This window comes from Stomoxys calcitrans, chromosome 2 (assembly GCF_963082655.1).
Source record: "Stomoxys calcitrans chromosome 2, idStoCalc2.1, whole genome shotgun sequence".
Classification (NCBI taxonomy): Eukaryota; Metazoa; Arthropoda; class Insecta; order Diptera; family Muscidae; genus Stomoxys; species Stomoxys calcitrans.
The window spans coordinates 178518170-178590258 of record NC_081553.1 but is presented as its reverse complement, the minus strand read 5'-3'; the positions used below and the strand labels follow the sequence as shown (position 1 = coordinate 178590258).

Below are 72089 nucleotides of genomic sequence, written 5' to 3'. Positions count from 1 at the left end.
ATAAGCTGCCATATTTACCGATCTGGGATCTTGACTTCTTGTGCCTCCTGAGGTCGCAATTATTATCCGATTTGCCTAAAATTTTGTACGACGGATCCTCTTATGACCAATAACATACGTGTTTAATATGATCTAAATCGGTCTATAGCCTGATACAGCTCCCATATAAATCGATCTCTCTATTTTACTTCTTGAGCACCCAAAGGGAGCAATTCTTATTCGAATTGGCTGACATTTTACACAGATCTCCAACAGATAATTCAACTGTGGTCCGAACCGTTTCATATCTTGATATCGATCTAATAGCAGAGTAAATATTTTCTTTTAGCCTATTTTGCTTTAGAAGAGATGCCGGGAAAGGAACTCGACAATGCGATTCATGGTGGAGGGTATATAAGATTCGGCCCGGCCGAACTTAGCACACTTTTACTTGTTAAAACTGTCTTGATCTGTTTATTTTTGGAATCACAATGTTGTGCCTTACAATTTTATTACCTCTGACCTTTTCGATTCATACCAACCAACAACTATTGCACTTTGCATACGTACAGCTATTCACGTGCATATTTAGCAAGTAATCAGTGAAATATTCAAATAAATTCAAAATAAAAATTCCAGGAATATGGCTACCATAAACATGTTGTTGGCTTTTTAAATGAAAACTGTTCTCTACATTCTAGGAGTTTTGGTCTTTAAGTGTGGTTCCTTCTGTTGTTTTGCCTTTCAACTATTCATAGGTTCTTGTGAATACAAGCATTTTGTTGGAATTCCTTGTAAAAACATCAATTTCACAATAAATTACACAGTTTTATGACAAACTTTGATGATGATTTTCAACAAAACTTTGGATTCGTATGACCATGTGATGATGGGTGCAACAATGGCCAGCCAGCAACAAAATCAGCCTCGACAGCCACAACGGCAGCTAACAATGTTACAGGGCTTTGGCAAACACCTCATAATGTTCTATGCCACCAACATAACGAAATGTTGGTGGCTGATACTGGGCATCCATTGTGGGATTCTGACTTCATCGCTAACCTGAAACATTCACCTATAGGAAATGCCTTGGAAAATCATAAACACATTTACACTCCCTGTCGTAAATTTTCTTTACTGAAAAGCCGCGAAAATGACTTCAAGTTCGCTTAATACCTGGGCAACATTAAAATCACATAAAATTCGAGGATACAATGCAATTTATTGGACATCAATGTTGCTGCTGCTATTGAAGGTAGTGCTGAAACGTTCTTTATAGAGATTTGAAAAACAGTAGTGTGTAAAAAGGGAAGGGAAAACTTTCAAAAGGTAAAGTGGGGAAACGGAAGTTTTGAGTGAGATATTCAAAAACAAGTAAGGATGACCTAAAGTCGGGCGAAGCTGACCTTTTGATAACCTACGCCACATTGGGTAGGCAGATTAAGTCATCGAAATTTGAAATGTAGAAGGGCGAATGGCTCTGGTCGATATATATGGGAGCTATATCTGTATCTAAACTGATTTCCATCAAATTCACCAGCAATGTGGAGACTTATGAGAGACTCCCTTGTGCCAAATTATGATTTGAGATGCAAACAAAAAATTTTATTTTTTCGATATTTTTTAACGATTAATCGTGATTTTCTCGCGAGCGTCACGTGAGTCATGAGTATCTCGTAAGTCGTGAGTGTCTCCCGTGTCGTGATTAGCAATGTGAACAGGATTTTACTCGCACAAAGAATTTTATTTCAATCACGGTCATGCGCGATCAGGTGATTAGATTTAGATCTCACTCACGAATCATGTGACTCACATGCACAGCTCTACTCCAACGTCTCATCATCTTCCCCACATGCTCTAAAAATGCCATCACTTGCCGCACCTATTTTGCATAAGTGAGCTCTTAATCCTATGTGTCCAGTAATGATACCCAAATCAATACTGACCTCCTTCTTACTTTCTTTCAGTAATAGCCTTGTCTTCTAACAATCCGAATCTCCCCATAGAATTTTCGCCGTCTTACCGACTGTTTCGCTGTTCTACAGTGTTTGTCGACCACGCCCTTAACTCGAACTGCGTCGATCCGAAAGGCTTTGGGTTAACCAAGTTTATTGACGGCAGTCCTCCGGCCTTCACTGCCCAATCGTCTGTTCTTTCATTCTTCTTACTCCGCTGTGGCCCTACAAGCAAATGATGCGCATCGAGCCATCCTCAGGGAAGGTGTTAATCTCCTTCCTACACTGCAAGACTGTTCGTGACCTTACCGTCCCGGTTGATATTGCCCTTATGGCAGTTGATTTATGAAAATTTATATCAGATTCGTGTTCTACTCTAAAATACTTCTTGTTACAGCCCCATATTGGAATGGTTACCAAATTCGTCCTCTATGGATGGTGTTATGGGGGTGGAGTGGCCCCATATACGCTTTTTCCCGAATATTGATATCAGATTCGTATTTTACTCCCAAAAACCTTTCATTTGAGCCCCATATTGCTATTGTAGTAAATTTGTCCTCTTTGGGGTTTTTTGGAGGGGGCGGTCCTATCAGATTCGAATTCTACACTCAAATACCTTTAATTTGAGCCCCATATTGTCATGATCAGTAAATAAGTCCTGATTGGGGGGTGTTTTGCGGAAGGGGTGCACCCCCAGAAACTTGGTCCCACATTTGGATACCAAATTCGTATTCTACTCGTAAATACCTCTCATTTGAGTCCCATATTGCCATGGTCGGTAAATATGTCCAATTTAGGGGTGTTTTGGGGGTTTGGGTGGTCGCCCAAACACTTGGTCCGACAATTCGATATCAGATACGTATTCTTATCCCAAATACCTATCATTTGAGTCCCATGTTGTCGTGACTGGTCTAAATATATGTTTGGTAGGTTTTAGGGTGGGGCGGTCCCCCTAGGTACCCCATCCAAAATTTGGATACCAAATTTTTATTTTTAGGTTACTTTAAGAGAGCAAATTTTGCTTAAATCGCATCACCAATCACCAAGATCTGGCGTTTCTGAAAATTAGGGTAAGGGGGAGGGCCCCCTCCCCTCTTCAGATATCAAAAAATATAGTACCCTATTTTCACCACGGGATCAAGTGTCCCAAAATACTTGGTGTCGCATTTAACAGCTCTTACACATTCTCCCCACACACACATTATAAACAAGGTCCTCAAGTCACTTGCTGGCAGCACTTGGGGTGCAGACAAAGAAACCTTGTTGACTACGTACCAAGCAATTGGCCGGTCTGTGGTAAGTTATGCAGCGCCAGTGTGGTCTCATCAACTTTGTGATACGCAGTGGAATAATATTCAGATCTGTCACAATGCCGCCCACCGAACTGCAACGGGCTGTCTCCTCAATTCTCATGTGGACCACCTCCATCAGGAGACAAAGATGCTACCAGTGCGAAGACATAACTACATGCTGTCTAAGCAATACCTTTTGGGCTGTTATTGCAGAGACCATCCAAATCATCATCTTGTGGATAGATGTCCACCGCCCAGAAGCCTTAAGTTAGATCTACATGATCTAAGGCATGAAGTTCATCGCTACAAGAGAGAAGCTCTAGATCAATAGGCAAGCAAGTCTAAATAACATTCATGCAGACACGGTAGCAGATGCGGTAAATAGTTACCGGGTGAATGTAGTCCTTGGAGAACGACCGCCTCCCATTGCACCTGAAGAAATTGACCTCCCCCGGCAAACCAGAGTAGTTCTGGCTCCATAACATTCCGGCAGATGCAGCCGCCTCAACTCCTACAGAGCAAGGATTGATGCAGAGCAAGGATATGTCCCGATTGTAACCAGGGACCGCACGATACACGTCACCTGTTTAACTGCCCAGCCAGACCCACTAGACTCAGACCCAGATCCCTGTGGACGCACCCCATCTTAGTCGCATAGTTCCTGGGTCTTGACACTAAACGGAATCAAGCAGACGAAAGATAGAACACTATAAACTGCGTGGAGGGACGTGTTGGCGATGTCCTCAAATAATTTGGCATGGCTGACATGGTGTCGAATGCTTTCGATAAGTCCAGTGCCACGAGGACCGTCCTATCACATGGCCTGGGCTGATTAAAGCCATGGCAAATGTGTGCGGTGATGGCATGCAAAGCTGTTGTTGTGCTGTGCAGGTTTCGAAATCCATGTTGATGCTCGGCGAATGGAAATTCTCCTACGAGGCTCGGGAGGAGTAATGCCTCAAACGTCTTTACCACTGGTGGCAGAAGGGAGATCGATCTGTACGACTCCCCCAAATACGGGTCTTTTCCAGGCTTCAGTAGCGGGATCACTCTGCCCATTTTCCAGACATCGGGAACTTTAAGAGTGTTCCAAGACAGGTTGAGGACAGTGGTAAGGTACTCAACTTCAGGTGAATCCAGATTCGTCAACATCAATGCAGGATTCCGTGGGGGCCCAACGCCTTACATGATTTGCCGCAACTGATGACATTCGTAACTTCGCCCACGGTAAATTGTGATGGCTGTTCATCGGTTCGGAGTCCACGAATAGGGCGAATGGCTCTCCTCCTTGCCCTGTCTCTCTCTCGGGATGCACAATAAATTGACGGTGGAACAACCTGGCGCATCTCTTCGGATCCGTCACGGTTATTTCGCCAAAAGTGACTGAGGTCCTGTCATCCCGTCTACCGGGGTTCGAGAGTGGCTTAACAGTAGACCACAGTTTGCCTACACCTGTGCCTAAGTTAAGTTGCTCCAAGTGTTTCAGCCACAGATTCCTCTTATGTTCGTTGACTACCCTGTTTATTTCCAGATTCAGCTCGCTGATTCTGTGTTAGCGGGGTCCCATCACGCTCGTCCGTGAGTACCATTGCTTGCGCCGGGAAATTGGCGACCGGCTGGCATAAAGCGAGCGGCTGCTGCGTTAATGATGTCTCGAAATTTCCCCTCGGCCACTAGCACATCAGAGGGGGGTGACAGTTCACTGAAGTGGCGATTGGCATACTCTCTGAAGCCAGCCCAATCCGCCTTCTTGTGATTGATAAACGTCCGGCGCTCAGAGGTTATGAAGTCGGTTGGTCGGTCGATTGTGAGAATCATGAGGAGGGGGTCTGACCCCAAAGAGATGACGGCTTGCCAGGATACATCACCCAGGAGATCAGGGGATGCAATAGAGATGTCTCGCAAGCTGCTGCACCTCCTCGTAATCCTAGTGGGCGCATCCTCATTCACAGTGTAAAACGTGGAGCTTTCAATCTGCTCTGCCAAAACTATGCCACGCGGGTTGTTACCTAGGGGTGAATTCCATGACGTGTGATGCGCATTAAAGTCCCCTAGAACCAGACGATTATGGCCAGATGGCAACCCACTTATTTCGGGGTTATAAGCCTGGCCATTAATCGGAACACAGCTGTCCGGCGGTACCGGATCTGACTGCTATCCCCATGCATTCCATGTAGGGGTCACTAGCGCCATGCGCAGGCGAGATAGGTCTATATTGCACTAAATGGTGTATTACGAAGGCCAATCGCCCACCTCCATTCCTCGAGCGATCCTTAGCACATTGTAACCGTGACAACTGTGCAAGCTGCAGGTGTTGGTCAGCTTTTTCTCCTCGATCGCTGCGACCAATATGCTCTTCCGACTCATAAAGTCCACAATCTCATCGATCTTGCCACGAAGTCCGTTGCAGTTTAATGCAAAAACGATACACTTCCCGGCACTGGCCTGGCAGCCAGCATAACTATACTCCCGTAGCCAAGTGAGGCCAGAGCAAGATTGGAAATGTACCCACTCCATGCAACGGTTACACCTCACCGACACCGACCGATGATGAAGGCGGTTCTGGCAAACCAAATAGAACCAGGGACGGGGGTTCTTTTCAATCTCGACACGGACCAGAAGCGTGCGGAGAAGGCACCCCGGGATGTGCCTCTCCCATGACGAAACAGGTAAAAAGGCTTTAAGTTCGGTCGGGCCGAACTTTGGATACCAACCACCTCGGACATATATGTAAACCACCTTTCGTCAAAATCCCGTGAAAATGGACACCTTATGCCCCATAGCAGCTATATCGAAATATGTTCCGATTTGGACTAAATACTAAGAGGTACAAGTCGTTGTTCCATTGTGCATAACAAAGTATTGGTATTTAGAAGCTATATCTAATAACAAAGTTGTCGAAGAGCCTAACACAACTCACTGTCCCAAATTTCGGCGACATCGGACAATAAATGCGCTTTTTTGGGCCCAAAACCTTAAGTTGAGATATCGACCTATATGGCAGCTATATCCAAATCTGGACCGATCTGAACCATATTGCAGAAATATATCGAGGGGTTTAACTTAACTTACTGTTCCAAATTTCGGTGACATCGGACAATAAATGCGCCTTTTATGGGCCCATAACTATATCCAAATCTGGGCCAATCAGGGCCAAATTGAAGAAGGGTGTCGGAGGGCCTAACACAACTCACTGTCCCAAATTTCATCAAAATCCGATAATAAATGTGCCTTTTATGGGCCTACGACCCTAAATCAGAGGATCGGTCTATATGGCAGCTATATCCAAATATTGACCGATCTAAGCCAAATTGAAGAAGGATGCCGAAGGGCCTAACATAAGTCACTTTCCCAAATTTCGGCAAAATCGGATAATAAATGTGGCTTTTATGGCCCTAAGACCCTAAATCAGAGGATCGGTCTATAAGGCAGCTATATCCAAATCTGGACCAAGGATGCCGAAAGGCTTATCACAACTCACTGTCCCAAATTTCAGCAAAATCGGATCATAAATTTGGCTTTTATGGGCCTAAGCCACTAAATCGGAGGATCGGTCTATATGGCAGCTATAACCAAATCTGGACCGATCTGGGCCAAATTGATGAAGGATATCGAAGGATATCCCAAATTTCAGCAAAATCGGACAATAAATGTGGCCTTTATGGGCCTAAGATCCTATATCGAAGGATCGGTCTATATGGCAGCTATATCCAAATCTTGACCGATCTAAGTCAAATTGAAGAAAAATGTCGAAGGACCCAACTCAACTCACTGTCCCAAATTTCAGCAAAATCGGATAATAAATGTGGCTTTTATGGGCCTAAGACCCTAAAGCGGCGGATCGGTCTATATAGAGGCTATATGAAGATATAGTCCGATATAACCCATTTTCGAACTTAACCTGCTTATGGACAAAAAAAGAATCTGTGTAAAGTTTCAGCTCAAAATCTCTAGTTTTGAAGACTGTAACGTGATTTCAACAGACAGACGGACAGACGGACGGACATGTCTAGATCGTCTTAGATTTTTACGCTGGATGTGGATATTTTGATGTGTTGCAAACGGAATGACAAAATGAATATACCCCCATCCTTCGGTGGTGGGTATAAAAGACGAACACGTACACTGAGGCGGCAGCCCTTGCCGATGAGGATTCCATTGGGTCAATCCGGTGCGTACAACCGGCTGCCATGGGATTGTTCTTTGTAGGCTCTTCACAAGTTGGACCAATCTTGTAGGGCTCTTAAACCCCCTTGCCCTTAATATAATGCATCTGCTAACGGCCCTTGCATATTTTCTATCAGAAATTCATAAACAAGGCACAGAAAATCAGCTATAGTCACAGAACCCCCGAAATGTAAGCAGTGGGTAAATTCCTTTAATAGCCCAAGTATCAATAAGAACAATGGATTTTTTTTAATTCATTTCATAAAAATTCTTTTTTTTATTTTATTTATATACGTTTTTTTTTCTATATTTCATGTCAGTTTTTTCTTGATTTTTTGTTTTAAAATTATTAATAGTAAATTTCATAGACTAAAAAAATATTTTTTTATATATATATATTATGTATTTTTTAAGTACAACAACTAGTTTAAATATATATATAAATTTATATTATGTATAGATTTATATAAAAACTACAGAAGATACATACATATACAATTAAAATTTTTTATGTATAATATTGAGATTTATTATTTTACAAGTTATATATAGGCATATACATATTTATATATATTTTTTTTTTGTTTTAAATTTTTTACGATTTTTATATGGTATTTTCTTGTTTTTCCATCTTTCTTGTTTTTTTGTTTTTATTTTTTGCTTGTATATGAGACGACTATTTTGTGTGGTTGAGAGAGAAATAAAAATTCATTTAAAAATTATACATATAAAAGAAAAGAAAAAGAGTTGTAAAAAAAATTTGTTAACTAATTAAAAGTTGAAATAAAAAATATAAGTTGTTTATAAAAAAAAATATATTAAAAATATATACAGATTACAAAATTATTAAAAAAAAATGACGAATAGTTTTAAGATGCACAGGGACCGATATAAATAGGAAAAAATGTAATGTCCAGTTGTAACACAATTTTTCAAGACATAACCTTGGTGCTAGGAAATTTTTTTTCAATTGCCAATTTAATTTTTTTTACTTTTTATTTTCTAAAATTTAATTTGATCGTTGGTTTTTGTTTGATAAATATGGATATGTGGTTTCCTTATGCCGTGCTGGCTGCTGTAATTCTGTGGGGGCTATCAGTGTACATAAACATTTTTTTGCATACATGAAAGAGTGCTTATTTACAAAATACATCATATCGCTTGCACACATGATTGTGCAGTCATTCACTTAAAAGAGTAGGAAAAGAGTGAAATATTTCAGCTTGAAGATAATGACAATCAATTCGTTTGGTTTTTAGGTAACACATAATAAATTTCAATATTTTTATCCTTATCATCTGCTTTAGAATATTATTTTGGGTGCAAACGAATTGATCTAAGGATAGTTTTTGCTGTAGCCTATTGCTGATAAGCCATTCTAGTAAATTCAATCTACTCTTGTCATGTGTGCAAATGATTTGTATGAATTTTAACTGGGGCATAAAAGTTATTTTTTTACGTCATTATTGTATTTTTAGTTTTTATTTTTTTCGTTTTTATTTTTTTATTGTTTTTTAAACTAATGAGGAACATTTTTATGCTTAAACAAATTTATTTCTTATATTAGGTTTTTTTTCTTTTTTTTTACATACATATATACTGTTTGTTTATGTCTTTATAATATGTTTCCACGCTTTTCGTTTTCTTTTAACTTGAGATCATCTAAATAATGTAAATGATAAAATGAGAACATAAAAAAGCTTGATAGGGCCAAAAATTGTAATAAAAGGAAAATGATAACAAAGTTTTTAAAAATAAAAAAAAAATATTTTAGTAAAAATTTTCTTAATATTTTTCAGTCAAGGTAAATTTGTATCTTAGTTTAAAAAAAAGAAAAATTAATACCTGTAGGAAAGTTATAACCAAGACTTGACTTAAAGCTGAAAACCTTTGCTGTGGTATACAAGGGCACAATTTTCTGAATGTTATGACAGAGTTGGTGGCTTAGAAGTTTATAGATGTTTTAAGCATAGTTTAAGAAAAATTCCCATATCTACTTGAGAGAATTTGGTTTAATTTTTACTGGCAACTCTGCTAAGGGAAGAGAGATATGTATTTATATAACATATTATAACGAAAGATAAAGTTATAAAGCTTTATTATAACGAAAGATTAAGCTATAACACATTCATATAGTGACTAAATGAATAGTGGAAATTTTAGTTTGTCCAAATTTTTAGCATTTTTCATTACCAATTGCAATTTTGTTGATATTTTTTACTTTAATTTGCACACATGGTAATGTTTAATACAAACTGAAAGCAAACAATATAAGCTTCTAATCAGTGTTGGTACTTTTTCAATATCAATTCGTTGGCTTGTTTGTTTTTCAAAGTTTTCAAAAATTTCTAAGTTAAAAATTTTTTTTTAAATTTTTTTAATAAAATTTTTGTACACATAATAAAATTAAATATTATTGGAAATTTCACAACCTAAGCTAATGAAGTGTGCTTGGGGATTCTCCATATCAATTCGTTTATATGCATGGGACAAAGATGAAGTCAGTAGTTATGTGTAAACTGTTGTTAAAACACACTGCTATGTGTTCTCCACACATGGGGAGGCGCCCCCTTGGTGGGCAGGGACGGTTTGAAAGCGTGGGAATGAAGGAAAAAAAGACAGCTAACAAAAATTTGTTTTCAATTTTCAGTGGGCTCAAAATTGGATTTTGATGCTTTTGAGAACATTTTTAACAACAATTCAAAAAGTAAAAATTTATTTTTTTAATAAAATTTTTGCACACATAATAAAATTAAATATTATTGGAAGTTTCACAATGTAAGCTAATGAAGTTTGCTTGGGGATTTTCCATATCAATTCGTTTATATGCATGGGGCAAAGATAAATTCAATAGTTATGTGTAAACTGTTAATAAAATCAGTCATACCAACTATGATAATTGCAAAAGAATTGGCAATCCCATTACAAGTCCGTACCGGATTGACATGATGAAGTCAGTCGTTGGCAAGGGCTGCCGCCTCAGTGTTAAATACACTGCTACGCTTTCTCCACGCATGGGGAGGCGCCCCCTCGGTAGCCGGGCGGGTTGAGAGGCGTGGGAACGAACGAACAAAAAAAAAGACAAAGCAAATAAAAATTTTTTTCAATTTTCAGTGGGCTCAAAATGTAATTTTGATGCTTTTAAGAAGTTTTTAACAATAATTCTAAAAGATTTTTTTTTTAATTTTTTTAAAAAAATTTTTTTCCACACATAATAAAATTAAATATTATTGGAAATTTCACAATGTAAGCTAATAAAGTGTGCTTGGGGATTCTTCATATCAATTCGTTTATATGCATGGAACAAAGATTTTAATTTTTTAATAAAAATTTTTGCACACATAATAAAATTAAATATTATTGGAAATTTCATAATGTAAGCTAATAAAGTGTGCTTGGGGATTCTTCATATCAATTCGTTTTAATGCACAGGACAGAGATAAATTCAGTAGTTATTTGTGAACAATTGTTAAAATCCGTCATATCAACTATGACAATTACAAAACTACAAAGCGGCAAGGGTTGCCGCTTCAGTGTATAAGACACTGCTACAGCAACAAGAACAAAAGACATTGGGAATCAAAATTTGATGCTTTTGAGAACTTGTTTTAAGCTTTTTGTGTGTCTATGATCCAGGTTTAGAGAGTAGATTTAATTTCAATTAAAAAGTCTAGAGCTTACACAATACTTTACATCATTATACATGTCAAAAATGTTTGTGATTTATTTTAAGTTTAATAAGTTAAGCTGTAGGATATGTTAAACTGTATGAAATTCAAGTATGTACCTACATTTCAGCCTATGCTTATGGATAGAAGGTATTAACTCCATGGAATGTGTTTAGAAAAGCTTCCATAGTTGGGGAGAAATGTCAATTGTGTAGTCGATAGCATGCAAGAATGTAAATAGCATAGGCATCGGCATGAATGACATAACTTTTCTGTTATTTGATTAGAATTAGGGTTTCAATTCTTCAAAGCTTTAAATTGAATTTAAAAAGCTCTCTCATAAAGAATGATTTATAGTTTAAAAGCTCCGAAAGTCAAGCTGGCTATTTTAGAGATGTTTGCCTACCGTTTCTTAATGCAAATTTAAATTTTCTAACTATTGTTCATATTGTCAAGGAAGTTTATGGGGTTTAAAGCTCAACGTTAGATCAGCATATTAAAATAAGAGCTTCGCTCAGCTTAGCAAAACAAATGTTGGAAGGCTTTTTAATCTGGACATGTGTCGTTTTTGATCAGGTAAGATATATTTGAGTTTCAGAGTTTCAGCTTTAAAGCTGACATATGTCTCGAATTCAATTCTTCAAGTCTTCAAAGCTTTAAATTTAATTAAAAGCTCTTTTGAAAGCTTTCCAAACTCTCTGGACCAGACTTTTTTCTTTGTCAATAAATCTTTAGCTTTGAATTGAAATCAAGTTCAAAGAAATCACAAAGAGCTTTTTAAGACCCTGTGGACCAGAAGACTGTTCTATGTCAAAAAACAAGGGCTAAAAAGCTTGGTTTGTTATGCAGCAAATAGTTTCTATGCCATATAATTTGTTTTTCGAATATGTCAAGCTCAACAAAGAACAAGAAAGTTTAATAGCTTTGTGAGTGGAAGCTGAGAAAAATTTCGGAACAAAAACTTCCCATCCTGCAGGCATAAGAATTTATTTTCTTTTTCACATTGGTCATGCAGCACAACGGAGGATCAAAAATCTTAGCTGGAAGAGGTTAAAAAGCTTTAGACCTGAATTAGTGAAAGCTGTCCCAAAAATTTTCTGAACAGCATAAAAGTTTCTCTACAAACTTTGGGTAAACCAAGTGTTTTCCTACTGAAAAAAATGTGGACAAGTGCAAAACTCATCAGAGGACCAAAAAGTTTGGCAGCTTCCCATGGCAGCCGGTTGTTCGTACCAGATTGACCCCATGGGGTTCTTCATAGGCGAGGGCTGACGCCTCTGCGTACATAGCTTAACTAGGAGTAGAAAATGTTTGGAACAAAACTTTCCTGACATGTATAGACAATTTTTCAACATACTTTCTGGTAACCAAATGTCTTGCCTTAAAAAAATTAGCCAAGTATGAAGCTAAAAAGGGGACTAAAAAGCTTAACTGGGAGTAGAAAACTTTTGGAACAAAACTTTCCCGACATGTGTAGACAATTTTTCAACATACTATCTGCTAACCAAATGTCTTGCCTTACAAAAATTAGCCAAGTATAAAGCTCAAAAGAGGACTAAAATGTTTCGTCATCTAATGAATAGAAGCTTTGCAAATTCTTAGAAAAAATTTCCTTCATAAAAAGCTTTTGGCAACAAAAAGCTGTTTAAAATTTTCCAAATTCGTAGAAAAAGATTTCCTTCCTAAAAAGCTTTTGGCATCAAAAAGCTGTTTTAAATATAAGTGTAAAGCTCATCAAAACCCTTAGGTAGTAGAGGATAAAAATACCCGAGTGTTTAAAAGCTTTCTAAACAAAACATTCGAGCCCTGTGGCATGATTTTATTGTAAGCCCTTAATAAAAAGATTTTGGCATCGAAAAGCTGTTTAAAATTTTCCAAATTCGTAGAAAAAGATTTCCTTCCTAAAAAGCTTTTGGCATCAAAAAGCTGTTTTAAATATAAGTGTAAAGCTCATCAAAACCCTTAGGTAGTAGAGGTTAAAACTTTAAAACCTGAGTGTTTTAAAGCTTTTTAAACAAAACATTCGAGCCCTGTGGCATGATTTTATTGTAAGCCCTTAATAAAAAGCTTTAAGCATCAAAAAGCTATTTAAAATTTTCCAAACTGATAGAAAAAAATTTCCTTTCTAAAAAACTTTTGGCATAAAAAAGCTGTTTTAAATATAAGTGTAAAGCTCACCGAAACCCTTAGTAGAGGATAAAGCCTTACAACCCGAGTGTTTAAAAGCTTTCTAAAAAAAGCTTTCAAGCCCTGTGGCATGATTTTATTGTAAGCCCTTAATAGTTGTGTTTGAAAACACACAAAAAGCTTTAAGCCTACAGGAAACAAGAATAGTTTTTCTTTGGAAAAATTTTCAAGTATCTAAAGCTTAATGAGTCCAGACCACAAAGCTTAGTTCCGACCAAAAGCTTACAAGAGATTAAATGAATTGTCTGCAAACCTTCAGAACAAAACTTTTCTAATTTGTCAACACCTATGTTGAAGGTCATGGGAGAAGCCCCCTAGAGGCGCAAGAAGTCAAGACCCCAGATCGGTTTATATGACAGCTATATCAGATTATGGACCGATTTGAACCATACTTTACACAGTTGTTGGAAGTGAAACCAAACCACCGTGTGCAGAATTTCAGTCAAATCGGACGATAATTGCACCCTCTAGAGGCTCAAGAAGTCAAGACAGTAACAAAATTTCAACGTTGGTTATTCCCTCCTAATGCTGGCAACATTTGTGAAACTTCTCCGCAAAGAGGTGACGCACCGCGGCCCCCTGTTGGGACTCTCCTTTAAAAAGGAGGCCTTCTTTGAGGCTTTTGCAGTAAAAAAAGGAGCGCAGAGTTTAGCATGTTCTCCTATGTCGCTGAACGCCTGGGTTCAAATTCCAGGCGAGAACATCAGAAACAAAATTTCAGCGGTGGTTACCCCTCCTAATGCTGGTGGCGACATTTGTGAAACTTCTCCGCAAAGAGGTGGCGCACTGCAACCCCCGGTTGGGACTCGCCTTTAAAAAGGAGGCCTTCTTTGAGGCTTTTGCAGTAAAAAAAAGTAGCGCAGAGTTAACCATATTCGCATATGACCCTGAACGCCTGGGTTCAAATTCCGGGCGATAACATCAGAAACAAAATTTCAGCGGTGATTACCCCTCCTAATGCTGGCGACATTTGTGAAACTTCTCTGCAAAGAGGTGACGCACTGCAACCCTGGTTGGGACTCGCCTTTAAAAAGGAGGCCCTTTATGAAGTTTTTGCCGCAAAAAAAAGTAGCGAGAGTATAGGTGACGCACTGCAACCCCCGGTTGGGACTCGCCTTAAAAAACGAGGCCCTCTTTGAGGCTTTTGCAGATAGAAAAAAGTACCACAGAGTTTAACATGTTCGCCTATGACCCTGAACGCCTGGGTTCAACTTCCGGGCAAGAACATCAGAAACAAAATTTCAACGTTGGTTATTCCCTCCTAATGCTGGCAACATTTGTGAAACTTCTCCGCAAAGAGGTGACGCACCGCGGCCCCCTGTTGGGACTCGCCTTAAAAAACGAGGCCCTCTTTGAGGCTTTTGCAGATAGAAAAAAGTACCACAGAGTTTAACATGTTCGCCTATGACCCTGAACGCCTGGGTTCAACTTCCGGGCAAGAACATCAGAAACAAAATTTCAACGGTGGTTATTCCCTCCTAATGCTGGCGACATTTGTAAAACTTCTCCGCAAAGAGGTGACGCACTGCAACCCACGGTTGGGACTCGCTTTTAAAAAGGAGGCCCTCTTTGAGGCTTTTGCAATAAAAAAAAGTAGCACAGAGTTTAGCATGTTTGCCTATGACACTGAACGGCTGGGTTCAAATCCTGGCGAGAACATCAGAAAAAAAATTCAGCGGTGGTTATTCTCTCCTAATGCTGGCGACATCTATGAAACTTCTCCGCAAAGAGGTGACGCACTGCAACCCCCGGTTAGGACTTGCCTTTAAGAAGTAGGCCCTTTATCATCGAGCCTAACACTTGAATCGGACAGCACTCAGTGATGGAGAGAGAGAGAAGTTTGCCCCAGTTCCTTTAAGGAATTTGCAAAAGTTCAACAAAGGACCCAAAAGCTCAGCTAAGAGCTTGAAAGCTTTCAACAACTCTCTAGAGCTTAAAGCTTAAAAAAGATCAAAATACTGAGAAGCTAACAAAAGCTCAAAAATTTACATTAAAATTTCCACATTTTTAATGAAAAAAAAAAAAAAATTATTTATGCCCCCTTCTCTTCCCTTGCAAAAATCACACCCCCTAACCACCAACAATCCAGGTTTTAGCAGCTTTGTCATTTACTTTTCGTTCCTTAATGGATCTTGCCAAAGGACCCAAAAGCTCAGCTAGGAGCTTGAAAGCTTTCAACAACTCTCTAGAGCTTAAAGCTTAAAAAATATCAAAAAACATGGCTAGAAGCTAATAAAAGCTCAAAAATTTCCATAAAAATTACCCCCTTCTCTTCCCTTGCAAAAATTACACCCCCTAACCACCAACAATCAAGGTTTTTGCAGCTTTGTCATTTACTTTTCGTTCCTTAATGGAATTTGCAAAATGACCCAAAAGCTCAGCTAGGAGCTTGAAAGCTTTCAACAACTTTCTAGAGCTTAAAGCTTAAAAAATACCAAAAAACCTAACAAGAAGCTAATAAAAGCTCAAAAATTTATATAAAAATTTACAAATTTTGTATGAAAAAAAAAAATTTATCCTCCTTCTCTTCCCTTGCAAGGTTTTTCAGCTTTGTCATTAACTTTTCTTTATGCTTCATTTTGTGTTTATAAATAAAAAGAATTGTGTGTTTGTTTACAAATTTTTTCAATGTAAAATTTATTATTTTTTCGCATAGAAATTTCAAACAAAAATAGTAAAAAAAAATAATAAAAAATATGAAATTGATCACTATTTTTTTGTTTTTGTTATAGAATATGAGGGGTAGAAATGAAAAATTTAGTAGGTAGGTTTGTTTTTTTTTCAAAATGTCTTCTTCGTTTTGTGTTTTGCGGTTTGTCTTTTGTTTTGTTTTGTTTTTTATATAAAGTTAGGGTTTGTTGTTTTTAAATTAAACTATAAAAAGAAATATCATATAAAAATTAACATAAAAACTAAAAAAAAAAAATCTTGTATACAAATAGAGTTTTTTTTTTCTTGTTTAAGTCAAATAGTTGTTTTTGTGTTTTTTTCCAATTCGTTTGTTGTTCTGTTTTTTTGTTTGTTTTCTTTATATTATTTATTTTTATATATATGTATAGATAAACTTAAAAATATTTAAGGTAAAACTAGTATATACATTAAAAGCTCTTTGCATAAAAAAGAGCTTAAACTTAAAAGAAAAAAATCTAGAGCAGGATTTAAGGATTGGCAAAGGGGTGGGTAGGGGAAAACAAAACTTAATATATTTTAATAAAAAATATATTAGATTTAAATAAATTTAAAAAAACATAATAAGGCTTTTTTTTTGAAGGGTTATGGGGTATGAGGGGAGGGGAATAGAGAAAAAATATTCAAACTTTAAATATTCATATATATACAAAAAAAGTTTAAGTTTTCTTTTTTAAATAAATTTTGAACATGCGTCAAGTATTTTTGTTTTTGTTTTAAGGAAAGGAGTTGGACAGGATTTGGTTAGGACATCTAGAATTAGGGAAAGATTAAAAGCTTTGTCTTTTTGTTTTTGGTATTTCAAAGAGTCAATATAAATTTACATAAAAAATCAGCTTTAAATCTTTTGGGGAAAAAAATTTCCATAGAAAAAATTATTGTTGGCTGAATGACCATAGAAATAATAAAGAGTTGAAAAAGCATTATGGAAAGAATGCCATGATAGTAAAACCTAAAGAGAGGAATGTGTACAGTAAGCAGTTTTCGTTTTTGTTTTTTCATTCATTAGAGTTAAGGAAATTCTTGTGAGTAAACTTCTACTGTTCTTTTTTTTTCACTTAATAAACATTTCATTTAAGTATTTTTTTGTTTTGTTAAATAATTCCTTTGTTTAATTTTAAATATACACAATTTTTTGTTTTATTTTAAAGTAAAACTTTTTAGTTAATTTTTCATATAAATCAGTCCTTGTTTTCTTTAAACTTATTTATAGAGGGGGCTAGAGAGAGAGAGGGATAGGCATAGTATGACAGAGAGGGATAGGCATAGTATGACTCTCTGAAAGTTCTAAGAGCACAACTCAAAAAGAGAGCAATGGAACAAGTCATTCATATAGCAGTTAAAGAGAGCGAGAGAGAGAGAGCGGTAGTTATTGAAAAAGAGAGATGTATAGTTTAAAGAGTAGCTAGCGATAGTTAGGTGAGCGTAGTTCTTGAGATATTGGGGGGAGTGGGGGGCTAGTGGAGATGTCGTCGTTTGATCGTTCGTCTTGTAAAAAACACATACATATATTTATAAAAATATTCAACAGCGCTTGGTTTCCTTAAATCTTCATTTTTGTTTTTGTTTTTCTCTTGTTTTTTTTTTCTTGTTTAAACTTTACACCTAAAATTTGTTGTTTTGCCTACTTGTCCTATGAGTGTGTCTTATATATGAGGAGTACCACATACTATAGATCTTTGGCCTGACGTCGCTACGCTGGCTGAGCTGGAGGCAGCCCCACAGCCGCCGGCCACACCCTGGGCCGCCAGCGAGGGCCATCTCTGGGAGCAGTATGCACTCTCTCCCAGCACGGAGATGCGTTTGCCCTCCGCCGCATTCGAGGAGCTGGCTCCATACTCTTTGGTTGTGGCATGTGTGCTGTTGCTGTTGTGCGATACACCGCCGCCGGAGCCTCCGTTAGCGCCGCCCACAGCCCCCAATAGCTGGGAGGCCCTATGCATTAGGGAGGGATCTGTGTTCAATTGCTTCTGGGACTTGGCCCTTTGCAGGGGCTGGATTTGGCCCACACCACAAAACTCCGAGTTGGCATTGTTATCGGCAGCATAGTTGGCCAAGGCGCCGCCATACAAAGAGGTATTCATCAGGCACTCATCGGTTGTGGCCGAGCTGGCAATGTTGTTCACCGACTTGTCCCAGGTATTTTTGATGATATTCGGATTGGAGTTGTCAAAGGTCAGGCCGGAACTGGAGCCGCGTTTCACCCCCAAGGCAGCCACCGCCACACTCGAGAGACCACCCGCATTGTGATGTAGCGTGGCCACAGCATTCTGTTCGTTCTGTTTGCGCGCCTCGGCATCATCCTTTTCCTGGGCACGCTTGCGTTTACGTTTCATGCAAAATACCACACAAGCTGCTATCACAGCCACCAAGGGCATGGCCACCGACAATATGGCAATCAGTATGACTTGACCACTGGTCAGTCCATCACTGCGAGTGCTGGCCGCCTCATATTGGCGGGCATCAAAAGTCGCCGAAGCATAGGATTCCTCATCGCACTGCTGACCGCGAAAGCCCTGGGCACACACACAATGAAAGCTATTGACACGATTCACACAGGTGCCGCCATTGTGGCAGGGCGCCGAGCTGCACTCATCAATGTCCACCGAACAGTCTTTGCCCGTGAAGCCCGGACGACAGGTACACTGGTAGTCATTGCTGAGATTTTTGCAGGTTCCCCCATTCGCACAGGGTTTGGTTAGACACAAATCCACTTTGTCCGAGCATAGGGAGCCCAAGAAGCCGGGCACGCATTGGCAGCGAAACTGATTGATCATGTCTATGCAGGTGCCACCATTGTGGCAGGGATTGCCTTGACAATCATCGATGTTCTCCTCGCACAAGGCACCGGTAAAGCCGCTGGGACATTGACATTTATGCGAACCATTCGTAGTCACCGAACAGGTGCCACCATTGTGGCAAGGATTTGGGGCGCAGGTGTCAACATGGATCTCACACATAGCACCACTGTAGCCGGTGGGACAATCACACTGAAACCCCTTGGAGGTGTCGCGACAGGAGCCATGAATGCAGGGCTTGTCGGCACAGGTGACATCCTTGTCCTCGCACAGACGACCGGACCAGCCCTTCTTGCACTCACATCGGTAGCCACTTTTGGTGCCAACTTCAATGCAGGTACCAGAATTCTGACAGGGATTCTCGTCGGCACAAGAGTTAATTTCAAATTGACAATCGGGACCATTGAAACCGGGACGACATATGCAAGTGTACAAACCTTGGCCGGTGTTGTGGCAGGTGCCATCATTCTGGCAGGGATGATGATTGGTGCAGTAGTTGAGATCTTGATTGCAGAATAGGCCACCCCAGCCTTCGTTGCAGATGCATTGCCAGGGTTTGGTGCATGTGCCATGAACGCAGCCGGGATAGGCTTCGCATTCGTTGCAGAGAGGTCCTTTCCAGCCAGTTTGGCAGCTAAAATGAGAAATAAAAAAAACCGGGGGAAATTAGTTAACAAAAACTTGCAAATAGAAGAGGAGAGGAGAGGAAAAATGGAAACTAAAAGGATTTTCTTATATCAAAAAAGGAGTCGGAAAACGAAACTCAGAAGCCAAATCGGGAGATCGGTTTATATTATCGGAAATTATACCAAAACACCACTTGCAAAATTACAGCCAAATCGGATAAGAATTGCGCCCTCTTGCGGCTCAAGAGGTCAAGACCCCAGATCGGTTTATATGACAGCTATATCAGGTAATTAACCGATTTGAACCATACTTAGCACAGTTTTTGGAAGTCACATCAAAACACCTCATAAAAAATTTCAGTCAAATCGGATGAGAATTGCGCCCTCTAGAGGCTCAAGAAGTCAAGACCCAATATCGGTTTATATGGCACCTATACCAGGTTATGGACCGATTTGAACCATACTTAGCACAGTTGTTGGATGTGATATCAAAACATTACGTGCAAAATTTCAGTCTAATCGGATAAGAATTGCGCCCTCTAGAGGCTCAAAAACTCAAGACCCAAGATCGGTTTAAATGACAGCTATATCAAAACATGGACCGATTTGGCCCATTTACAATCCCAACAGACCTACACTAATAAGAAGTATTTGTGTAAAATTTCAAGCGGCTAGTTTTACTCCTTCAAAAGTTAGCGTGCTTTTGACAGACAGACGGACGGACATGGCTAGTTCGTTGTCTTAAAATGTTGTCTTTATGGAGTCTTAGATGCATATTTCGAGCATGACGAAGTTAGTATACCCTCATCTTATGGTGGAGAGTATAAAAAGGAGTCAAGAGAAATTTTCATTAAATTTTTGAAGAAAATTCAGTTTAAAATGAATGAGAGGAGGCAATAAGGAGTAAAGAAGTACCGTTTGAATTCTCAATTGGCAAAGGAGAGAGTGTGAAAGAGAGAGAAACAAATAAAGTTTGAATTCTCAATTGGCAATGGAGAGAGTGCGTGAGGGAGAGAGTGTGTGTGAGAGAGAGAGACAATCTTTAAGTTTATTGCTACCAAAACAGCCTAGTGTTAATCGGGACTAACATGTTTTTTATACTCCTCTTTCCACCCACCCCCCCCTAAACAACACCCACACTGCTATTCTCTCAGGCCTTTATAGGTCTTGGGCTCATAATTTTTAATTAAGACGTGAATTTGCAAGTTTTTTTTTTTTTTTTGTGTTAAAGAACATTTATCACAACCTCTACTATATGCAGCTTGCCCCCCACCCCTCATGCTTCTCAAGCAGCGCCCAATAATCCACTGAAAACTGCAATGACGAGTGACTACTTTTTGCAAATGCCTTGCACTGTCCCATAAATAATGAATGAATGAATGCTTGTATGACACACAAACCGCGCAAGTTTGTTGGATGGATTGAATTGTCGGACGGACGGACAAAGTCAAACGCTGCTGCTTGCTGACTGGTTTCTGCTTAAACCATCCCATATAAGAGTCGTTAAATTAATCGTGAGAAATTATTTGCAAAAATGGTCACATATTAAGCAAAAACAAAAACAAAAATGAAAAGAAAAACAAATGACGGCACTCCGCACTCTCCTACGTAATGTGTGACAGACAGACGGACAACCTTAAACCATAAAAAAAGCTGAAGGAAATGCAAAACTATCATTAAAGGCAAGGCCTCAAATGCATGCATATGGGGAAATAGGTTTGAGTTTTTGTTGTTGTTTCGTTGAAAGAACCAAATTTCGCGCTATTTTAAAACGGAGTTTTGCATTTCTTTCAAGTTTAGTTTTTTTTTTTTCATTCATTCATTCAAAGGAATGGGGTCAGGATGTTTCAGTTTTTTTCTTTTGGCTGAACAGGTGATTGCCTTTTGTTGAAAAGAAAAATCACCAAAAACTCCATAAAACCCCTAAAGGGCCTTTGCCTTGGCCACCTTGAGTTTACACTCTTTTTTTTTGTTTGGTGGTGGACAAGAAACCACCAATGATTTATTTGCATTTCTTAGCCATTGATTACGTTTCAGTTATGACCAAAAATTTCATCTTCATGGGTTTCATCAAGCCATAGCTAATGGAGAGCAATGTTCACTACTGGCCTCAACAACAACAACAACAGCAACATTCACCCTGTTAGCCAGCCAGTCGACCAGCTATTGAGTGGATTGCGCAGCCGCAGCTTTTTGCTTCGTTTACTTATTTCACACATGGCTTTGATTCAAAAAAAAAAAAAAAAAAAAAACAAAACCCCCAGGCAGCGGGCGGGTGTTGTTGGTTTTGATTTTCATATATGCTGGAGTTTTTTTTCATTCAACATCATCATCTCTGTTATAGCTCTTGAATTCATTCGTTTTCGAGTGCGTTGTATTGTCTTTGGTATTTTGATTTGATTTAATGAAGCATTATAAATTTTTGTTAAAAGAAAAGTAAAGTAGACACCTTAGCGTTCATACATACATTTAATGAAGTGATCTTGTTAAATTTTTTTTTCTCATTGTTTAAGGAGAGCCAACAATTTGCAATACTTTCAAAATGTGTCAAATGTATCAAATTTATCATTATCTTCATTTGTTGTTGCTTAATAAAATTTTGGAAGACAAAAAGAGGGCGAATTGCTTGCTAAAGACAAGACATTGATGCGTTGAAATTTTGAATACATTTGAAATCAATAAAGAAATTCACACTTAAATGATGAAAATAATTGAAGTTGAAGCGAATATTTAAATATTTTAAGGTCACATATAGAGATGAGATACTTAAGCAACAGGGGGCGGCTAGCTATGCTTTGATCATGCAAAGCGTGAAGATTTCTACTTTCTCAAGAGAGAAAAAAAAGATACCAACAAAAGAAAAAGGTTGACAGATATAGTTATGCATGGTTGACATATATTAATATTTCAAAAAAAAAAAATAGTTTTTGGATTCGTTTCAAGATAAGGCAAATCTAAAGGCTTATAAAAATGAGTTTAAAATTGTAAGCAAAAATGAAATTCGGAAAAATCTAAATTTCCAAAATCTGAAAAAGTCTAGCAGGATCGATTTTGAAAGAATTAAGCTCTTTAGGAGCAAAATAACCAAAAAATACGACCATAAAAGCGCATATTTTTATCAGATTTCCAAGAAATTTTGTATAAGATATATTTTCTTCAATTTTTTTAAATTTTTTTTATTAATTTAAATAATTTTTTTTAATAAAAAAAATTAATAAAGAACTTTTAAATTCTTTTTTGCTATACTATTCTTTGAATAGAAAGCATTAAACAATGGCCTAAAGCCGGACAATATCCTGCAATGGAATCTCTCAATAAATAAAAAAAAATATAAATATAATATTTTTTTCTAAATAAAAAAATTTTCTTTTATAAAAAAATATTCTTTTTTTTCTATTTTAAAAAATGTAATTCCTCTAGTAAGATATAAATCCAAATTTTTTTTGTTTTTTATTTCATAAGTTTTTTTTATATATTTAAAAATAATTAATTTCAAATTTTTAGTTTATTTAAAAGTTTTAATTTATTTCTTATTTTTAATTTTTTGTAATGTTTTTATTTATACGTTTATTTTTTTAATTTTTCATATATTTGTTTTATTTATTAAAATTTTGTTTAAATAATTGTTTTAATTTTTAACGTATTAATTTTTTTTAGTTATTATTTATTTAAATAAATTAATTTCAAAATTTTAATTTATTTCTTATTTCTTATTTTGTTTTCATTTTTATTTTTTTATTTATTTTTATTTTTTTTTTAATTTTTTTAATTTTTTTTTAGTTTTTTTAAATTTTTTTTTGCTTAATTTTTTAAATTTTTGTTATTTTTATTTTGTTAAACAATTTTATAGTTATTTTTTTTTAATTTTTTTTTTGTTTAAATCTTCAAATTAATTTTTTTGCATAATTTTTTTTTTATTTAAAAATAATTTTTAAATTATTTAAATTTATTTTTAAAGTTTCAAGTTCCTTAAATATTTATAGATTTTTATAAATATTTTTTTTTGGGAATATAAAAATTTTTTTATATCTTTTTTTTGTTTTAATTAAAAAAAATAAGAAATTTTGTTTGTTTGTTCCTGAAATAAAAATAATTTTTGAAATGATTTTAAACAAATTTTTAGTTAATTTTTTTTTAATTTTTGTTTTAATTTTTTTTTTAATTTTTGTTTTAATTTTGTTAATTTTTTTTTGCTTAATTTTTAAAATTATTTTATTTAAATTTTGTTACACAATTTTCTAATTATTTTTTTTTTTGTATAAATCTTTAAATTTAAATTATTTTTAAATTATTTAAATTTATTTTTAAATTTTTTAATTCGTTAAATATTTGAAGATTTTTATTATTTTTTTATTTTTTTTATTTTTTTTATTTTTTTTTTATTTTTTTTTATTTCTTTTTTATTTATTTTTTTTTATTTTATTTTTTTTATTTTTTTTTTATTTTTTTTATTTCTTTTTTATTTATTTTTTTTTTTTATTTTATTTTTTTTTTTTATTTTTTCTTTTATTTTATTTTTTCTTTTATTTTATTTTTTCTTTTATTTTATTTTTTCTTTTATTTTATTTTTTCTTTTATTTTCTTTTTTTTTATTTTTTTATTTGAGTGTTTTATTTTTTTTTTATTTTTTTATTTTATTTTTATTATTTTATTTTTTTTATTTGAGTGTTTTATTCTTTTTTTCTTTTTTTTATTTTATTTGTTATTTTTGTTTATTTTATTTGTTATTTTTTATTTTATTTGTTATTTATTTTATTTTATTTTTTTTTTTTGTTTTAAATTATAAAAAAAAAAAATTTTTTTTGAAAAATTTTTTCCTAAACTTCTCTATGCCAATCAGTAGCTGTTACTAACCAACAAAACAAATCGACTTATCTACAGCAAATAAGACCTCCAAAGTAAATGTTGTTGATTTTAAATGAATTATGCACGATTTTCAAAAAAAAAACAATCCATTAGGAGTTACTCATACACCATTCAATACCAGAGACTAAAGCAACGTCTTTGTTCTGGCAGCGATGAGTGTGAGGCATTTTAATGCTAAAAGCTAATGGCGTTGGTGATGGTGGTGTCGACTCCAGTTTCACTGCCATTTCTAGTGGCAAGTATGAACTTTATAGAGGATTTGTTTCAAGTTGTTGTTGTTGCAATTTGTGTTTTTTTTTTATAAATTTCTAGATAGATAGCCAAGTTTTGCATATTATAATGCATCTAAGTTACCAGCAAACAAAACACTCCTCACTAAAGCAAAAACAAAAGATGGCAAAAAAAAAAGAAACTATTGAAAATATGACACACCTTATGCAGTATTTAGTTTTCTGTATTTTTGTTGTTTTTAATTTTCAATTTGTTTTGTTTTTGATTATGCGGCAAGAGCAAGGGGTTGGTTGGCAGTTTGCTGGATATTTATTTTGAACTAAAAGGGCATGAACATTAAAATAAAGACCAGTGGCTCATGAGTTCTAAAGTCAGTCTAATACTACCGCAAAAACATTTTTTTATACATTTGAACGCAAAACCTTTGGAATGCATAGAACTCCAATGTGCTGGTATAGCTGAAGTTTACTATTACAATCTTTGATGGTGTTGACAAAAATTTCCCACCATATTTTTGCCATTAAATCATCACAACTCAAAATTCATATCTCAAAGTTCTTGCTGGCTGTCTTACTCCAGGTGTAAAACAAAACCTTTTGCTGATCTATGGCAAATATTTGGTGTTATTTTCGTTTTGTCATAAAACTCAGCTGATTTTCACAAAGTTTGAAAACTGAGCAGGAAGCCGCAGCAGAAACTTGGAGCGTATAGGAGAATTTGCCCCTCAGACAAGCCAGGTTGACTGGCTGGCTGGCTGGCTCATCTTTTAGTATGTCTTTTCTTTTTTTTTGCAAAAATGGGGCTCAGGGAAGTTTCTGATTATTATTATTTTGCTTTTTGCGTTGTTTTTTTTTTTTGTGCAGCCTTAGTCTGAGCTGTTCGTAGTTTGTGTTTGGTTTTGCTTGTATTATGCTGAAATCAGCAATTTTGTGGTTTTTTTGGTTTGGCCAAGGGAGATGATGGTCTGATTGTAGTCCGTCCATCTTTCATCTACTCAAACTTCAAACATTGAAATTTTCAAACGGAAATCACACATTAAAAAGCTTCAAGCAATTTAAGTAATTTTGGAAAATTACAATTCGAAAACAAAGAAAAACACAAACAAAAACAAAAAGGCCCAGCAAAAATCATAGCAGGTGCTGGCTCAGTAATAAAGATTTCAAAGTGATCGATATATTCTGAATTTTTGGCCTAGCTTCGTTAGGCTCATAGCAACCATGAACCCAACCTCTTTTGTTTATTTCATTACAAATGTGGTCTATTTGTGTGTGATTTTTTTTTTTCCAAAAACGTTTAAGAATCCGCTTCTTTTTTTTTAGTCTTCTGCTTTGTCTTGTTGCCTGGCCATTATAGGCCACCGATGACTTCGCTGAACAGACAGACGGACAGACAGAGAGTTATACAAAAGTATAGCCACCAATAAATGCTTTTAGCCAAAGTGTGGGAATGTTTTAATAATTCTACACACATAACATGTCATAAAATCAAACAACTTCACTTACATACGCTAGCACAAGCGCGGCCAGTAGGAGCAGCAGACCCACAAAACGATCTGATGTCACTTGGTGGCCAATGCATACAAAGAGAAACAACGGCAGCAGCAGCAGCAGCAAGAAAGCAAAAGCTGACTCTACCCTGCCACGACAAGAGGCTATCACCAATGGCACTCGTACTCGTATGTAAAATAAGTACTACTTTGGCTGGTAATCTTTGAAGTTTATGATATTTAGTTTTTAAATCAACAACACTCGATAAGTACAGTGGTGGACAAAATTCAAGCATAAAAGGTAAAATTTTTGAAAATTAAAAAAAAAAAAATTTTGGTAAAAGGGTAGTTTTTGAAAGATATAGGCATTCAGACATCAAAAAATGGTGGGACCCTTCCACATAAACCTATCCACTGATTTCGCTTCTTGACTCCATGCAAGGAGCCTTCATACCTAATGGTTTATCGGCTCCCTGATGTTAAATATACACAAGTTTGGCCATACTAATGTCGAGCCTTAATTTTCCTCACTAAAATATTTGCTTTTGACTGTTCCCACGAACAACGCCTCTTTAATGTGAAAAATAGCCAGGCCAGATACCCATGAAAAAGGCAAAAAAATAAAAAATAAAAAAACTAGAGAAATGCAAGTACTAAAAATGTCTAAGTGTAAGCAGCAGTTTTTGTTTACATGGAAAATGCCTTCATTATGGATTTTGCATACGAAATTTTTCTTCGCTTTTTTTCGCTTTTTAAATAATAGGTGAAGGCTGCCAAGAGGCCAAGAATATAACTTTTTTTTCGAAAGAAACTCGAAAATGGTTGACAATTCGAAGAAATGGGACATGATATGATTTTGCAAAAGAAGTTTGAGTGGCCACAAGGGAGACAGACAGATCAAATGAGCACAAAAGATCGAGATGGGAAAGGGATTGTTGAAAGGCATAGTTAGTAGTAAATGGGGAAAATACTTACATGCATTGATTTGGCTTATCACAATGACCATGTTCACAACCTTTGGCACATTTGGCTAAAATTAAAGAAAAGAAAAGAAAAGAAAAAACTGTTAAAAATTGTTGAAAATACAAATGTTAAGACAATAGAAAAAGAAAGGAAATTTAAAAATAAAAATTAATAAAAAAAAAGTTGAAAAAAATATATAAAAAATATGTAAAGAAAATATATTGAAATATAATAAAATATTAAAAACATTCTGATATCTCCGGCTGCTGACCGTAGGGTTCTCTGTTTTCATTACAAATTGAAAAACAGAAAAAAATTATTTTTAAAGGTAGGTAGAAATTGTGTTGCTACAATAGCATTGTCTGGTTTCGTTGGTCTAGAGGTGGTAAAATATCGATGGCACTATCGATACAATCGATATTTTATTTTTTGTCTGAATATCGATTGCAATTTCTCTTAAAGTGGTAAAATTAAATTTTTGACAAAATTTACCAAAAAAACAGCGATCCGACACTGAATGTATTGTACGCTTATAGGGGGCATTGCGCCTACAGAGGGCATTGCGCCTATAGAGGGCATTGCGCTTATAGAGGGTATTGCGCCTATAGAGGGCATTGCGCCTATAGACGGCATTGCGCTTATAGAGGGCATTGCGCCTATAGAGGGCATTGCGCTTATAGAGGGCATTACGCCTATAGAGAGTATTGCGCCTATAAAGGGTATTGCGCTTATAGAGGGAATTGCGCTTATAGAGGGAATTGCGCCTATAGAGGGCATTGCGCCTATAGAGGGCATTGCGCTTATAGAGGGCATTGCGCCTATAGAGGGCATTGCGCTTATAGAGGGCATTGCGCCTATAGAGAGTATTGCGCCTAGAGGGTATTGCGCTTATAGAGGGAATTGCGCCTATAGAGGGCATTGCGCTTATAGAGCTTTGCGCTTATATAGGGGATTGCGCTTATAGAGGGCATTGCGCCTATAGAGGGCATTGCGCCTATAGAGGGCATTGCGCCTATAGAGGGCATTGCGCCTATAGGCTAGATACATTGCGCCTATAGGCTAGAATTCGTACAATTATTTCTCTCATGACTTCCAACTGTCACTTCTCATGTTCGTTGGAAATATAGGTGACGGGAAAATAACGATAGTATCGATACTCTTGATATTTATTATTGGAAATATCGAAAATATTGAATGTTGCGGCCATCGATAGTTTTCCAGCCTTCATCGCGATTTTGTGTGGCACCACACCAAACCCAACGGTAGGAGTTGCCAAACTGGATACATGTCTCTCTCATTTGCGTATGAAATAATTTTTTTTCTTAATATTGTTTTCCTTTTTTATTTTACTCATTTATTTTTTTCTTATTTTCTATTTATTGGGTTACCCAAAAAGTAATTTTTTAAAAGAATGAACTTTAATCAAATATATTTTTTTTTTAACTTTTTTTCTAAAGTAAGCTAAAAGTAACAGCTGATAACGGACAGAAGAAAGAATGCAATTACAGAGTCACAAGCTGTGAAAAAATTTGTCAACGCCGACTAAATGAAAAATCCGCAATTACTTTTTGGGCAACCCAACTATTCTAGATATCCGACCCATTGACATACAGATTAAATGTAAGGCAGCCACTGCGGCTATGAGACTTAAGGCGATGGGAAAATGGATTGAGGATGGGAGCAGCTCACACCATCGCGGTATAATCGAGGCGACGATAGGAAACCTGGAAGGAAGTGGAGAGGTTTCCGATCGGATACCTGAGATGAACCTTGAAGTCGAGTGCGAGATACTGCTGCCATCGGTACAGTCTTGGATTGACGGAACCCTAGTATTGCCATCTGGAAGATCATGTTACACGGATGGATCAAAGCTAGAGGACAGAGTGGGCCTGGGGGTTTACATTGAGAACCCAGGGACTGAGATCTCTTTTAGAGTGCCTGACCATAATACGATCCTGCAGGCGAAGATCCGGGCTATCACGGATCTTTTTTTATTTAAAGATGCTGTTTTACTTCAAAAATATTTTTTTATTTATTATTGGTATTATTTTTTTTTTATCTTATTTTTCACTATTTATTTTAGCTGATTTACAAATAAAATGCACTCAAAAATAATATTGCCCTTTTTATTACAGCTGCTGCGCGCAGCGCATAGAATATACAACAAAAGCTCTGCAATTTCAAAGTAATTTTTAAAGAATTTTTCCAATCAAACTGCAAACACATTTTTCCCCCCCCCCAACTAAGCCTAAGAGAGCAGACTTTGGCAGGCATTCAATCAAGAGGAGGCTGGGGGGGAGGGAAGTGGGTTTAAAAAAAATCTCATGGTCAAAATATTCTCAGCCTCTGAACAAAAAACAGATCCCATGATCTTCTTTTGGCCGATGATCAGCAACAGCAGCAAAACAGCAACAGCCACAATGCAATGGCAATGATGGCCGTCGACCATGCGCAAAACATGTTTTAAAATAACAAAAAAAAAATGAAACAGCTAAAGAACTTTAAGCGAGCCAGCCAGCAAGCAAAAAAAAGCATCTGTTTAAAAAGGGCTTTTTAAAGTTGGCCATAAACAGAAAACGTGCCAAACATTATTCCTCTTGGCCCACCATCATCATCATCGTCATCATGGAATACCTATGGTTGTCTATATACCAAAAGGACTGGTTGTCTTCAAACCAAATGCTATAGATTTTCATTCAATAACTTTTTAACTAGCCAGTGAAGTTACAAACAGAGGGCGCTGGCGGTGATGATGATGATTATGGTGGTGTTGGTGGTGGTTTAGAGTCTTATAAAACCCGGCTAAGACCAGACTAGCCAAACCTGGAGCATAAGGAGTTGGGAAAAAATCTCTGTTGGTTGTTTTTTTTTCTTCACCACACATTTTCAAAACGTGCTGGTTACACAGGCAGGCAAAAGAGCAAAGATTCTTAGGAAAATTTCAGGTTTTTCCTTGGCTATAATTTTTACTATGCGCTGCCCATGTATGGGTGAACCACTATGAGTGACTATGAACTTTGTAATGCCAATAATGGTAAAATGCTTTTAATTTTCTAGTTATTGCATTATAGAAAGTGAATACAACTAGACTGGTTGGGTGGGTTTTTGCTGGCCTTATGTTAAAAGTGTTTGGTCTGGGCTGGCTCTATCCGCTGAGACACATGTGGGGTATGGGGAAAAAAGATTCACACGCCCTCAAGGATAATGATAAACGTGGAGTGCATGTTGTTACCAATGCCGCTGCTGCCGAAGATGATAAGTTAAGCAATCTAGTAGAGGAGGAAAATGATTTTCCAGGAATTTTTCTATAGAGAAGCTACACAACAACACTTTCACTGGCTAGGATAATTTTCTCAAAAAAAAAGACTTTCTCACAAAAGTGAAAAATTCCTATATTGCCTTAACCAATTACTTTGAAAGGAAGCTGAGGGTTTTTTTTTAATCTATGCTTAAACGGCTATTAGGGGGTGGGGGGTTTACTTTAAGGTTAACACTTGAAAACGTCATTGTTTTGGCTTTCATTTCAAGCACCTCAACCACTACCACCACCTTACCGAAAATCAATTGAAAATCAAATCAAATTAAATGATTCGACAGAAAATTCTCAATGGTCCCAAAATGAAAACAAAAACAACAACCCCACCAAAAACCCAACTCAAGCTAACCAAAAAAAAATCAATGAATTTCCTATAAACAAATTAAATTGTAATTATTGAAAAAAAAATTTTAAATAAATATTGAAATGAGAGGTAAATGTGATCAATGAATTTGAATAGTCAGCCTATGGAAAAAATCCAAAAAAAAAAATCCATTTGTCATCAAGACGGCAGACTGATAGACAGTCATCAGAGGAGTTTTTCTTTGAAGACATTAAAAAAGACCCTGATTTTTTTTTTAGAGGGGGAAAACTGGTTTGACCCTTAGCCATAGCACCAACAACAAATAAATCAATAGATATTTCTCTTGTTGGTGGGCATACTCCAACTCCGAAGAAGAAAAAAAAAGTGTTATCATAAATTAAACAAAATAGAGGGAAACGTCTTAGCTCCACAAACGCCAGTTAAGGTAAAAAAAAAACACACCACACCACACTGCCATTGATAACCACGATTTATGGTGTGTGAGAAAATTTTGTTGAATTGTAAAGTTTGTTGATGAAACAAAACAAGAATGAGCAACCCAGAAAACAAAAACCTTTAAATTAGAAATTTGAAAAATCATACATACACTGAGCAGACACAATCGACAACAGCAGCCAGCAATACAGAGGCCTTAGAGGGCAAGCAAATAAACCTTTAGCAAACCGACAGCATCCGTTCAAGAAATGGTTTGACTGATCCCCCTCCAAAAAAAAAAATCCCAAAAAAAAGAAAAGAAAACCAAAAGTAAAAGAACAAAGACCCGCGCTGCTTTGCTACCATTCAAGATTTGTTAAATGATGTTTAAGAAGTGGCATAAGAACCCAACCAAACCAGTAACTACTAAAGTATAAGAAATGCATCTGAAGGAACCTTTTTCCTCTCTCTCTCTCTCCTGTCTGTTCTGCTTTCGTTTCAGGAGGAGAGCACAGCTTAGCACACTCAACAGAAAAAGATACTTTTGCTGTATGATGGCTCTGGTTTGGTTTGCCTTGGCTGCTGCTGCTGCTGCTGTTGCTTCACAGAACAAAATGAAATGATGTTGGAGTTTAGTAAAAATCTTCCCACGCCCGTATTAGGGCATTTAAGGGTATGCGGAGAGGGTTTTGTTTTTTCGTAAAACAGGCAGGTAAAATGTACCATCTTAGGCACAACACACACACACACCGAAAACCCATACACTTGCATCAAGACTTTACAGTAGTTTCCTGGCTGGCCACTACTGCAGCAGCACATTGTTAGTGTAATGAATTCACGGTGTGTGCTCCAACAGCCCAAGCAAGGACAGACGACAGGAGCGCATAGAAAGACAAACAGACAGACAGACAGTTGGATGGATGGATGGATGGTTAAATGCGAGGGATTCCTGTCGTCTTACCAAAGAGTATGCGTTTTTATTTGGAGATTCTTGGTGAGAGTGTGTCTGTATATTCAAAACTTTGAACAAAAAAAATCTACCAAATATCCGTAGCAGATCTTTAAAAGAAAAAAACATTTTTTTCGGGCATAAACATGGAACAAAATACCTGTTTATGAAAAGGAAGTGTATGTTTATCTTTAAACAACACACAAACACTAGCACCAACAAAAAAACGCAGATCCCTTTTCTTCTTCCATGTGATGCCAACATTAATATTAAGCGAAAGAGTATTGGGCTCTTCTCTTTCGGGTTATCTGTGGAGCGGTGAAAAAAAAAACCTTTTGGCGAATGAAAAAATCAAGCAACGTAATTCATATGACGGATGTTGATTATACACCTCTACTTAGATAGCGAGTAATGAGATATAAGCAGGATTCCAAAAAGTTATAAAAAAAAATTGAAAAACACAGCTGGCTTGCGTTTTTATTTTTTAAGGAAAGGGGAAATTAACCAAGAAAAAAGGAATATTAAGCGAATTAAATCGCAGACTGTTTTTTTTTTTGGGGTGTTCTATAATTTACAAAAATCTTTGAAAGGAGTTTTGGGAACACCAAATATGTATCGGACATGTAGGAAGGGAATTTCGATGTGAATTACTTAGAGGAAATTTAAATATTGGTTCTTTTCCAGGCCAGCGTGAAGCAGAGGTTAGCATGTCCGCCTATGAAGCTAAATGCCTGGGTTCGAATCCTGGCGAGACCATCAGAAAAAATTTTCAGCGGTGGTTTTCCTTTCCTAATGTGAGGTACAATGCCATGTAAAACTTCTCTCCAAAGATGTGTCGCACTGCGGCACGCCGTTCGGACTCGGCTATAAAAAGGAGGCCCCTCATTATTGAGTTTAAACTTGAATTGGACTGCACTCATTGACATATGAGAATTTTGTCCTTGTTTCTTAGTGGAATGTTCATGGGCAAAGTTTGCAATTTGCAATTTGGTTCGATTCTAGTTGGGATTTCCCTTAGAAAAAAAGGTAGGAATTATTTTCCAAAAACTTCCCTTGAAGAAAATTCTTTTAAAAGTTCCCTCAGGCGAAATTTTGAATTTTTCTACCATCACTACCAAACTTTGCATGAAACGTCTTAAGCATAAAAGTAAAATGAAAAAAAATTTAGATTTGAATAATTTTCCATTCGCGATTTTTTTTATTTTATAGCTCAATTTATTGAAATATATTTCCTTCTTCCTGTTCTCATACTTACGTTTATCACAATAATCTCCTCTCCAGCCCGATAAACAAATAATTTCACCACTATCCGAGCAAGTGTAATGACCAAAGGGATCATCACGTGGACGACACAAATTGGCACAGCCCGAACCATAGTAATGAGGATCACAGGTAACACGAAAATCATATTCCAACCAGGTATACTGAGATTCTGATTTGTTGGTTTTCCATTCGGGCGAAACCTCCAAGACTTGTTGCACCGACAAACGTTGTATCAGTAAACCTAGAAAGAAAGGAAGAAAAAAAAATTAACATCAGTATGGGTTGTGGGTAATACTACATATATAGTTTAAATAATTCCCATGATATGCTGCCAAAGGTAACAAACTCATGAAATTATTAAATGAAGATTAATTATAAAACATTAGTAACCATATGAGGGTTAACATAAGACAACAACAGCAAAACAACAACAGTGCCGCAACTACAACTTGGAGTCTACATTTGAAAAAAGGAGGCTGGTCTTTACTTTGATTTAACCAAAAACTGAAGTGCAAGCAAAATGCATGGGATTCCTAAAAGCCCCTGCAACAACAAGACAATACAAAAGGTGGTACCACATAAAGAAGATGATGTGATCTCCCGGAAAGAGAAAAAAAAACCCAAAACACCAAAAGGAATGTTTTCGAAAATGATAAGAGATCTTAATGTTTCAACTCTCTAGACTTGCCCAAGAAAATTATCCCAAAGAAATTTGTTAAAAATTATATTAATTTTTGTTTTTTTTTTTTTTGGTTTTCATTGAAGGGCTTTTACCTTCCAATTGTTAGTACATCCCATATTTGTTATTGTTGTATTTTCATTTTGCTCTTTTTTTGTATTGTAAATACATTTCCACGAACGTACTTTAAACACACTCTGAGCACACGTACAAACAAATGAACGTTAAGGTACAATGATGGTGGTAAGTAGAAAAAAAACTATGGAAAACGTTTGTATGGCTTACAATTTGCAACAACAATAAAAACAAAACAAAAATTAAATAACAACAAAAAAAAATAGACAACATATTTTTTTTGCAAACAAACTATCGCCAACAATAGCAACAACAATAATTTCAAAATGATCATTGCATTGCTTGTATAACATTCAATATTCCGTACTCAGGTGTTGTTTATATGTAGGTACGATATATTTGCAAAGAGTTTGTTACTCATTGAATGGGGGGGGGGGGGGGGGGGAGAAAAACAACAACATCTCAACTCAACTCTCCGCAAACTACCACAACCAGCAGCAGCAGCAGCGACAACAACAACCATAACCGTGATGCCCATATACCTTGCCATGGTCTATAAAGTAAATTGCAGGTGCATGACTGCTTGAATGCTTGCATGTGGTGTAGTAAAACAAACCAACACTAACAACAACAACAACAAAAGAACAGCATAAATCTCCCGCAATGTTTAAAACACACTCTCGCATACTTATGACCAGCAAACGAACTAAGCAAAAACAAAAAACCAAACAATATTGATAATGTTGCATATGCCTTTTGCCGTTTTTTTGTTTTTACAGAGATGATGGTCGAACAAGAAAAAGAAGAAGGGAATTAAAAAAGAGCAAATGCAAAAGAAAAACAAACTATACAGACAGCCAAAAATAAAAAAAACTTAAAGAACAACAACAACAAAAAAACTATTAAAGCCAATGGTATAACTAACACATGCTGCAAATTATGCTGGTTGGTGTTAAAAACAACAACAACAACAGAAACAAATTGAAAGACATAGGCGTTAAAGACGGTTGTATTAGGAAGTTGAGGGAACACAAGTCTATAGAAGGGAATTTCAAGCATTCAAAATATGAGAAAAGAAGAATATCTTGGACCAAAACAGGGGAAAAAAGTAAAAAAAATAGAAAAAAAAAACAAAAATAATTTAAAACATATAAAATAATAAAATATATAGAAAAAAAATAAAAACAAAAAAAATTTCATTAAAAAAACAAAAAATAGAAAAAAAAAACATAAAAAAATAAAAAAATGGAAAATGGAAAATAGAAAATAGAAAAAACAGACAAAAAAACAATAGAAAAAAACAAACAAAAAAAATAGAAAAAACAAAAAAAAATTTTCAAAAAAAAATAGACAAAAAATAGAAAAAAAAACAAACAAAAAAATAGAAAAAAAAAGGAAAAAACAAAAATATAAAGAAAAAAACAGAATTATTGCATTATAACTGCAAATCGGACGAACATATATATGGAAGCTATATCCAAATCTGAACCGATTTTTTCCAATTTCAATAGGCTTCGTCTCTAGGCCGAAAAACATGCCCATACCAAATTTAAAGACGATCGGATGAAAATTACGACCTGTAGTTTGTACACAAATTAATATGGACAGACAGACGGACATAGCTAAATCGAATCGAATCAGAAAGTGATTCTGAGTCGGTATACTTATCAGTGGTCTATCTCTCTTTCCTTTTGCACTGAGTTATAATACCCTGTACCACCTACCTAGTTAAATCGAAATATGGTTAAATTTCTTAAAAACTCAAATATTTTCGTTTTTGCTTTTCTTGTTTTGCCTGTTATGCAGAAACATTTATGCCTTTGTTTTAATATTTTTTCAATATAAAAATTATTTTCATTTAACTACACTAATAATCATTTCCTTAGAACAATAATTGTGGTTTGACCACCACCACAAAACTCGAAAGGAATTTCAACAATTTGTGCTTGGAAATCATATAAAAATTTCTATTTGCCTGCCACAAAAAACCGGTTTTTTTTAATGCTGGAGGTTTTTGGTGTGTGGTGTGCCTGTCTGCCTTTTTTTGTGTTTTTTTTTCTAAATGTCCAACTTAAAGATTAACTAATGGCTTAAATTCTATAAACCACCTGTTGAAGCTGGCAACCCAAAAGCCCCAAGAGCCATGCCACAACCGACACACACACACATACAGAGCATAGTGACAATTTTTGAAAACTGCATAAACCTTGTTGGGGCCTAGACGATGACCACAAGGCATGACGATGACAACTGCGACAACGACGATGGTGGTGGTTGGTGGCGGCCACCATTAACATTTATGCGTTTTAGTGGAAAATCAACAATTTTGCGTGGCATTTTTCTGCATTTTCGTGGTGGTAAGAAGTTAAATTGGGTGCTGGGTGCCGGGCGCTGTTTGCCATCGTCGCATATTGGTCTGTGCCCAATTCAATTGAATTGGCGTTTGGGGTTTTTCGTGAGCTAGCCTGACGGCCTAGCTGCCCGGCCGTTTGGTTTGTGGTATGACAGGTTATTAGAAAACTTACAATCTATCTTGGTTGGTCGTTATGCCTTGAGATAGATATACGGTATATATAGTAAATATGTTTGTTATCTGCTTTTTTTTTTGGGGGGGTGGGGGGAAAGGGGTTTTAAGCATTTGATAGGTTGTGTAGTGCAAAAATTAACACAAACGCATTTACAAGCTGAGGTTTAGCCTCTATGGCGGTTTGTTGTTCTTGTTTGCCATTAAACGCACTTTTCCATTTGATAGTCATGCAACAAGGAAAAGCGTTAGAAAACTAATTATAAAAAGTTGTTTAAAGTGACAAGTTGGACATTAAGATAAACTAGACAAGACTTGAAAATATTTGGAAAATCTAAAAAAAAATCTTGAAACTAATAATTAGAGTATTTTTTCAGATTATCTCTCTCTCTCTCTCTCACTGTGACTTTAGACGCCATCTTCGGTGTTTAAAGCCAGAATTCCTTGAATACCCTTATAAAAGTTTAAGAACTTGAAGAGTTAACAAAATTAAAAAAAGAAGAGATAAGCCTTTAACACGACCAACTTAAACGCAGCCAGCACCAGCACCATCACCATGCATGCAGCAAAGAATGGCCTCCTCCTCTTTTTTTATTAAACAGCGCGATGTTGCATTTAAACATCATTGGCATTGGCAAAGATTAATTGTTATAATGGTTATAAATAAGCAACAGCAGCCACAAAAAGGTACAAAGCTACAACAACAACACAACTACAACTACAACTCTTAGAGGATGTTCGTGGCAAGGCTTCATGGCAGCAAATACCATCACCAGATTTCATGCCAAAAACCCGAAAAAAAAGACCATCAAAATCTGTGCGGAAAAAACTTGTTGCAGACAAACTGAGTTCGACAGGCGTAAACTTGCAAGGCAGCTTTACAAATAAACCGCATACAACACAACTGATTTGTGCTGCAACAGCCGCAGCCGCAGCAGCCAAAGTCTGCAACATATCAGCAACAAAACGAAAGACTTAAGCAACAAACCTGTATGCTAAGCACTGGCTATGACTGGCTCTTAGCATGTACGACTGTGTCTGTTTGTTATAGGCAATGGTGATGGAGATGGTGGCGGTGTTAAACAGCCTATTGCTGTTGTTGTAGTCGTTGCCACGATCATCTCAAATGTATGCGGGAGATCTACTACAACACGAAAAACGTTTAAAATAAATGAAATTAATCCTTGACAACATGTAGAACAAAGAACATGGCAACAAGAGCGAGCAGCAGAGGAAAAGGCAGGAAAACAACAACAACAACAACTCAACTGCAAAGGAATGCACCACTATTTGCCAGAGCGAGAGAGGAAGGGATTTGAAAAATCTTTAGTTTTTTCGTTCAAGGTATTACATCAACTGCCAAGATAAGCATCTTGAAGAAACGCAAAATGTAAAGGATGTAAAGGCAGACTAAGGCCGTGGAACGGCAGCAGGCAAGAAAATAATATGAAAATAACAGCAGGATGTCTAGTAAAGGCCCAAGAGGGGAAATAGAGAATAAAAATATTAACAAAAAAAAAATATTTAAAAAAATATATAGAAGGAAATAAATATAAAAAAATATACTAAAAAAAGTTTAAAAAAATATATAAAAAAGAAAGGCTCAAATTAAAAAAATCTTGAAAACTTGTTTTATACAAAAAAGAGTAAAAAAACAACAAACAAAAAAAAAAACGAAAAAAAAAAATAAAAACAAACTAGACATATATAAATACATAAAAAAGCACAAAAAATAAAAATAAATAAAAAATCAAAAAAAAAAAAAAATAAAAAAATCAAAAAAAAAAATAAAAAATAAAAAAATCAAAAAAAAAATAAAAAAATCAAAAAAAAAATAAAAAAATCAAAAAAAAAAAAATTAAAATAAATAAAAAAGAAAAAAAAATAAATAAAAAAGAAAAAAAAAATAAAAATAAATAAAAAAGAAAAAAAAAAATAAAAATAAATAAAAAAGAAAAATATATAAATAAAAAATTTAAAAGAAAAATAAATAAATAAAAAAATTTAAAAGAAAAAATAATTAATTAAAAAAGTAATTATAATAGAATTATAACAAAAAAAAAAAAAGTTTAAGTAGAATTATAACAAAAATTTAAAAAAAATCACAATTAAAAATATTAAAAAAAAAAACAAACTATATAAAAAAATAAAAATATGGAATTATAACAAAAAATAAAAAATAACAAAAATATTCTAAGAATTATAACAAAAATTAAAATAAAATAAATAAAAGAATTGAACTTAAAGAAATTTATTAAACAAAAAAAATTAATAAAATGTATAAAAAAATTAAAGAAAAACTAACAAAAAAAATTAATAAAAACAATTAAAGAAAAATTTTAATAAAAACCAAATATAAAACAAATTCAAGACATTAAAGAAATTTTTAATAAATAAAAAAAAATTAACAAAAAAAAAAAACAAAATACAAAAAGATCAAAAAATAATTAAAAAAAGCCTAAAAAATTTAAAAAAAAAATAAAACAAATTAAAAAAAAAAAATAAAACAAATTAAAAAAAAATCACATATTCAAATTTTTTTTTTAATAATTTTTTTTAAATAAATTTTTTTTTTTAAATAATTTTTTTAAATAAATTAAAAAGGAAAAATAAAAAAAAATTAAAAAAAAAATATTATAATAGAATTATAACAAAAATTAAAAAAAAAATATTCTTAAAAGAATTATACCAAAAATTGAAAAAAAAAATAAAAAATATTCTAAATAGATTAAAAAAAAAATAATCTAAATAGATAAAAAAACAAAAAATAATATAATAGATTTAAAAAAAAATTAAAAATTTTATATAAAAAATTAAATAAAAAACATAAAAAATTAAAAAGGAAAAAAGGAAAAATAAAAAAAAAATTAAAAATATTTTAAAAGGAATTATTATAAAAATTAAAAGAAAATTATTATAATAGAATTATAACAAAAATAAAAAAAAATATTCTTAATAGAATTATACCAAAAATTAAAACAAAAATAAAAAAATATTCTAATTAGATTTAAAAAAAAAATAAAAAATAATCTAAATAGATTTAAAAAAAAAATAATAATAAAAACGAAGTAAAAACTTAAAAAAATTTAGAAAAAAAATTAAAGAAAATTTTTAACAAAAAAAAAAAGAAAATTAAAGAAATTTTTAACAAAAAAATTAAAAAAAAAAATTAATAAAAAAAATATATTTAAAAAATTAAAGAAATTTTTAATAAATAAAAAAAATTAAGGAAATTTTTAATAAATAAAAAATATTAAAAAAAAAATCATTACAAAAAAATCTAAAAAATTTAAAAAAAAAATCTAAAAAATATGTAAAAAAAATCTGAAAAATTAAAACAAATTTAAAAAAATCAAAATATATAATTTTTTTTTTAAATATTAAAAAAACTAAAAAAATTATTTTTTAGATATTCTGTAAACCACGCTGAATGGCTTAACCAAGCCCCTTATTTTGTTGTTCTTCTTCTTTTCTTCCAGTTTCATTGAAATATGTAAGTGCAAAACTGAAACAAGATATTTCAAACCCAGCAGCCTTATACACACAACAATAGGTGAACTAAACCAAACACAGGCCGGAAATTTAAAACAAAGGCCAGTGCATAAAACCAAACAAAACAAAATAAGGCACAAGTGTCAACTAAAAAGTAGAAGAATTAAGTTGAAAAAATAGCATGAAAACATATTATATTACAAGAAGAAACAGAATATTGAAGAAAAAAAAAACAAGATAATAAGAAGGAAAGAGACAAGGGCTTACAAAAATTAAAGGCAAAAAAAAACAGGATTATAAGCGGAAGCAGGATATGGTTTAAAAAGGATATCTATATAAAAACACATAGGACAAGGTGTTGAAAAACCCCCCCAATGGGCTCTTGAAAGGAAAAAGGATATTGTTGTAATAATCATTATGGGCTAAAAAACAAAACTAAAGGATATTCATAAAATACTTACTGCTTGAACGAGCATTGGCCGTATTGTTGGTATCATGCAAAGCCTCCACGATTAGTGTAAAGGTACCCTGTAACAAAATAAAAAAAAAAACGAGGAAGATGTTATTATTAATGTAAAAATTAAGTTAAATCCAAAAAAGAAGAAAAATTAATTTATGTAAATTTTTAACGCCTTCGAGAGGAAAAAAAAACACAACTAAAAAATTACAAAATTCAAACAACACTGTTACAACGCCTACATAAGGCCAGTCAAAAACAAAAGCAAGACTAATCAAACTCATAACAAATGCATGTTTCTCATTGTCGTGGAAGTGGTGGCAGTGATAGCAGTAGCTGCTGTTGCTTATAATCAATGGCTGGCCAGCCAAGAGATGCGCAGGCGCACCATTACCAGCAGCCAAAAGCGTATGCCGTTTGCCGTTTGCCAAGTGTGTTGTGCATTTTAAATGCAAATGCCCAAAACAACAACAGCAAGAAAAACAAAGCTTTACTCTAACGCGCCCTCAATTCACACTTGATTACAGAGTAGTAATAGAAAACTATGGATAGAGTGGGGGTCTACTATATGGTATACATATATATGACAGTCAGGTATTATTGTCTCTATGTCTGTCTGTATGTATGTCTGCATGTATGCGTAGTGGTATTGTGTATTGAAAGTATAAGTTATGCATGTGAATCTATTGGACCAAGTCTCTGACAAAGATGACACCACACAGCAAACCAGACTTACAACATAACATGAAAATTAAACAACAACATGCAGTTGCTAGCAGTGGTGGTGGTGGTGGTGGCGCGTCGGCAGTGTGTAATAAATAAAACAACAGCAAAATAGCAATAAAAAATGCAGAGGTGTTTTGGCTGATGGTAAAAGTTTGTAAGTTTTTGTTTTTTTTCTTCTTGTTTTTGGGTTTATTGTAAACAGATTACAGGCAACTAATGACAAATTTATCGAATATCTTAAAGGAAGCTAAAGAAAAACTTTCGTTTTTCTTCGTTACAAAATTAACCCCCTCGCAAAATGAAAAATGAAAAAAAAAAAAAACAATTTCTGGTGTGGGTTGTGGTACCTCTAAAACGCAACATCTTTTGGAAATTGATGCAACCACCAATAACACAACATTTGTAGTGTTGGCTGTTTGCCCAAACCATCGCGGGGGCGATGAAAAGCTAGTTTGTTACCAAGATAATACATTTTTAAATGACAGAAATAAAACTAAAATTAATGACTGCTAATGCATATAAATTAGACAAGGTATACATGAAAAATGAACTTTAAGAAAAGAAACGCCATAAAAGGAATTAAGACATGACAACTTATTTAAAATATTTCCAAAGTGAAAAGCATATAGACTATAAGAAGTAAAAGTAAACCACATGGCAAATTTCAGGCAAATTGGATAGGAATGCGTCATTCCAGTAGCTGAAGAAGTTGAATGAAAGAGAATTAGTGGCTCAAATCTGTGTCTTAAGGAGTCAAATCTGAAGAACAGATTATATGGAAGCTATATCCAAAACATTGCTCGTTTTGGTCCATTTCCAATCTCAACCAACTGCAAATTTTGCCCATGAACATTCCACTAAGGAACAGGGGCAAAATTCTCACATATAATTAAGTGCAGTCCGATTCAAGTTTAAGCTCAATGATAAGGGGCCTCCTTTTATAGTACCTCACATAGTACCCCACAAATGTTGCCAGCATTAGGAGGGGAAAACCACCACTGAAAATTTTTTCTGATGGCCTCGCCAGGATTCGAATCCAGGCGTTCAGCGTTTTAGGCGGACATGCTAAGCTCTGCGCTACGGTGGCCTCCAATCTCAACCAACTATTTGCACAAAATTTGGGTAGATGATACCCTATTTTCCTCTAAGGAAGACTTTGCTAGATCAACTTCGCAAAAATTCTTTTTCACCCACAAGACCCAAGTAGTGATCAAACAACTAGGGGGAGCGCCCTACCCTGAAACCCCCTTTAGAGAGCGTGTGATCTGATGATGATGATATGGAACTCAAATTGAAAACATTGGAGGCTATTGCCGAAAACACTATTACTAACTACCAATGGGGTAGTTATCCTATAGAGAAGGGTGTAAACATCAATTTGAAGGGAAATTGTAAAACCCCGCCTTTGCAATATTCAACTTTAGAAAATGCCAATTCTCGGAAAAGTTTTTAATGCGTTTTTATTTGGAAACAAAGAGTACCTCCTAAAACAAAAATCACCCCTCAAGTAGGGATTAAGGAACAATTGAGGGAGGGGGTGCCCCGCCCTAGAACGTCAAGAGGTTGAGGGAGGGGTGCCCCACCCTAGAACCTCAAGCGGCGATGTGTTCTGATCATAACAAATAAGCATGATGAAGAAATACAAAAATAAAAGTAAAGCCTTGTATCCTATGGTGTGTTCTGGGATGATGTGTTCTTAACAAATGAGCATGATGAAGAAGCACAAAAATATAAAGTGAAGGGTCTTTGAAGTCTTGTATCCTATGGCTCTATGTAATGCACGATGGGAATATCAGCAATCCAAAAACAAGAGTATAATCACCCAAGTAAAAGTGATGAATGAAGGCGAACGCCCCACCCCAAAAACCTCTCCGCGCGGTCATGTATCCCAAATTGTGACGCCCCACCTTAAAAGGATAAAAAGGTAATATGCCTAGTAAAAAATTTCTCCCCAAAGAGGTGTTAATGGGCAAGTTTTGAAAAGCAAGATTCTACACTTGTAGAAGTTAAGTGGCAAAGAGGGACGCCCCACCTTAAAAGACTTTGGCGAGGGCATGTATCCCGATTACAACAATATTGAACTCAAATGAAAGATATGAGAGAATAGTTTTCAAACGTTTTAGGAACACATACAAATATGGTCTCAAAGAGGAGTAAGGGAACAAATTTGAGTCTGCGATCTTGAATTGACTACCAAAAAGAGAAATGTTATTACCACAAGCAGTGGTAAGGGGGAAGGCCCCACCCTAAAATCGTTTCGCGAGGGCATGTATCCCGATCACAACAATATGCGACTCAAATGAAAGGTATGGGAGATTAGTTTTCTCGAATATGAAAGCAAGACATACAAATATGGTCCCAGGAAGGAGTAAAGGGGCAAATTTGAGTCCGCGACCTTAAATTGACTTTAAAAAAGAAAAATGTTATTACACAAGTAGTGATTAAGTGATAAGATGGGAACGCCCCACCCTAAAACATTTTCGCGAGGACATGTATCCCAATCACAACAATATACGACTTATATGAAAGGTATGGGAGAATAGATTTCCCGAATATTTAAGCAACACATAAAAATATGGTCCTAGGGAGGAGTAAAGGGGCAAATTTAATCTGCGAACTTAAATTGACTACCAAAAAGGGAAATGTTATTGCATAAGTAGTGAATAGGGGGAACGCCCCACCCTAAAACCCTTTCACGAGGGCATGTATCCTGATCATAACAATATTGGACTGAAATGAAAGGTATGGGGGAGTAGTTTTCAAACATTTTAGGAACACATAAAAATAAAGTCCCACGAAGGAGTACAGGGGCAAATTTGAGTCTGCAACCTTAAATTGACCACCAAAAAAGAAATGTTATTACACAAGTAGTGATTAGGGGGAACGCCCCACCCTAAAACACTTTCAACAAAAAAGGAATGTTATTACCACAAGTAGTGATTAGAGAGGAACGCCCTATCATAAAACCCCTTCAAGCGAACATGGGACTCGGTCATAACTAGTCTAAACTAGTTTTCGAGAATGTGGTTCCAGCAAGGATCTATGGGACCTTGTAACTTGTGACTTTCAAAGCTTTATAATATGGGACTCAAATGAAAACTATAGCAAAAAGACATGTAAAAAATTGCAAACGGAAGGACTATTCATAGGTCCAACATTTTGGAGTTTTACTTTTATGCAATATGGGACTTCTATGAAAACTATTGGCAAGTTATTTTTAAATAAGTTAAGGAAGTTTTTTGGTTTCGCCAATAAAAAAAATTTCAAAAAATGTTTTTCACAATTTTAAGCTACAAATATATCTCTCTGTCTTCTTCGATTCCACAAAACCATTAAAAATAATTCTCTTTGCTCCCAATCATACTTTGTAAAATAATTGTCACCTAGCAATTGTAGCAAAAATAGCATAGCCATAAACAGACAGAAATAAAATTTAAAAAAAAAAAAAACAAAAAATGCTATTTCCTTTCGTTAAGCTTGAATTAATTTTCTTTAAGAACAAAAGACAAGATGAGGGAAAACCTGAAGAGAAAACAAAAGAAAAACTCCCCCTTTTTTTTGGTGTGTATGGTGGAACAAAAGCGAATAGCACGTGTTTTTCGTAAGAACCCAAAAAATTCAGACATCATGATCGGTTTATTGAAGAGATCCCAACCAAACAAAGGAGGTATGGGGTGTCATGCTAGGCTAGTGCTGATGGAAGAGGAAGCATAAAGAAAGAATATCAAGTGTAGTTGTTGTTTGCGTTGTTGTTGTTGTATGGCAACAAAATAACTTTACTTGATGAAATATAAACGCTTGAGTGAAAATTGTTTAAAGTTCTATTATATATACAGAAAAATGCAAGAGCCATATTATGGCAAGCATTAACATTATCATATATGTAGGTAAGGTATGTAGATGTTGATAGTTACTACACTATATGTATTTACAACCACTACAGGTAGTTTGAGAAGGCAGGCAGATACCAGAAGCCATTAACTTTTTTAACCGTTGCACTACACCAGCCAGCCGCCACAAGGAATGAACTTAACAAACAAATTCACTCAAGCTTTACGCTCCATAAAGGGGCTCTTGCCTGTACACATAATGATTAGCGTTTTTTAGAGTTTTTTTTAGTACAGAGTAACGTCTTTTAATGTCTATAAGAATAACATGTTGTTTGTTTCCTGAAGAGAAATTCCTAAGTTTAGCTTAAGCCAAGTTCATGCCTTTCCATGCGTTTGCATTGTCATCATTAGTCTTCAAATTCATAGGTTTAGACCATGTCAGAGTTTTTTTAGGGGTGATTTTGTTTAGAGTTTTGAGTAATTTATGCAGCGCATGTGCAAATGCTACTTTAATTTCAGGCTTGTTTGTCAGTTATGTGGAAATTATGAAAAAGAAACCACCACGTGCCTTAAACTCCTTTAGCACGTCCCTGGTTTTCTCTAATTAAATTCCTTGACCTAAAATCTAAACAGATTTAGTAGCATAGCCCTTTATCAGGCTTATTTATAGTCTGCTCCTTTTTTTTTTGCTTTGCATTTTGCCACCCTGACATGGTTGGCATGGGAGGATAGATGAATGGATGGATGGTTGAATGTATTAGCCGCTGAGGAGGATGATGGCGTTTGGTTGCCAAGTAGTATTTTGGTTGGAATGCCGACACCACCACCACCACCAAGCCATGGATGCTATTTTCAGAGTCTTACACGCCAAGTGTTGTTCCTTAAATGATGACTACAATGCAGCAGCAATGCCAAGCTGATGGGGTGGGGTGTTTTTGCTCCTGGGTTCTATGGAACACAGGAGGAGTACAACAACGAAATCTTTCCGTTGAACTTTACTCTTAAGTGTATTTAAAAATAATTTACATGGCAGTCGTCGTACTTGCCATTTTGTTGTTGTTGTTATTGTTAGTTTGCTACAACGACGTCTGCCATTCGATTTCAGTTGTTAATGTCTCGGTTTTTGTGAAGCAACAGTTTGAAAAGGGAGAGAGACTACAACTGTCGGTAGAACTGTCTCTGACAGGGCTGGCTGGCTGCCTGGTCGTTGGGCCTGTAACTTCTTCTGCTTCCACTTTTTGTTGGACTGAAGACTTGCTTGTTGCTCTACACTGCACTGTTGCTGTCTGTTGTTTTAGTGTCATTGATAATTTAAAGCTCCTGCTGTCTTTGGTTCATTTTCTTCCTGCACTTCATGGTTGCAGTTTTCATTTAAAGATGTTGACGCATTGATATAGCATCTTGAAACACGCGATCATTTTTTTGAAAAAATTAAAATTTGTTTTTGCGAAATATTTTATAAATGAATGACTTGCCATGCAATTGTAGGTGAATATGTGAATGTGTGTGTGTGTGTACTTCGTTATTTCCATTAAAATCACACAATTGTGACATGAAACAAAGAAAGAAATCTGCAATTGCCAACAACAACAAATGTTGGCAAACCTTTGGGATTTGCATTTATTGTTCATTTGATGCCTAGTCGTTGATTGGTTTGTAGTTTTGTGATGATTGTCTGTCTGTTGCATTTCCTGTCAAGCCCCTAAAATCAATAATATTCCATTTTGTTTATTTTTCCACACCACATAAACCAACACCACAGAATACAACAAACACACACACACAAATATACCCATATACCCTATAAGGCCTATGCATGAATTTTGCCATGATTTGAAGCTTCAATAAGTTTGTTAAACATACTTGAATTAAAAACTTCATTTGCACCTTTCAAAAATGAACAAAAATTCCTGATAATCAAACTAGCGTTAATTGTTTACCATCACTTGAGCTTTAGAAAAAAAATGCTTGAAACAAAAAAGAATAATTGCTATTTGTTAGAGTATGTAAACAATTTCAACATTTTTAAGAATTTAAAAGCAAAATTCCGTTTTGGCAAGAACTTTGCTTTAATAAACTATACTAAAAAAAATGTTAAAACTTAAAATTTCCAAGTAAGTAAAAAATTTCCCTTTAAGGGAAATTTTTGTTTTTTGAGGAAATTTAAAAATTTCCTATTTTTTCATTTTTCTAAGCTTAACGAGATGTTTTGATAACATTTTTTAAAAAAATTCCCTTTTGGAAAATTTTTAGGGAAATTTTTGTTTTCAATGAAAAATTATATATTGATCAAAAATATTGCTAAAATTGTGTTTAAACTTAAAATTTTGTGGTAAATAAAAATTTCCCTTTAAGGGAAATATTAGTTTTTCAAAGAAATTTAAAATTTCCATCATTTTCGTTGCTTATAAGCCTAACTAAATGGTTTGGCAGCAGTTTTGAAAAATTTGCCTTTTGGGAAATTCTTAGGGAAATTTTTGTTTTCAATGAAAAATTATACTTTGATCAAAAATATGGCTAAAATTGTGTTTAAACTTAAAATTTCGTGGTAAATAAAAATTTCCCTTTTAGGGAAATTTTAGTTTATTGATATATTTGAAAATTTTTAACATTTTCGTTTGTTACAAGCCTAACCAAATGGTTTGACAGCAATTTTGAAAAATTTCCCTTTGGGAAATTTTTGGGGAAATTTTTGTTTCCAATGTAAAATTATATATTGATCGAAAATATTGCTTAAATTGTGTTTAAACTTAAAATTTTTTTGTACATAAAAATTTCCCTTTAAGGGAAATTTTAGTTTATTGAAGTATTTCAACTTTTTTAACATTTTCTTTTGCTACAGGCCTAACCAAATGGTTTCACAGCATTTTTCAAAAATTTCCCTTTTGGGATATTTTTAGGGAAATTTTTATTTTCAACGAAAAATTATATATTGATGGAAAATATTGCTAAAATTGTGTTTAAACTTACAATTTTGTGGTAAATAAAAATTTCCCTTTAAGAGAAATTTTAGTTTTTCAAAGAAATTTAAAATTTCCATCATTTTTGTTGCTTACAAGCCTAACCAAATGGTTTGGTAGCAATTTAAAAAAATTCCTTTTTATGAAATTTTTGTTTTCAATGAAAAATTATATATTGATCAAAAATATTGCTAAAATTGTGTTTAAACTTAAAATTTTGTGGTAAATAAAAATTTCCCTTTTAGGGAAATTTTTGTTTATTGAATTATTACAAAATTTTTAACATTTTCGTTTATTACACGCCTAAACAAATGGTTTGACAGCAATTTTGAAAAATTTCCCTTTTGGGAAATTTTTGGGGAAATTTTTTGTTTTACCTTTTCTTCTAAGTAATGTTTATTTCTTCTAGTCTTCATTTTTTTTCTTAAATAAATCGTTTTTGTTTTTCCATTCCAGAACAAAAAAAGTAACGTATTTTTCCTTTGCTTGAAATGGTGGTGGTCGTTCGTTCGCCTGTTCGTTTGACTCTCCCTGTTCGAATTGCAGGAAAACAGGGTTGAAATATGGTATATTTTTTAAACACATTATGTGTCACTTCAAATATTTACATTATAAATGCGCGCACGCGCTAGTATTACCACCACAATTTTGTGAAGCAAAATGTTGACGACAAAGGCGCACAGTCAGTCAGTCGTCGAGCTCGTCCACAACAGCGAGTCAGAGTCAGTTACGTTTGCTTAATAGCTGACAGATGTTTAAAAATATGCTGATATTTTTATATGTTTCAACCCCAGAGCCGTAAGGCTCTAACACACAAGCACACACCAAGTAAGGATGCGTATGTATGCATGTACATACAAAAATTGATAAATGCTGGTGCAAATATTACATATCACACACACTACTCTAGAGCAAGTCACCACACATTGCTTATGACGACTTATAAAAGGGCATATGCTTTTTTTTATGAGCCAAAGGCAAAAACAAAACGAAGATACTACAAGGACACCACACACGTTTTTTTTCGAAAAATTAAAAAGAGGAAAAAATTCTAGAAAAAAAATGTGAAAATCTATTTTTATCATTTAAGTAGATAAATATGTACCCCTTAAAAACTATCTGTAAGGGAGCAATTATGATTTCTTGGCAAAATTCAGAGATTGCAATAAATAAAATCAGGGAAGGAAAGAACTCAACAAATTACCCACATTCTATGACTTGGGGAGTTTTAATGCGTTCAAGGAGAGGAGGGGGGGGAGGAAAATATATGTGGTCTGACTTTCTAGCTAAATTTAGCTGACAACGCCACAAATCTTTTAGGTCTAATGATCTTTTGCTACTCGGTAGAGAGCAAGCAGCAGAAAATGCTTTCAAAATTATTGTCAATACTATTTGTGTGTGTTAGAAGAGTTTTTCGTTGTTTTTTTTTTTGTGGTTGGGAAACCAGAAAATCCCCAACATTAATGTGTCGTTTGTAAAATGTAAAATTGGGTTATTTTTGTTTATGCCTGCTGGCTGGCGGGCTGCTTTGTATGCCAAATTAGAAAAAACCAAAATAAACTTTCCTTATTTTTAAACTTGGAATAATGTTTTATTTTTTTTTTAAATTCTTGTTAGACTTACCGGCCAAGCAAAATTGAAGGCAAATTGTATGGGATTTGAAAAGTCTTTATTTTGCAGCGTTTGCGAGTCGGTTAGATTTACGGAATTTTCACCCAAAATGGGTGTTACCACATCACCGTACGTACACTGTGAGGTGGTATCGATTTTCGCTTGATAATGTTTTAGACACACGCGAAACCGGGTTTTACAACCGCCAATACATTTGCCCGACGCCGCATCCGTTTGACCACTACAGCAGTTGCCTTCACTATCCCTGCCATAATCGTTTTTGAAATATTTCAGACGCAGTTCAAATAAGCCGGATGATTGAACCTGAAAGAAGATGAAAAAAAAATAAAAGAAAAATTAGTCATATTAAAGAATTATTTTTGTGGAGTGTTATCGTAAAACAAAAAACTTTCGGTTTCCTTGTGTATATAAATGATATTAAATGTGTTTTTTTTTTTTCAAACTTAAAGATCTTCTCAAATTTTTCTTTTGGTCTCAGCAGTAGCAGCAGCAACATTGCCAGACACATGGCTAATGCAAGTTGTTGTTGTTGTCTCAAGTCTTTGGCGTGTCTTGGAAAAGAAAAATTCCAGCTTCTGCAACAAGACGATAAATCTTTCAATGTGGTATTTAACCAAAAATGCTACAAAACTGCAACAAAATCGCCAAACAGTCGCAGCAGGAGGAGGTGAGGGAGAAGGCGAGCCAGGCACAATGAAACAAACTCCACAGAGCTACCAGACACAACACCACAGTCATTGTGGTCTTAGTCACAGCATGCAAGGCAGACAGCATCACAGATGACAATGTCCACGAAGGCAGAGGCAGACTTCCTAACAGTAAGAATTTATTTCAAGCAACTTAAACAGAGAGAAAAAGACACCATAGAATCCAGGAATTCCTGGCAAGATTTGTAAACCCTCATTTAAAAGCAGAGAGCAAAGTTTAAGAAGAGAAACCATGCCCAACTCAAGATGAAAGAATAACCGAAATCTTCTGCTTGCCAAACTTGAGAATACCCATTTTTTCAGATTTTTTGTTTTCAAACAACAACAAAACCTTGTTAAATTTCATTAAATTATTAAATGACATCTTTTGGCATGGCAGATAAAAACCAATAACAAAACAGGCAAAATGTTATGGCTAATAAATTATTTCCCAAATTGGTGTTAATTAAGCCAGAGAACGGGAAAAATAAAAACAAAAAATATAAAACATATTGTTTACGGCAACAAAAATGTGTAAATTATTGTAATTCCTTTGAGATTCATTTAAAATTCGCTTAAAGCTCTTCCATATATAAGCAAAACATCGATTCACTGCCATGTTAACCAAGTGCTATAAAGATGTCTGTCTAACTAATCAAGATCGAAATTCTGCATATTCAATTTTGCCAGCAGACTTGTTTTGTTGTTGTTGTTGTTGGCCGAGACGAAACGAAAGCAACAGCCAATGGCCGACATGGAATATAAATGAATTTCAATTTGATAAGTGATTTAAAATGACAGTGACGACAGAGGGGCAGCCTTATAACATTGCATTGCGTTTTGCTCCCCAAAGTAATTATGACACTTGTGTTAAGAAAAAACACACACACACACACGCACGCACACGGACACACACAAAACAAAAACCATTTAAATGGTTAATTAAGTTAAACCGTATACGGTTAAGCACGTCAACACTAGAGGGAATATTTATTTATTTATTTCATCAGGCCAACAACAAGAAACCCCAACATTGTAGCATCTAAAAGGTAACAAGTGTTTATGGGGATTTGTTGTTTTTTTTTCGAACAGAAAAAGGCCTACAAGCCGAAAGTTACATCTAAAAATGGTCTAAAAGAGTTAAATACACTTGAGTACGCCAAGACGTTTATAACTGTTAAAAAAAATCCAAAAAAAAAAAACCAGACACATGTCTCAAAGTTAGGAGGAAAAAAAGTCCGACTTATAAACACAACAAGAAAATGACAATTTAATTGTGTGCGCTCTATATAAAAACGACAACAAAAGGGGGAAAAAAACAATAACACCACAAAGCCAAATGGAGCAGCAGCCAAAGTGGTTATAAGAAAAAAAATCATAATAACAATAAAGTAGAAAAGCATACGCTTACACACTTTAGCCATGTGTAAATAAGTAATAACAACGTTAATGACTTAATTCAAAAAAGGAATTTCAACCATTCGAGAAGTGAGAAAAGATCACCACCCAATATAGAATACCAAAAATTTAAATAATAATTTTCCCTAAAAGGGAAATTTTTATTTTTGTGCCTATTTGAAAAATAACTTTATAGGCACTCTTTTCTGACTCGTCACGACGATTTACAAGCAAAAACCAAAAATTTCCCTTTTGGGAAATTTTTGTTTTCCATTGGAAATTATAGGTGATTAACTAGTAAACCATATATGCAAGAATTTTTTATTTTCGTACATAAACAAAAATTTCCCTTAAAGGGAAATTCTTATTTTTGTGCCTATTTGAAAAATAACTTTATAGGTTCACTTGACTAACACGCCCCGATGAATTAAAATCAAAAATCTAAATTTTCCCTTTTGGGAAATTTTAGTGAAATTTTTGTTTTTCATTGAAAATTATAGGTGATTAACTAGTAAAACCATATATGAAAGAATTTTTTATTTTCGTACATAAACAAAAATTTACCTTGAAGGAAAATTGTTGTTTCTAAAGGAAATTTTTTGTTTTCTTTACCAATTTGAAAAATATTTTAAATCTTAATAAACTTAACAAGCAAAAACCAAAAAATTCCATTTTGAGAAAATTTGTGTTTGTTTTATAGAAAATTTTAACTAAGGACTTTTAATAAAAGTAAAAATTTCAAAGTTTTTAAAGAATTTTAATTAAAAAAAAAAAAAAAAACAAACTCCTTTATTCATATTTTAATATTCCATTTAAACAAATTTGCCTTGCGAGATTTTTAATCTCGTTTTCTATACATCCACTTAAATAGCTGGCGCTAGTCTTGTTCTTTTCTGTTTTCTTTTGTTTAAAAACTAGGTACCAAATAACTTCATACAAAATCATCCATAGAAAAAAGGTTTAAAATCTTTACACACGACAAAAAAAAAAACAACAAAGAACTGCTTAAACAAAAATCACCATGAATCATTAACAATTTCCCAACCTTAAGCATCATCGTTGTCTCTATGGACCAACAAAACGAAAATCAACAACAGTCAAAGCGCTGGTGTTACCCCAGCAACAACAAAACAAAAATCTTTGAAAGAAATAACCACCAAAAAACAAAAACGAAATCTGTATTAAACCATAAAGATCATAGCCAAAAGGCTTTTGAGCTAAAAGAAGCTACACAACACCCCTTTTCCCGGTGCTTACAAATAACAACAACAGTAACAACAATGTGAACGGATGGCAACATTGGCTAAGGCTAAGACGAACGATGACAGAGAGACGACTAACTACCAAACAACCTTAAGAGCACACCACAGTCAGCATTAACTTTAGAACACCACTAGCCAACAATAACAAAAAAAAAAAAACATGCAGCAGAAAAATGTGTAAAACTCCTCGATTTAAGGCTAAAAACAGAAAAGAAAAAAAATGTTGGACAAAAAACACAAAACAAAACAAAATACGTAGAGGAAAAAACAGAACAAAAACAACAACACAAGATATACTTTGCTATATACATTACTGCTCTAAACAGCAAACGGGCAGGCGGACAGACATACAAAGAGTCAGATAGGCAGACAGACAGACGGACAGACGGACAGACATACCAACAAAAGTGATCCAGCAACAAAAACACAGGCAATGCTCTAACTCAACATCGTCATATTGCGCTGCTTTGGCTTAAGCACACACAAAGCTTTAACACAACAGCCAGCCACATCTACAGCAGCAGCAACAACAATGGCAAGACAACAGCAGCAACAACAAAAAAATGTTTCAAGTAAAACCGAATTGTTTCCCACGGCATACGATTTGCCGGTCAACATACATATACATTGATGACGATCGTCGTCATTATCATCATCATTATTACCAGCAAACAAACACTGGCATATAACGTCGTCATTATTACGTTGAAGGCAATAATGATGATGGTGATGTTGTTTTTGTTGCCAGCCATCTAAAAATATGGAAAAAAACACGAGCCCGGTAACTGGCTCTCTTCTCATCCACTGCAAATGAGTAACTCTCTGTTAAAACTGATGGTTAGTTAGTCGGACGATTGTGGCGTAGAAAAAATACTTAGCTCATGCTAGAGTTAAGAAAGAGGTGCTTGCTTGCTGGTGGTGTATCTTCAACTTCATTATCGTTATAGTCATAATGAAGACGATGATCATATAGATGACTGGCTGGCTGCTACACCACCAACCAAGAGTAGTATCAGCAATATATTCATGGCGTTTGTTGTTGTTTCTTTCTTCTCTTTTTTACCATCAAGTGATGGTAATGGTGGTGGTGGCATGGCATGGCTTGTTTGCTGCAGTATTGCTATTGCAAAAAACCAGAGTTTAATAAAACTTGGCAAAGCCCAAAGCAGACGATACGGTGTATTGGTGATGAGATGAAGGAAGGAAAAACACATGATGAAAAACAAGTTTTCAATTTCATATGATTAAATTATACACTTAGCTGGCTCTCTTTGGGCTAAAGAATCTCTGAATTGCTCTCTCATGCTCTTGCTGATTGTCTCTCACAATCATTCATTGCAATATCAACGGTGTTTTTTGTAAAAGGCCCCCAAGCTATTGAAGCAGTTATAAATGAAGCAGGATGAAAAGAACAGCTGTATGGGTAGGTAGGTAGGTACATGGGGACTGGTATTTTGTTTTTGGCAAATGCTGGGGTTTTCTTTAATGAATTGTGGATATAAAATTTGGACATTATTGTGGTGAGAGAGAAATGGGAAGAAAACAAGTAATGAGATGTACAAAAGGAGGAATGTTAAGTGACAGCTTATTGATGGAAATTTGATTATTAGTTATTTTCACATGAATTAAAAAATTAAAAAAAAATTGAAATATAATGAATACAATTTATGAAAAATAAAAATCCCATTTTTTGCCAATATGAATAAAAAAATACCAACCTCTAAAAAATTTGAATTTTAAAGAGAAAATCACTTTGTAATATTTACAAAAAAAAAAAATTTTTGACCTTCAACAATTATCGTCTTCCTTAGCACTAAAACCCACTTTGGTATACATATTTCAAACATGCATAGGTACATATGTAGAAAATAGTATTCTTATAAGACTGTATTGGAAATTTAGTTGGTTGATTTTTGTTCTTATATACATATTTTACAAATTCTTACAAGAATTTTAAAATGAAAATGCAACAATAAATTATTACCAAACGGTGGTGGTTGCGATTTATAACCCAAAAATCAATTATTTTTTAATGGAAAATTTTGTTTTTAGTGGTGTTTCAACTTTTTCTATATATTTTATGAGTTTAAAATGTAAAAATATGTCAATATCATACAAAATCAAAAAATTTCCCTTTTGGGGAAATATTTGTTTTTGTGGTAATTTGGTTTTTATTGGGTTTGGTCACTTTGGGGAATGAGAAAAAGACAATTTCAGACACAAACTAAAAATTTCCCTTAAGGGATATTTTTGTTTTTGATGCTATTCTTGTTTATCTTTAGTTTTTTTGTTTGAAAAATGAAAATTTTTCAATTTAAGACAAAAATAAAAAATTTTCCTTTTGGGAAATTTTAAGGGAAATTTTTGTTTTCGATGAAAATCTATATTTCTTTCAAAAATAGTAATGTTTGGATACTTTGCAGACATTTTGATTGGAATTAAGGGGTTTTTCCTATGATAAAAAAAATTCGCTTCAAGAAATTTCTGTTTGAGTTAATTTGGTTTAACCATTCAAAATCTTGAAGGAATTTGGTTGTTTTTTGGTTTATTCACTTTGGAAAATTAAAAACAAAAGAATTTTAAACACAAATTGGGAAGTTTTTGTTTTTAAGGTAATTTTGGCTTAAATGTGCCTATTTTAATATTTGAAAAATTTTAAATTTTCTATTTAAGACAATAAAAAAATCTCTTTAAGGAAATTGGTAGAGAATTTTTAACATAAATTGGTAAAGATTTGTTTTTAATGTAATTTTTGCTTAAAAGTTATTTTGGTTTTTCTAATGTAAGCCAATAACAAAAAAATTTTTTTTAGGAAATTGGTAAGGAAGTTTTTGTTTTTCACATTGATTGAAGTCACAGAATTCGCTCTAGGGTAAAAAAAACTTCTTTGTAAATTTTTGTTTATGAGTTTATTTAAGTTTATCTATCTTTTTAAGTTTAAGAATTAAAAAATTCTCAATTACAGACAAAAACAAGAAAGTTCCTCCCCAAATGGATGAAAAAGAATTCTTTTATTATTAATACCCGGATACTTTTAACTTCAATTAGAATGGAATGAAAGATTTTTCCAAGGTAAATGTTAGGTTTTCGAAGGAATACTGAGCAAAATTTTTCAAACTGAAATTCTGCAAAGGAAAGAAGAGTTTTATTCTTGGTTTATGAACAAAAACATAAGATATTAAAAACATTAAACTAAATAGGCTAATAAGATATAAGGAATTCTTGAAGGAAATTCAAGAATGATTTAATTATTTTTAATACCTCGTGATCTTTCAGTTGGAATCCAACATGATTCCAACTTTAATGGGTAGTAATAACAACGTTGAATCATATTGACGGCAATGAAATCAGATTTGGAACTGGAGCATACAAATCATTAAATCATTTTATTTCTAGTTAAAAAGAGGACAAACACATGCAACTAATCCCAATTGTTTGATAGGTATTCAGGATGGTCTAATGAAAAACCAAGTTAGACAAATTCCAAGTAGAAAATGCAAAGAGAACACGAATAAGGACAATCAATCCTGTTGCTTAGAATTTCCAATTAGTTGTTAAGAATTTAAGATGGTCTTATCGAATGAAGAAGAAAATACCTCAAAAAAACCTGAATTAGGATAATCCAGTTCCTTAAAATTTCCAATTAGTTGTTAAGATTTTAAGCTGGTCTTATAAAATGAAGAAGAATATAGCTCAAAGAACCTGAATAAGGATAATTCAGTTCCTAGGAATTTCCAATTAGTTGTTAAGATTTCAAATTGGTCTTTTAGAATGAAGAAGAATATACCTCAAAGAACCTGAATAAGAATAATCCAGTTCATTGGAATTTCCAATTAGTTGTTAAGATTGCAAGTTGGTCTTATAGAATGAAGAAGAAAATACCTCAAAGAACCTGAATAAGGATTTCCAATTAGTTAAGATTTCAAGTTGGTCTTATAGAATAAAGAAGAAAATACCTCAAAGAACCTGTTATGATTCGATATATCCAATATTGTCCAATTCGAAAATGCTAACAAGCAATGTCATAAATAATTCGAAACCAGGTTAAAACAGTTTAATTTTTATTATTTTAAGATCATAAATAATATGAAAATGAAAAATGTCATAAACATAAACAAAGAAGTAAACTCAAACCCTTGTTTAACAACATACATGTAACCTCTGTTTCTTCAAATTTCATAATAATGAAAAACCCATATGAGTATTCAAACAAATAGAAAAACTCGCGGCACATATAAAAACATTGAAGTTAAGAAGAAAAAGCTATAAATATATGAAAAGAAGAAGAAAAAAAGAGTGCAAAATCACTGAAGCTCATCATTATACCAGTTCTTGGCCATGTTTTTCTTTCTCTTTTCCTTGCCTATATTTCAATTGTTTTTCAACTTCTTTTGTGAGGTACTGGGTTTGAATCACAAACAAACCAGAAGTAACTGAAATTAACAACAAACCTGTGACAGGTTGAATGAAAAAATACCTTCTTTTTTTTAAACCAAACAAGCGAAGAAAAAACCTATAAATTCATATAAATGTAAAGCTATACACACATGGATAGTATATATACATATGATTATTGTTGTTGTAGCAGCAGAAGAAGAAATATAGAGGAAGAAGTGTAAGTACTAAGTAGATGTACAACATATTATTTTTGTATGTTAGGGTTATGGCTGCATTAATAATTTATAAAAAAAAAACATGAAGAAATGGAAAAAAATTATGATTAAATCAACAGTTATGTGAAATTAAGTCAAACAGCACAAAGAGGCGGCGGTTAAGCAAAACCCCTTGACAAAGCCAACGTGAGTTTGATAATGATGATGAAAAGCAATGATTTTCCTCTGTATAGAGGAGAACTGGTGATGTTGACTTGATTAAAAAATTCTTACAATTGCCAGTTGGTTATGAGGAGAAAAAAGAAAATGGGGAGAAATTGCTGTATGTGTTACACATGCTGCGATATAGGATCGAGGGAAGATATGCAGTTATATGTTAGAAAGATTTTGAGGAAGTGGAAGGGACTAGGACATTAGAATGAGTATAAATTGAAAATTAAATTAGAAATAAAAAGAAAAAATATGAAAAAGTCATAACTAGGCTAGGAAAAGAAAGTCTTCAAAAAAACCCAAAATAGTTCAACTTCAAAAATTATAAATTTTAAGTAACAAAAATATTTTTGTTGAAACCTAATTACTATTTTGCTTTTTACCTTCATAAAAAAACCAACTTTTTATAGTAAAACATCTGTTTTTTCCTTGTCACTACGCCTTTTTTTGCAAAATTTAATTTAAATTTAAACTTTTTTTCCTAGTTTTTTCTTTACTCTACGCATCTCCATATCAACTCATGGTTCCAGCTGCCGCCTGCTTGTTTGCCAAGTAAAACAAAAAAAAAAAGACCAAGGAAAAAAAGTGATATAAGACCGCAGGAGATATTTTTGATGTCACAAAAAAGAGAGAAAAAAAACTTGCACTCTAACCAAGACCCAAACAAGCCAAGAAGACACAAAAAGATACTCTACTACGATGAGCTGAAACAATTAAGTAAGCTGGCTGGCTTGCTTGCATTCCTATGGCAAAGATGTATGTAGCAGGAGGGCAGGCAAAAATTCATACCACCAACTGTATAGTTGGCTGACTGCACATTGTTGGAGCAGCCTTATTCCTGTAGCATATGAACCAAGCTGGAGTTAAAATAAAGCAAGGATGAGGCGACACATGCAAATGTTTTTATTTTGGTTGCCCATGGTGGTGGTGTCAGGGCTGACTGGCTGTTGCCTGATGACAATGATATGTGCAACAAGCAAACCCACAGAGTGAACAGTTTGACTTACTTAATAAGACCATGATGGTGATGACCTACGCAAAGCTTAAACTTCCAGTTCCAAAAAAACACAACAACATAGCATGAAAAACCTCAAGTAACAAGCAGCAGCAGCAACAACCACAACAAACTTATATCATTAACAAATTAAGAAAAGCAGATGTTTTCTTAAAGTGCTACAACAACGTAGCAGCAAGTGAAAAAAACTCACACAGCCAAACAAGAGGTAGTTTTTTTTGGGACTTGTGTGGTTGAAAAATGTTTAAAGAAACCTGCCAAGAGTAGACAGCAGCAGAATATTAAGCAGGTTGTTCGAAAAAGTGCAAAGAAAAAAAAAAAAAAATATGCCAAAAGGATTAATAAAATTTGACACTAAAAGGTTTAGCATAAAAACTATTTAGGATTATGAAAATATGTGAGGGTTTGAAAGAAGGGCAATGTATAGAGAAATAATGTTCACGAAGGTAGAAAAAAAAGAAAAAAAAAACGAATAAATAGAGAAAAAAGTAAAAAAAAATAAATAAAAACAATAAATAAACTAATTAAGAAATAAATCCAAAAAAGCGAATAATATAAAACAAATTATAATAAAATAAATACAACATATACAAATTTTTTAAAAAATATATAAAAAAATAAAAATAAAATAATAAAAATATATAAAAATATAAAAAGTATATAGGAAATTAAAAATATATAAAAATACAAAAAGTATATAAAAATTAAAAACAATAAAGAAAAATATAGAAAATAAAAAAAAATAAAAAAAAATTAAATAACAAAAAAAAAAAATAAAAAAAGGAACAAAAATATAAAAAAACAAACAAAATATAAAGAAGCAAAACAAAATATATATAAAAAATATAAAAAAAATATATATAAAAAAAAACAATATATATATAAAAAATATATGTTTTAAAAAAAACAAAATATAATACAATTAAAAATAGAATAGAAAATAATCAAAAAAATAAAAAAAAAATATACAAAATTAGTAAAAAAAGAAAACTAAAAAATATGCACAAAAAAATTTATAAAAAAAACACAAAATATAATATAAAAACTAAAACACAAATAAAGGTATACAGAAAAATTTTCATAAAACCAGAAAATATACAAAAAACAAAAAACAAAAAAAAAAATTAAAAAATAATGTTAATATTATATATCAAAAACAAAAAAATTATAAAAAAGGGGGACCCTAATCGTTGGGCTTAAACTTTAATCGTACTGCACTCACTGATATGACAGAAGTATCCCCTGTTCCTTAGTGGAAAGTTCATGGAAACTTTAGTAGTAGTAGTTAGTGGTAGAAAAAAAATTTGGCGAATTTTTCATTTTTTGGAAATGTCCACAGAAATTGGTAATGCCAAGATCTATACAAAGCTCTGAACTATAAATTTCAAAATGATGCCTTCAACGTCACAACTATTTCACTACGGATATTCTTAATCAGATCGGCAGTTGAGCAGATGTACAACTCAAAATGTTTTGCGGGATATTTCAAAATATGTTTGTCAATGTTTCTCATGATCTCAAAATATATCCTCGGTTATGGTAAACTAAAATCTTAATTTAATTATAGGCTAAGAAATTGGTTCATAGTGGGGTCAGCTTTTGGAGATAGTAATGCTATTTATAGGCGCCTCGTGTAGCCTAGTTGGTAGTTTGTTCGGATTGACAGGGCGGGGCTCGTGGGTTAGATTCCCACCATATGCCTTGGTCCGTCGCTACTGTGGTATGACAATGGACTAACAATTTTCTAAGTGAGTCAGTAAAAGATTGCCACTTTTACCGAACCCATCCTATTTGTACATTGTACCAAAGTGGAACTCACAAAAGATACTTTTCATGCGAACAAGCTCAAATATTCATTTATAATGAATAAGAGATTCTTTTGTACAGTAACGACATCTATAGAAACCTTTATTGTTATTTAATAACTGATTTAAGAATCAAGTTTAGATTTCAATAATGTTATAAAAAGAACGAATTATGATACAAAGTTCAACCCAATTCTTTACCAAACGTGCGAGGTCAAAACCGACAATGTTGCTTAAACCCCATATAGATCCAGACCATATCAAATTTAAAAAAATGTGCTATTCACCACGATATCATAGTCGAGTTGGAAATGCTAAGCCACACCACTTCATAGAGAAGATTAACTTGACTGAAGACTTGAAAAATATCACCAACATTAGTTAGGGATGAAAATTGCCAACAAAGACTTTTGCAGAAGAAGAGACTATAGAACACCATTTGTGTGTGTGTCCCGCACTAGCAGCCAGAAAGAGTTCCACTTTAGGTTCCATTTCTTTGAGAACCTATCTTAGCGGATGTGAACATTCGCAAGTTATTGGGCTTTTTAAAGCGATCTGGATGGTTCAACGGTAGGAACTAGAAGGCATCTTCCTTCTTCTGTTCCTGTGGTATCACAATAGACATAAACTTGTATAGTTAAACTCATTTCAAACAAATAAATTAAATAAAACTTAGAACACGGAAGAATTATTCGTCCTTCAAATACTTTTGTTCATAAATTTTATGAAAATTTCCTATAGAAAAAATAGTATTAAGAATATGACCATACATAAAACTAGTTTTCTTGTCTATGAAATTTCGTTTCCTAGATGTTAACAAATTTTCATACTATTTATAGTTTTTCATGACTTTTCATAAATTATGTTTTATTTTCATAAATTATATAATTTTTTCTTAATATACATAAACTTTTCATACATTATATGATTGAGTTATGATATGCTCCATTGATCCCATTTTTGAGTTTTATGCAGCAAATGTGAGAAAAAGTTTCATTGGCATAAATGTTATGAAAAAATTATAAATATCATGAACAATTTTCTTTCTGCGTGGAAAGAGAAGCCTCATTGGAATGCGTTTAAAAATTTGTTCATAAATGTTATGACAAAATCATAAATATCATGAAAAATTTTATTTCTGTGTGAAAAGAGAAGTTTTATGAAACATTTTCTATACATTTTAGAAAAAATTTCATTGGGAGGCCTTTAAAAATTTGTTCATAAATGTTATGACAAAATCTTAAATATCATGAACAATTTTCTTTCTGCGTGGAAAGAGAAGCTTCATTGGGAGGCCTTTAAAAATTTGTTCATAAATGTTATGACAAAATCATAAATATCATGAACAATTTTCTTTCTCTGTAGAAAGGGTGGTAGAAATGTTTGCTTCAAATAGCAGACTTTTTGTCTTCTTGCTTGTTATGATAAAACGCATAAAATTCTATTAAAATTGTTGGAAAAAAGACCAATAACAACTTTTTGGCAATAAGACTTAAGAAAGGCAGAAAAGTATTTTCAGGTTAGCAGATAATGACTGTGGTTTGGGTGATGCTAAATGAATGCGTTTTCCTAAACCATTATCGCCGGAACCTCGGCTACCTTTTTGATATTTATGAAATTATGTATTAATTAATATTTTTAGTTTTTTAGTAGATATCAGACTGCAATGGGGTCTACTGTAAGGTTAGTTAAGGGTCAATGTTGAATGTGAACCGCACCTTAAGGCCAAAGTTTTTCTGCATTTCATTATCAATTGCAGACTAACTCAATTCAAATCATGGAAGATACACCACCAAGCAACGCCTTAACATCGGCTCATAAAATGTCGCCACCCTCAATAACTGCTTTACCATTACCCTGCTGCATCATCTTCATCTAGACAAACAACATTTCTTTAAATTTATTGCAAGAAAACTATAAAAACCAAATTACAAACTTCTATAAAACCTTTTTCCTTAATTCTCTATCCTATTTTTGTATTAATTTTCAGCAAGTGATTCACCTTGAAGCATATGCCATTGATAATACAGGTAGTTTTTGCTAAAAACCTCACCCGAATATGAAACACATGTGTTTTTAACCCAAAAACAAACAAAAAAAGACAGCTTAGCCACCCTGGTTTCTGCATTCCCTCCCTTTGCATAAAATCTCTCTTTCTCATAAAGTGACATTACTTCAAAACTAAGGAATGAAGTATAGTGGTGGTTGTGTACAACAACAATCAAATAATCGATCTTTGAAAACTAAGTGAGAGAAAGAGAGATGCATAGTTTTTGGGAAGGGGGGGAATAGAAAGATCAAATTACCCTAACAAATGTTATTACAGTGCTTTTTTTGTTGTAGCCTATTCCTAATTTTGATAACCAATGTGGTAGGGTGGTTGGTGGTGGCTGTTTTTTTTGCCTTTCTTGTTATTGTGGTAAAAAAAAACCTACTTGAGTTTATAAATAAACTTACCTCTTCGATAATAATTGAGAGCACCAGACAGGCTCCTAGTAATAATTTAATCCAATGCATTTTGAGTTTTTTGTTGTTGTTGTTCTTTAACACAATGAGTTAAAGTTTTCTTTTTGTATGATGATTATTATGATGTTGTTGATGTAGCTCAATGGGCAGGAAAAAACTTTGGTAATCCTTGTTTTTCTCAGGCCCCAAAAAGCATTCAGCAGCCAGCCGCTGATTTGTGTTTTTTTGTATTTTTATTTTTGTAAAATAAAATTAGGCTACTTTTTTGGTTTTAGTAAAAAGTAGCAAAAAACTTTCGTTTGTATGTGTATATGTGTTTTTTGGTTTGCTATTTTTTTCAAAATCCGTTTTCAAGCACTTGTTTCGATTTTTCTTATGAAGAATTTTTTTGTTTTAATTAAATTTTCATATAAACATTAATTTATAAGATTTTTTAAAATTCTTCATTTTTTCTGTAGCAACGTTGTTGGCATAAACAAATCTCGCAACATAGACGACGACAACGATAATACAACGGACAACGTTAGAGGAGTGGTGGCGGTGTTGGTATTGGTGGCGGGGGGAAAATAGTCACGTTACTTCAGACGGCACATGTTTTTTGACATTTTGCTTTTTTCTTCCCAAAAAAAATTAGAAAAAGAAAAAAAGCTGCTGCAGAGGTGAAGGTGGTAATGGCGATGGCAATGGTGAGTGAGGTTGTGTGAGGTTTGTTCGAACAACACCTAAAATAACGGTATTGCAAATTTACGATTGTCAAAAGAATTTGATTTGCCTTCCCCGCAAGCACTAGTCAACAACAAAAACAATATGTTTTTATAACTCCTCTCTGCCAAACACGTTTTTAATGTTTTTTTTAAGAATTTGATATCAATACTTTTTTTACAATTTAATAACTTTTCAAAGGGAATGATTTTTAATATATCTTTTAATAGTTTGCTTTTTTCTTGTTTTAAAATAGTTTTCTTTTTTTACAAACTTTCTTTGACTTTGAAACTTTTTTGCATTACACTATCTTGGTTTTTGTTTAGAATTTTATATTCGTACAATTTCGAAAATTGTATTTTGAATTCTTCTTCGTTATTAACTTCTTTTTTTTTGAATAAATGAATGTAGCAGAGTTGTATGTGTAGTTGCTGCTTTTAGATTGTTTCACGGTGGCTTCACGACCCGACGACGTTTACCACTCAAGCTACAATTTGAAACTGCCGCTTGCTGAAGTTCTGTTGACGCTGCTCGGTCGCAATAAAATGTTAAACATGTTTCGTGTGTTTTTGGTTGCTTCGTTTGCTGCCGCGACCCCCAAGGAATGCATTAGCAAACGCACATTGAGATGCGCTCATTCATTCATCAAAAGGTGTGGAATACACACACACACACCTACTTGCTAGTTAACTCATAATAAAGAGAAGAGTCTCAAAAGTAAAGTGCATTTTCCTTAAGCACCACTAGAAAGAAAGAGAGGGAGAAAGACAATAAATAATAGGGTGGCTATGTTCTTTCTCATGCCTTGCTATGGTTAGTCAAAGAGCAGATGTTTTTCTTTAACACTCAATTGAGCATAACAATATCCCTCTCTGAGCATACATTTTGTCTTTGCACTCTCCCACTCTCTTTTTGTTTTTACTCTGTGTGTGTGTGCGTTTGCTTTTTTGTGGATGTTATTCATTTGCTTTGCTGCCAACAATAGAAGGAATGAATTTTGTTTTTGTTTGATGTGGATGCCAATCAAAGAAAGAAGACATTCATAACAAAGCCGGTAAATAGTTTTTTTTTTCTTACTTATAGGTTGTTGTTATTGTGATTTTTTTTTTTTTCACCAAAACTCATGGTTTTCATTATGAGTGTTATTTGCATTGTTGCTGTAAATGGCTGATGAATTTTGGCAAAACGCATTTCTTTGCTTTGGTGGCAAATTTCCCCTCTAAATTTCAAAGTAAAATTTCTCCTTGAAGGATTTTCTTAAGCTGTGTTTAAAGGTGGTAGGTTGTGAAAGCCATGCATGCTGCACAGAATGCACTCAAGGGATTTGTGAATTTCATGTTGAGGGAGTATGAGGATGATCCATAGGTATAGCGTTGCCGACTTGGTTAGACTTTAAACATTTTAAAACAATTTATTTTGACTAACTTGAAAATTTCTGGGTGTATGTAGTTCTCAGCATGGAGGCTTTTATAGCAAAGGGTGATTTTAAAGCATAGTTCTTGTTTTAATGTAATAAAACAGTAAAAATTGAATCATATACAGCTATGTTCAAAATAATAGCAGTGGGATCCTCTAAAAACAAAATTTTATATATTTTTATTAGAATTTGTTGAGGTAAGATGAATAATTAATCAATTCTCTAAATTGTAAAGGGTGATTTTTTTGAGGTTAGGATTTTCATGCATTAGTATTTGACAGAATCGTAGTATACCCAGAGCCAAAGATAATAAACAACATTGTTTCGTATCAAACGCGAGATGGAATTAGGAGGGCAATCTAACCACGGAAGAAAAAGAAAATAGAAAGGGAAAGATATGATCGTAGGAAGGTGGGCTTAATTTACTAAGTTGACTATACTATGTTTATATACTAGCCAAACCTGGCCCGCTCCGCTGCGACTTCTTAAAGTCTCTAATATCTTTTAGGGTGGGGACACTTCGCCCTGAATGTAGATATCGAATTCGTGACACTGTAGCCTATGTTCGCCTATCACGCTATACGCCTGCGTTCGAATCCTGACGGGAACATCGGACAAAATTTAAAGTGGTGGTTATCCCCTCTTAATGCTGGTGACATTTGCGAGTTACCATGCCATGCACTAAGTATGGTTCAAATCGATCCATAACCTGGTATAGCTGCCATATAAACCGATCTTGAGTCTTGACTTCTTGAGGTTTTAGAAGGCGCAATTCTCGTCCGATTTGACTGAAATCTTGCACTTAGTGTTTTGATATCACTTCCAACAACTGTGCGAAGCATGGTTCAAATCGGTCTATAACCTAATATAGCCGCCATATAAACCGATCTTGGGTCTTGACTTCTTGAGCCTCTAGAGGGCGCAATTCTTATCCGATTTTATTGAAATTTTGTACGTAGCGTTTTGGTAGCACTTCCAACGACTACGCTAAGTATGGTTTAAATCGATCCATGTTTTGATATAGCTGCCATATAAACCGATCTTGGGTCTTGATTTCTTGAGCCGCTAGAGGGCGCAATTCTCGTCCGATTTAACTGAAATTTTGCAAGTATTGTTTTGGTATCACTTCCAATAACTGTGCCAACTATGATTCAAATCGGTTCATATTCTGGTATAGCTATCATATAAACCGATCTTGTATCTTGACTTCTTGAGCCAATAGAGCGCGCAATTCTTATCAGATTTGGCTGAAATCTTGCATCAGGTGTTTTGTTATGACTTCCAATAACTGTACTAAGTATGGCGTAAATCCGTATAGAACCTGATATAGCTGCCATATAAACCGATCTGAAATTTTGACTTCTTTAACCTCTAGAGGGCGCAATTCTCATCCGATTTGGCTGAAATTTTGTACAACGGCTTCCCTCATGACTTTCAATATACGTGTCTAATATGGTCGGAATAGATCAATAGCTTAATACAGCTCCCTACAAGGCGCAATTCTTATCTGAATAAATTGAAATCTGACACAATGACGTCTACAATACAATGTTCAGCATTCATTTATGGTCCGATTCGGACTATAACTTGATATAGCTCCAATAGCATAACAGTTCTTATTCAATATTCTAGGTTTGTCTTAAAAGAGATACCGCGTATAGAACTCGACAAATGCGAGGGTATATAAGATTAATGGGTGAAGGGTATATAAGATTCGGCCCGGCCGAACTTAGCACGCTCTTACTGGTTGTGAGTCTCATTTTGTCCCGATAGACCCACATATCCGTTTGGGAGTTCTTTTGGGCTGCTAAATACATTTTTACTGACATCCATGTTGCCTGTTTTGGCGGCTTTTTTGATGAAGCGTTTCCCCAAGTTCTTTTTTTTGATCAGATTTGTGTTTTTGGGTTACTATAAGGTTCCAAAAAAGGGTATAAAATTCGGCCCGCCCAAACTTTATGTCATATAAAACTTATTTACCGTGAGGTATTGCCCAGCGGTACTCTGTTCAGACTTGGTTATCAAATGACCATTGAGGAATAGAAAGAAAATTTTCCCCATATTAGTTATTGTCAAAGCTCTTTGGTAGTGACCACCTATGGTAGTGACCACCTATTATATGCTTTATCTTTATAAGGATCTTCTCCAATGGCTAATTCCTTTCCATGTTCCAGTTATTATTTATCTCAGTGTTCAAGCAATTCCTTTTTTCTAGTTTCATTTCAGGGCCAAGCTTAACAATAATTTCCTGCACAATCACAAGTAATAACCTTCAGAAATCCCAAGCCATTTATAACAAGCACAGGAAACGTGTGTACAACTCGCGCGAACTTATAAATCGTGGGAATTTCTAGGAAATCCTTGTGCGCAACTTCCGTTTTGCATCCTTCCGTAGTGAAGAGAAAAAAAATCGCAGATATCACAACAGTGCAGTGTACAGGGAAATGTAGGAGAGTCCCCAATGTGCATTAAGACGAGAAGATCGAGCAGTAGCAGAAAAAACCCAACCTTATCCTTATTTGCACTTGGAGTCTACTTCCGGTTGTTGTTTGTTTGTATTTCACATGCGGACGCTTGGCAGAGGCGTTGGCAGCAAACAGCAGCCAGCACTATACACCAGTCCACTTGTACAGCACAAACATTTATCATCCGATATTTGCTGTTCTGTTTTTTTTTTTCATTGTTTTTTGAGTTTTTAGTAGTTTTTCCTTGCTGCAGCTCTTGGTAAGGAAGTAAAAGCTGTTTGTGTCCTTTGGTGAGCAGCTACAGCAGAAAAAGTCCTTAAGGTTCGAGGGTTTTTTTGTTGTTTATGGTCGAGTGTTTGGCTCATCACTGTTGTTCAAGTGGCCAGTAGTGTCTTATGCGTTGCTGTTTTCATACGGACTGCTGGCAATTGGCCGTTCGTCCGTCCAACCGAAGGCCTTACTGCCTGCATGCAGCAGGTTGTTTTGTATTTCCTTTGGATTTCAGTGTTTTCTTATTTTTTTTTTTTAATATTATGATTTCTTTTTTCCGAAACTACATCCTCCCCTGCTGCACCCCTTGAATGGTTTCTGGTCTTGTGGACATTTCCGCTTTCGACTCAGTTTAGTTAAGCGTAAGTTTTTTTCTTCCCTTGCCCTCTCTCTCCTTGTACTTGCACATGGCTGCTTCGCCAGCAGCGAGCGAATGTGAAAACAGGATTTGCCAGCCAAGTAATCCCATGCGTATGCAAGTACACATACCCATACACCTGCTTCCAAGATAAATGTTAGTGTAAGGATAACAAATCTTAAAAAAAGGACATGCTGGCAGCCAGCCGTACCTTTGGCCTACAAGTGTAGGCGGAAACTAATGCTTTGCAAGGTATGCGAGACAATTGTGAGAAGGATTTCGAAAAAGTTGTATGATTTAATATGGCGAGATGAGCAAGAAATTCTTGGAATTCCGCGAAACAATGAGAGATTTGTTTTGTTTTGGGGATTTCATAATTCATGGAATTCCGGAAGGAAGTTCCCAAAGATTTTGGTATTCGTAAATTCGTTTATTTTTTAGGCGATAAATTTATCAGTAATAAGTAAGAGCGTTCTAAGTTCGGCCGAGCCGAATCTCATATACCCTCCACCATGGTCGCATCTGTCGGTTTCTTTGCGCAGTATCTGTTTTTAGGCAAACAAAGTATAATGAATAAGGACGAAGGAGCAGCTATATCAAGTTATAGTCCGATTCGGGGCTAAAGAAGCGAAATCGGGAGATCGGTTTATATGGGAGCTGTATCAAGCTAGAGATCGATTCTGAGCATATCGGACACGTATGCAAAATTTCAGCCAAATCGGATGATAATTGCGCCCTCTAGAGGCTCAATAAGGCAAGACCCAAAATCGGCTTATATGGCAGCTATATCAGATTATGAACCGATTTGAACCATACTTCGCAAAGTTGTTGGCAGTGATATGAAAACACTATGTGCGAAATTTCAGTTAAATCGGACGAGAATTGTACCCTCTAGAGGCTCAATAAGTCAAGACCCAAAATCGGCTTATATGGCAGCTATATCAGGTTATGGACTGATGTGAACCATACTTCGCACAGTTGTTGGAAGTGATATCAAAACACTATGTGCAAGTCAAAACGGATGAGAATTGCACCCTCTAGAGGCTCAAGAAGTCAAGACCCAAGATCGGTTTGTATGGCAGCAATATCAGGTTATGGACTGATTAGGACCATACTTCGCACAGTTATTGAAAGTGATATTAAAACACCATGTGCAAAATTTCAGTCAAATTGGACAAGAATTGCGCCCTCTAGAGGCTCAAGAAATCAAGACCCAAGATCGGTTTATATGGCAGCTATATCAAAACATGGACCGACTTGGCCCATTTACAATCCCAACCGACCAACACTAATAAGAAGTAGTAGGCTAGCTTTACTACTTCAAAAGTTGGCGTGCTTTCGACTGACAGACGGACGGACGGACATGGCTAGTTCGGCTTAAGATGTCACGACGATCAAGAATATATATACTTTATGGGGTCTTACATGCATATTTCGAGGTGTTACAAACAGAATGACGAAATTAGTATACCCCTATCCTATGGTGGAGGGTATAAAAAAAAACACAAATTAGAAAAAAAAAACAAAATCTGGACAAGTCCCTTTTGGAAGAACAATTTTTTAAAATAATTTAAAGCATGCATATAATTGGTCAAACTTTATTTTATTTGCACTTTATGACAGTAAAATACTGGATTCGAGATGCTACTTGCCTTGCCCGCCGTTGTCTCCTAAAGAGTTTCTGATAGCCTACTAGGAGTAGTGTTCCTATTATATTTTGACTAAAGAGGTTGTCTTTATGCCAAATAATGAATGAATATTGGGAACCCTCCCACCAAAGATTCTGCTAAATTTACTCTACGTACCAAATTACCGGCAAACCAATCAAAAATTAAAGGTTCTTGAAGCTTAATAAGGATAATCTAGAGATCTGTTTATATGAGAGTCATATCAGGTTATAGACCGATTTGGCCCGTACTTGGCACAGTTGAAGAAGTCGTAACAAAACACTACGTGAAAAATCGGATAAAAAATGCGGCTTCCATAGACTCAAGACGTGAAATCGGCAGATCGTTTTAAATGGGGGCTATATCAGGTTATAAACCGATTGGAACGGTACTTACTTTACTTGGCTAAGACAGAATTCTTGTTCCACTAGCCGAACTTCGAATAGCGTTCCAAGCGCCTCGATCTTCTGCGCTCATTCTAAAATCTCTGACACCAAGTTTCGAAGTGTCTCCCACCACTTGATCTTTCCATAGGGCTTTTGGTCTTCCCGGTTTGCGTGTACCACCGTGTTTGCCTTCAAAAGACTTTTTTGCTTAAGCTTCTTAAGCTATCGTCGTCATACAACTCATACAATTTGTAGTTCATACGTCGCCTATATTAACGCAAACTTGTCCACATATTTTACGAAGAATCTTTCTCTCAACTACTCCAAGGACTGCCTCATCTGCTTTCACAAGTACCCATGCTTCAGAACCATATAAAAATTAAGGAACAGGGACCAACTACTCACATATCAATGAGTACAGTCCGATTCAAGTTTAAACCCAATGAAAAGGGGCCTCCATTTTATAGCCGAGTCCGAACAGCGTGCCACAGTGCGACACCTCTTTGGAGAGAAGTTTTACATGGGATAGTACCTCACAAATGTTGCCAGCATTAGGAGGGGAAAACCACCGCTGAAAATTTTTTCTGATGGTTTCGCCAGGATTCGAACCCAGGCGTTCAGCGTCATAGGCGGACATGCTAACCTCTGCGCTACGGTGGCCTCCGTATCAGTAGTATCAGTGTCTTGTATAGTGTAATCTCCGTCTGTCGAGAGGTGGGCTTGTTTCTAAACTGCTTACTTAGTCCAAAGTAGCATCTGTTTGCCAGTATTATTCTTCGCTCAATATCAAAACTGGTGTCATTCGTTTCGTAGATAAAGGTAGATAAAGTTACTGACTGTCTCAAAGTTGTGGTTCTCAACTTTCTCCATTTTTTTTATCTGCTCTGTTGTGCAAGGTTTTTTGGGAGTTGAAACCATCCATTTCGACTTATCTCCATTTACTGCCAGACCCATTTTCACTGACTCTCTTTCGATTCTTTCAAGGGCTGCAGTTACTACTTCCAGTGACCGAACTATGATATCGATATCGTCGGCATAGGCGAGTAGCATGTGCTCTCTTGTGATTAGTGTGCCATATCTATTCACATCTGCATTCCGTACAATCTTTTCCAGCAGGATATTAAAGATATCACACGATAGGCTGTCTCCTTGTCTGAAACCTCGTTTGGTATTAAATGGTTCGGAGAGATTCTTTCCTATTCTTACTGAGGAACGCGTATCAGCGTCTTATCATCATCCTGCAGAGTCTTATTAATTTTGCAGGGATACCAAACTCAGACATGGCTTGAAATACCTTTGAACGTAAAGGAGTATCGAGGGCGGCTTTGTAGTCAACAAAGAGATGGTAGGTGTTGATTTGTCCTTCTCGGGTCTTTTCCAGGATTTGGCGCAGTGTGAATATCTGGTCTAGGGTGGATTTACCTGGTCTGAAGCCGCATTGATAGGGCCCAATTATCTCATTGACTTTAGGTTTTAATCTTTCACACAGTACGCTCGAGAGTATCTTGTATGCGATGGAGAGGAGACTTATTCATCTGTAGTTGGCACATTCCGTCTTGTCTCCTTTCTTGTGTATGGGACATAGTATGCTGAGGTACCAATCGTTCTTCTACCAGATTGCGCAGATAAGCTGATGCATACGCCTTATCAGCGTATCGCCTCCGGTCTTAAGTAGTTCGGCGGGTAATTCGTTGGCTCCTGCTGCCTTGTTGCTCTTTCGTCGCGTCACTTCTACTTGGACCTCATTCTGACTAGGAGGTAAACATTCTATACCATCATCAGGAATTGGCTCTGCGGTATCCTCTTCGACGCCAACATTGG

At 34.7% G+C, this 72089-nt stretch overlaps 1 protein-coding gene and 1 long non-coding RNA gene across 2 annotated transcripts; one reads left to right on the top strand and one right to left on the bottom strand.

Annotated features, from left to right (window-relative positions):
• Positions 1 to 15856: 15856 nt before the first annotated feature.
• LOC106088177 (neurogenic locus protein delta) lies at positions 15857 to 64176 on the bottom strand. The gene is made up of 6 exons (XM_013253563.2): positions 62995 to 64176; positions 49540 to 49851; positions 40405 to 40471; positions 33166 to 33414; positions 26919 to 26973; positions 15857 to 19368 (listed from the first exon to the last, which is right to left on the bottom strand). The coding sequence occupies exons 1-6, from the start codon at positions 63052 to 63054 to the stop codon at positions 17583 to 17585; spliced, it is 2529 nt and encodes an 842-aa protein (XP_013109017.2). The 5' UTR covers positions 63055 to 64176; the 3' UTR covers positions 15857 to 17582.
• On the top strand, positions 58041 to 58607 carry LOC106088178 (uncharacterized). Its single transcript, XR_001221396.2, has 2 exons — positions 58041 to 58126; positions 58203 to 58607. It is a non-coding gene; the product is annotated as an uncharacterized LOC106088178 (long non-coding RNA).
• Positions 64177 to 72089: the final 7913 nt, after the last annotated feature.

Excerpts from the sequence above, each read along its gene's own strand:
- LOC106088177 (XM_013253563.2), bottom strand. The coding sequence starts at position 63,054 with ATGCATTGGATTAAATTATTACTAGGAGCCTGTCTGGTGCTCTCAATT. Across the intron at positions 49,852-62,994 it reads TCTCAATTATTATCGAAGAG|GTTCAATCATCCGGCTTATT; the intron begins GTAAGTTTATTT and ends ATCTTCTTTCAG. Across the intron at positions 33,415-40,404 it reads GGCCAATGCTCGTTCAAGCA|GTTTACTGATACAACGTTTG; the intron begins GTAAGTATTTTA and ends CTTTCTTTCTAG.